This window comes from Rattus norvegicus, chromosome Y, assembly GCF_021556685.1.
Source record: "Rattus norvegicus strain SHRSP/BbbUtx chromosome Y, alternate assembly SHRSP_T2T, whole genome shotgun sequence".
In the NCBI taxonomy this organism is placed as follows: domain Eukaryota; kingdom Metazoa; phylum Chordata; class Mammalia; order Rodentia; family Muridae; genus Rattus; species Rattus norvegicus.
The window spans coordinates 9921103-9993191 of record NC_141555.1 but is presented as its reverse complement, the minus strand read 5'-3'; the positions used below and the strand labels follow the sequence as shown (position 1 = coordinate 9993191).

The window sequence follows — 72089 nt, the reverse complement described above, 5'->3', positions numbered from 1 at the left end:
CTCCAGGTACAATATGCAAACCAACAACTGTCCCAACAACAGTCCATCTGTATCTTTAGGGAGAGGCCTTTTAAATTCTGTATCTATAGGCTGTACTCCCATTTTAGGGGTCAGTACGAGTCTGGTGGTGGAGTGGAGGTCCACTCCTGCTGAGCCCTTAGTGGCTCTCCTTGATCCTTCGGGTAGTGAAGAGAAGGCCAAGGACTCTGTTTCTCCTGTCTCTGCCTGTCATCCTGTAGAGCCCCATATATTTGAGGGCCCTGGGGACGTGGACCCCGTCGTCCGTTTTTTGGCCTTGCACCACCATATCCTGCCACTAGAGGTCGGCCATCCAAGTCCTTCACAGATCGACATTCATTTGCCCAGTGGTTCCCTTTTTTACAGAGAGGGCACAAATTAGGTTGTGGAGGTCTGTTATTACTCTGTTCCCTATTTCTTTCAGGGCAATGACTTCTGTAATGCCCTTTGCGACCACATTTGAAACAAGTACCTGCAGGAACCTTCTTTTTTAATTGAATCATTGGTGCAGCTACGCCAACATTAGTCTCCTTGCAGACCTTCATCCAAACTTCCAAACCTTTATGTTTGTATGGAATTATAGCAGGTCTACATTCTTTTGTACATTGTTCATACACTAGCTGTTTAATAAGAGGCATATCGGTATAGGGGTATCTGAAGATCTTAGTAGCAGACTCTACCATGTGGGCTACAAAGTCCAAAAATGGCTCAGTGGGTCCTTGCAGGACCTTGGTAAGGTTCCCGGAGACTGGACCTCCATTAGGCAATGCTTTCCAGGCTTTAATTGTTATATCATTAATTTGGGTATAGACATGATCTGGATAACCAGTCTGGTCCAGAGCAAACCTGCCTATTCCCAATAACATGTCAGCGTCCCAATGTCTCTGACAGTCGGCTCCTGAAGCCAAATTGATGGCAGCCTGAGCGTTACCATTTTCATAAAGAAAAGATTTCCAGTTAAAATATTGACCCAGAGAGAGAGACAAGCTCTGGCTAAAGTCCCCCAGTCTCCAGGGGTGAGACAGTATCTGCCAAGAGCCTCAATTTGAGCCATAACAAAGGCTGTGCTGACTCCATGGGTTTGACTGACTCTGCTAACTGTTTTATTGTCTTAAAGTCAACAGGTTCCAGATGTCGCTGCCCCTTTGGATCCAGAAAAACTGGAAAACTCAATCCTAACTCTTTCCATAATTCTGGGCAAAAAGAAGTACTTCCTGAAGACTTCACCTTTGTTTTACCTTCAAAGTTATACGGCGGTGCAGGAGGTGTCGTTGGCATAATTGCTTTGTTATAAAAGTCCTTGGTTTGTTTCTGTATAGCATAGGCGTGTGACCAGTCAGGAAGATAAATCTCTTTCTCATAATGAGTGGCTTCTTCCTCATGGTCAACTAAGTCATTATCACTAAACTCTGACTCACTAGACATCTCCAAGGTCAATGTCTTCAATGAGGGATATATATTTTTTTTGTTCCTAGGTCCTGATTATTATTCCCGCCTTTGTCTATCCTCTCCTTGATCTTTTCTGCCTTTACTTTTACCTCTTTTCCTCCTTTTCTTTCCTTTCCTTCCATCAAAACTTTCTTTCCTTCTGACGTACTCTCTTGTTGCTCTGTAAGGATATTCTGACCTGTCCTAAAAGTTTCTTCACATCGTTTATCTTCTAAGCAGGCACAGACCATACGCCAAAGGGGATTTGTCCCTGGTTTAAGCTTGCCCTCTGTAGTTTCCTTATCCAGATCTTTTCCTAACTTGTCCCATGCTCTCAAAGTGAGCGACACTGACACTATACACCATGGAGGACAACGGGACATTCATCAAGAAAACGTAACAATATTTTCTTTTCAATTTTAAGCTTATGCTGACCAAGAAGCTCCTGAAGAGCTGACAGGAGTGGGGTGAAGTGTGAGTTTCCCATACTTTTAAGACTTTATTTACGATTGATTTACGAGCAAGGCAAGCTGGCCAGCTGGAGTGTTTATTTACACACATTCTTGTGGCTCATCAGTGGACTCTTCCCAACTAATGCATTTGTGCCCTGGACGGTGGCAATTCAGACAGTAGCAACACCACAATACAAAGAGAGTATAAGGCAAGAGTGCTAGTCAAAACCACAAAGGATCAAATGGGAAAGACAACATTTCCGTGCTCCACAAACTTTTTGCCTCTAAACCAAGGCTATCATTGTCTCTTTTTCTCCAGAGAACGTTATTGTCCTATTAAGGACATTTTATAATCCCTTATCCCGGAGCTTTATCATCCCAATTTCGGGAGCCTTATGTCCCAACTCCGGCAACTAATTGGCCCTTCTGGGAAAACGTACCGATGTCGGCTGTCCTGAGGCTGAAAAAGTTCTGGATTCAGACAAGAAAAGATAATTTACTTGGGTCCCCGTATGGGCAACCAGTTGAAGTGCCCACCTCATCCAGCAAGGAAGATGTGACACCGTTGGATCCATGTCTAACAGCCTTTATTGCAGGAACACCTCATTGATGATGCGGGGGACCCCGGAGAACAAAGGCACTCGCCTTAAGTACCAGACAGTAGCTGTAAACTTGTTCTCTGGGGATTGGAGGAGTGAGAGATATCTTATTAACCTGCTTATCAACTGTGGCCTAGTAAAATACCAGAAGAAAGCTAAAGACAGGGCTTAATGGTGGTAATACCACAAACGACCACTAGATATCAGTGCCATTTATAGTTGCTCCCAACACTTCCTTATCATTTTTGATAACTTTTTGTTGAAAGTCAATGTTGTTCAATATTAGAAAGGCGACTCCAGCTTGTTTCTTGGGAACCTTTGGTTAGAATTTTTCTTCATCCTTTTACCCTGAGATACTCTGTCTTTGTCTCTAAGGTGTATTTCCTGTATGCAGCAAAATCTTGGACCCTCTTTATGTTTTCAGTCTCTTAGTTTATGTCTTTTTATTTGGAGAATTGTGTCCATTGAAAATAAGAGATATTAAATGAAATGGACTGTTGTTACCTGTTATTTTAGTTGTTAGAAATTTAATTGCAATTGTGTGGCTATCATCTTTGGGTTTGTTGAAAGATTAATTCCCTACTTTTTGCTGAGGTGTAGTTTCCCTTCTTGTGCTGGAAGTTTCCATATACTATCATTTGTAGGGTTGGATTGGTGGAAAGATATTTTGTACATTTGGCTTTTTCATGGAATGTCTTGGTTTCTGCATCCTTGGTAACTGATAATTTCACAGAAATCATAGCCCGTAGATCCAGAAATGAATGCACATACCTATGGTCACTTTGTCTTTGAAAAAGGTGCTAAAACCATAAAATGGAAAAAAGACAGAATTTTCAAGAAATTATGGTTCAACTGGATGTCAGCATATAGAAGAATCAATTAGGTAAAAAAACTCCTGGGGGGTGCAAATGAACATCTTTTTAGATGCGGATAAAAAACTAAAAAAAGTCAATATTACTTCATGATATAAGTCTTGGAAAATATTAGGAATTCAACCCCCATACTTAAACATAGTAAAAGCATTATTACAAAAAAACAAAAACAAAAACAAAAAAAAAAAAACCAAACCAAAAAAAAAAAAATTGCGAACATCAAACTTACAGGAGAGAAACTTGAAGCAATACCACAAAAATCACGAACTAGAAAAGGTTGCCTAATCTCTACTCGCTCCAACAATATGGTACTAGAAATTTATGCACAAAAATTAGACAAAAACATGAGGCAAAACAACAAATTTTAGAAAGAAGGGATTAAAATAACACAATTTTAGATGATGTGATTACATATTATAGTAACCCCAAAAATTCCACCAGAGAACTCCTTCAACTGATAAACAGCTTCAGCAAAGAGGCTGAATGTAAACTTACCTGAGGATACCACAATCCCATTTGTTTGATATATACTCAAAAGATGCTCCAACATATATGAAGGACACATGATTCTACAGGTTGAGATTGTCCAGGACAGACTTTCAGGACAGAGAAGCAGCTAACATAGAAGAGCATGGGAATAAGCAGACCCAGGAGAGCTGCCCAGTGGTGTCCAAGGCAAGAAAGATGGGATATAGATTTTAGCAAATAATAACGTGGGAATATCAGTGGGGGATAGTTTAGCCACTTAGAGGTTAGGAAATGGTCTTGCAATTGAGCTGTTAAAGGCATAGAAAAATATAAAGGCTGAATGTGTGTGGCCTCCATCCATAAGCCCATTATCCCTATCCTCTTCTGCTGCCCTGTCTTCTCCATAGGTGTTTCCCCCTCCGCAAAAACATCCCCTTGCTGCCTCCCCAGCATGATATTCTATTTACTGGAAGGTCCAGCCTTGCCATGAACAAGGGCTTCTCCCATTGGTATAGAACATGGTCATGCTTTGCTACATATGCAGCTAGAGCCACCAGTCTGTCCACGTGCAGTCTTAAGTAAGTGTTTTAGTCCCGCAGAGCTCTGGTTTGTGACCACTGTTGTCCTTACTGGGTTGCAAGGCTCTTCAGCTCCTTTAATACTTTCTCTATCTTCTCCAAAGGGTACCCTGTTTTCAGTTCAATGGTTGGCTGCAAGCATCAGCCTCTGTATTTGTCATGATCAGGAAGAGCCTTTCAAGAGACAGCTATGTCAGGCTCCTGTAAGCATGCACTTGTTGGCATCAGCAATACTTATTAGCTTTGGGTGCTGCATGTATGTGGGCTAGATCCCCAGGTGGTATAGGCTCAGAATGGCTATTCTTTCAACCTCTGCTCTAAACTTAATCTCCATATCATGACCTATGAATATTTTTGTTTCCCCTTTTAAGACAGACTATCCTCACTTGGTTCATCCTTCTTCTTGAACTTAAAGCAGTACGTGAATTATATGTTTGGTAATTCAAGGTTTTGGGGTTGTGTATGTGTGTGTGTGTGTGTGTGTGTGTGTGTGTGTGTGTGTTTGTGCATTTGTGTGTTTGTTTGTATGTGTGTGTGTGTGTTTTATTTTTGTTTGTGTGTGTGTGTGTGTGTGTGTGTGTGTGTGTGTGTGTGATTTGGTTGCCTCATTGAGGATGGTATTTTATAGTTTCATTCATTTGCTTATGAATTTCATGATGTCATTGTATTTGACTACTGAGTTGCACTCAATTATGTAGATGAACCACATTTTCTGTATCCATTCATATGGTCAAATCATCTGTATAATTCCAAGATTCTGGCTATCATGAATACAGCTGCTATAAACATAGTACCGCATGTGTCCTAGGTATATGTTGGGGCATCATTTGGGAATATGCCCAGGAGTGGGATAGCTAAGTCCTCAGCATATATTACGTCCAATTTTCTGAGGAAAGCCCAGAGTAATTTCCAGAATATTGTACCTCATTTCAATCCTACCAATATTGGAGGAGTCTTCCTCTTTCTCTACATTGTGACCAGCATCTGCTGTTAACTGAATTTTTTATCTTAGCCATTCTGCCTGGTGTATCTTTTGATTTGCATTACCCTGATGAACAATGACGTTGAACATTTCTTTATGTATTTCTCAGCCATTCAAAATTCTTCTGCTGAAAATTACTTGAACCCCATTTATAATACGGTTATTTGACTTTCTGGAGTATAACTTCTTAAGTTCTTTATACATATTGAATATTAATTCTCTTTCAGATATAGGATGTCAAAGATCTTTTTTCAAGATATTAGTTGCCATTTTGTCATAATGACAGTGTTCCTTGCCTTACAGACACTTTGGATTTCTGCAAGGTCCAATCTGTCAACTCTTCATCGTAAAGCATAAGCCACTGGTTTGGTGTTCTGTTCAAGAAATTTTCCATTGTTATCATGTGTACAAGCTTTTCCCCACTTTTTCTTCTATCGGTTTGTGCATATCTCTTTTTTCTGGATGCCCTTAATCTACTTGGACTTCAGCTTTGTACAGCGTGATAAGAAAGGATGGATTTACATTAATTTACATGCAAACATAAAGATGAACCAACACAGGTGTTCTACTTGCCTGTATCTGTACCAATACCATATATTTTTTTATCACTATTGCTGATAAACTTGAGGTTAGGGATGATATAACTTGAGGTTAGGGATGTTGTATTCCACAGAATTTCTTTTATTTTGAGAATAGTTTCTACTTCCTTGTTTTTTTTTCTTATTCTAAATGAACTTGCATATTTCTCTTTCTAACTGTATGAAGAATTTTGTTGAAATTCTCTTGGGGATTGCATTGAATATGTACATTGCTTTTGGCAAAGGGCCATTTTTGCTATATCAATACTGTCAATCCATGAACATGAAAAGTCTTTCCATTTTCTGAGATTTTCTTCTTTTAGAGAAATTAAGTTATTTTCATACGGCAATTTCCCTTGCCTGGTTTGAGTTACACGAAGGTTTTTTTTTTTTTTTGTTTTGTTTTTTTTTCTTTTTATTTATTTATTTTTTTTTTGTTATTTGCAATTATTGTGAAAAGTGTCATTTCCCTAATTTCTTTCTTGGTCTGTTTATTCATGGAAGGTTACTGATATGTTTGAGTTAATTCTATATCCAGGACTTTGCTGAAGTTGTTTATCACATGCAGTAGTTCTCTGGTGGAAATTATGGAGTCACTTAAGTATACTATCATATCACCTGAAATAGTGATATATTGACCTCTTCCTATAATATTTGTATCACTGTGTCTACCTTTTGTTGTCTAATTGGTCAGGCTAGCACAATGAGTACTATATTGAATAAGTAGGGAATGAATGAATAGCCTTGTCGAGTCCCTGATTTTAGAGGGAGAGATTCAAGTTTCTCTTCATTTAGCTTGATTTTTGGCTACTGGTTTGCTGTACATTAACTTACTGTTGTTGAGTATGGGCCTTGAATTACTATCATTGTAAGACTTTGGCTATGAAGGGGTGTTTTATTTAGTCAAATGCTTTCGTAGCATCTAATAAGATGATAATGTAATTTTATTCTTTCAGTTTGATTATCTAGTGGATTATGTTGTTGGAATTACATATAGAACTATCCTTGCATTCCTGTTATGAAGTCTCCTTGATAGTGATGGATGATTATTTTGATGAATTCATGGATTTGGTTTCCAATGATTTGATTGACTATTTTTTGTCAATATTCATAAGGGAAATTGCTCTGAAGTTCACTTTTTTTTATTGGGTCTTTGTATGCTTTAGGTATTAACATAACTGTGGCTTCATCGATGCGATTGGGTAGTGTTCCTCTGTTTGTATTTTGTGGAATAGTTTGGACAAGAGTGGTATTTGGTTCTAGGAAGTGCTGATAGACTTTTCCACTAAACTCATCTGGTCCTGGGATATTTTCCCAATTGGTAGCCTTTTAATAATTGTTTCTAATTTTTTTTTTTAGGATTAATGGTACAGTTTAGATATTTTATCTGACCCTGACATAAATTTGGTAACTGCTGTGTATAGAATATTGATAATTTGATCCAGATTTTCTACTTTTCTTGAATAAAAATTTCAATAATTCTGTATGATGATATTTTGAATTTGTTCAGATTCTGTTGTTTTGTTTCCCTCTCATTTCTGAATTAGTAATTTGGATGCTTTCTCTGTGCCCATTTGTTTTTCTAGCTCAGGTTTATCTATCATATTGATTTACCCTTGGATCAGGCTCCTGGTTTTATTGATTTTTTTGTAGAGTTCTTTTTGTATCTCCTTAATTGATTTCAGACCTGAGTTTCATTATTTCCTGCCTTCTGCTCCTCTTTGCTGTATCTGCTTCTTTTTGTTTTTGAGCTTTTATATTTGTTGTCAAGCTGCTAATGTATACGCTCTCCAGTTTCACTATGGATACTCTCAGAGCTTTGAGTTTTCCTCTTAGCTATACTATCATTGTGTACAATAAGTTTGAGTTTGTTGTGCCTTACTTTTCCTTATATTCTAAAACATTTTGAATTTTTTCTTTAGTTCTTCCTCTACAGAGTTATCATTGCATAAAATATTGTTCAATGTCCATGTGTATTTGGGCGTTCTGACATTTTTGTTGTTATTGAAGTCCAACCTTAGGTCATGGTAGTGTGAGAAAATGCATGGGATTATTTAACTCTTTTGTATCTGTTGATGCCTCTTTTATGACCAACTGTATGATCAGTTTTGGAGAATGTGCCATGAGTTCCTGAGAATAAGGTATATTCTTTTGTTCAAAGATGAAATATTCTAAAGATATTTTTTAAATTCATTTGCTTCAAAATCTGTTAATTTCTCTGTGTCTCCTGTTTCCCATTCCATGATCTGGACATTGCTGGGTGTGGGTTGTTGAAGTTTCCCACTACTATTTCATTAGCCTGAGTTAAATACGGTTTCCTTTATAAATTTTAGTGCCCTTGGATATAGCGTATAGATATTCAGGATAGAGAATTGACCCGGGTGGAATTTTTTTCTTTGATGAAAATGAAGTGTCCTTCCCTATCTTTTTTCTGATAACTTTTGGTTGAATTAGATACTGGAATCTATGCTCCAGGATGTTTCTACAGACCATTTCTTTTTTGGAAAATTGTTTTCCAGCCTTTTATTCTGAGATACTACCGGTCTTGTCACTGAGCTGTGTTTCCTTTATGCAACAAAATTCTAGTTCTTCTTTATGTATGCAGTCTGTTAGTCTATGTCTTTTTTATTGGAGAATTGAGCATCGATGCTAAGAGATATTAAGGTATAGTTATTGTGGTTTTCTCTTATTATTTTTTGGTAGAGGTGGAATTATGTTTGTGTGACTCTCTTCTTTGGGTTTGTTGAAAAAGAATTACTTTCTTGCTTTTTATAGGGTGTAATTTTCTCTTTGTGTTGGAGTTTCCCATCTATTATCCTTTGTAGGGCAGGATTTGTGAAAATATACTGTGTAAATTTAGTTTATCATAAAATATCTTGGTTTTTCCAGCTGCATTTATTGAAAGTTTTACAGGGGATAGTAGCCTGGGCTGGCATTTATTTTCTCTTAGTGTTTTACAAAATCCATTCTGGATCTGACTTTCATAGTCTCTGGTGAGAAGTCTGGTGTAATACTTATAGGTATGCCTATATACGTTACTTGACTTTTTCGATTACTTCCTTTAATATTCTTTCTTTTTTTGTGCATTTGGTGTTTAGACTATTATGTGAAGGGAGAAATTTCTTTTTGGTCCAATCTATTTGGAGAAATGTATGATTATTTTATTATTATAGGAATTTTCCCTTTAGGCTAGGGAAGTTTCACCTATAATTTTTGATGATATTTACTGGCCCTTTTGTATGGGAAACTCCGCTCTCTTTTATACCTATTATCCTTTGGTTTGATCTTCTTCTTGTATCCTGGATTTCCTTGTTGTTTTCCATTAGGAGCTTTTTGAGCTTTACATTTTCTTTGATGGTTGTGTAAATGTTTTGTACAGTATCTTCTGCCCTGAGATTATTATCTTTTATCTCTTGTTTTCTCTTTCTGATGCTTCTCCCTATGACTTCTGATTTTTTCCCTAGGTTTTCCACCTCCAGTGTTGTCTCTCTTTGTTCTTTCTGTACTGCTTCTATTTCCACTCTTTGATACTAGATTTTTTAAATTCCTTCTTCTGTTTGACTGTGTTTTCCTGTAATTCTTGAAGGAATTTTTTGTTTCCCCTTTAAGGGCTTCTACTTTTTTACCCGAGTTGTTCTGTATTTCTTGAAGAGTTTTATTTGTTCCCTACTCAATGGGAAAACACGAAATCATCATGAAAAATGATTTTGAATCCACATCTTGCTATCTCATTTGTTGGGATATCCAATATTTGCTTTCTTGGGATAAGGGAGCTCTGATGATGCCAAGAAGTTTTGGTTTCTGTTGCTTAGGCTCCTGTGCTTGACTCTTGTCATCAGGATTTCTCTGGTGTTTCGTGGTCTTGCTCTCTCTGACAGTAGTTTGACCATCCTGTAAAACTCTTTGTCACTGTTACTATAGATTTCTTTTCTCCCACCAAGATGTGGGTACAGAGATATGTAGCACCAGATCAGAAATGGGTGCAGGCAGAAACAGGAAGTCTCCAGTCCCAGACTGCTCTTGTTTTCTGTGTCCTGAGGCCTCCAGCCTGGTTCCTTGGAGCAGAAGGATTGGTCTCGCCTGTTTTCTCAGTTCTGTTATTTTTCCTGGCCACTGGCTTTAATCTCTGGACACAGGTAGATATTGGAAGGATCCCATCCCTTACTCTCCCAAGGTTCCTGTATCCATAGGGCTCTAAGCAGCTTCCTCTCAGTACAGGAATGTGAGCAGAGGAAATGGTTTCCCCTAATTTCTCAGAATTGTCCATGATTCTGGGAGTCCAGCTTTATCCCCCACCGAATTTGGGTAAAGAGAGCTATTGTACTATGTGATCTGTGGGCGCAGCTATAAATAGCAAGCTTGTATCTTCTTGATAGTATCATCCTAATAAATGGAAATATCAGGATAGGCATTTCCTATATATGAAATATATATTGAGGGGGTTGTCATCGGGAGATGGATACAAATAGATACAAAATACACTTGAATATGCAAGGTGTATTAATATACATCCTGACTGGAATCTGTGGAGAAGAATGGCAGAGTCTGTATTATATAAAATGGATTAGGAAATTGAGAAGAAAAATTCTTCTAATAAACATAATTTTAAATTGAATATTCTTCATCATTTATTTATATAACTCATCTTCACTAGGCATCTAGAATTTCGTCGATTATGATACATTATGGATGCAAATAAGAAAAAAAAACCTCGTCTTCCATAAAAGGCATTCTAGATTTTTCGATGCATATTAACCAGAATCATGGATAATTGTGACAACTTAGGGGAAACCATTATTTCTTCTCCCTTAATGTAAAGGGATGGAAAGAACTTAGAGTGTTGTCAAGCATGTGCTCACAAGTACTTACTTATATAATGGGCCCATGGACTTTATTTTTAGTGAGCTGGGTGTTTAGGGGGATAATCTGAGTTTGAATTTTGTGATTTATTTCTGTGTTTTATAACTTATTTTACTATATATTTTATCTTTTATAAAGATTTATATTTTATTAAGTGAGTTTATTTAATTTATATTCCATTTCAGCATTTTTGCTGAGATTAGATCTCTCCAAAGTAAATGAACTAAAGAAAACGATTTTGATATTTTACTAATATACTAGATTACCACAGACGATGTGGATATTTGATTAGAGGAGAGCACTAACTATGTTTCCTTTGGTATAGAATATGAAGGTGAAACCAAAACACATGTTAAATAATTCAAATAAGGTACTAGATATAATGGTAAATTTTGTAATTTGATGGATTCACTAACATTATAATTAGACCTGATATGATGTAGAGAATTACAAAGAGTTAATATGTGACTATTTCAATACAAATACCTAATATACAGTGATTAATTTCAGTTTCATTGACATTTTGGTTAGGTCACAAGCCTTTAACAGCTGAGGTATTTTTGTAGCCACTTATGTGGAGTTCTCATGCATACTAAATACATTTAAACTATAGTATTCACGAGAGTTCAGAAAGCACATGGCTAAAGTATTATATCTACGTATTATAAGCATAGAAAAACTACTATACTAAAATAATTTTAATTAATTAGCTAATTACTTTTTTATGTAAGTAAGAGTAAGTACTAGGATAAGAAAGGCTTCTTTGTATCTTACTATGAAAATGAGTGATAGATAAAAAGAATACAGGTAGTCAATTTTTTAAATACTGTTTGACTTTTACTTCACTAGAGATTACATTCCGCTTCACCATAAATAGTATAGTCAAATCACCAGAAAAATATACAGTATAAATGTAAATATGTGAATGTTTGGTGTTTGTGTCTTCAATGAAATAATACCAGGGAAATCACTATCATCCAAACAGCCAAAACAAAAGGGTCTCCATGATTTGCATCATAAATATAAATTATAGAGAAATCAGTATGCCCAAACAGTGAGAATAAAATGATGTAGAGACATAGCCATCAACATAAGGAAGGTATATAATATTATAAGCATAGGTTTTGCTTGTTGGCTAAGCAGGGTTTTTTAAAACACATATTCAAATGAAATGAGTAGTGCATAAAATAGAAGCATGTGTAGCATTATAGCACTGTGGCTATAATGTACAAAATTAATTCCCACATAATCACTTTCCACTAAAAATCCACTAATTCTGAAGTCTTAGAAATGCTCTCACATAGTATCAGGAAATATTAAAATAGGGGATTGCATAAAGGTTCCCTGGCTAAGGGTGGTTGTTTGCCAAGCTGAGCATGAACTGCTGAGATCAATCCATGTGACCAACATGGCAGAAGCTAATATGTTACTTCTGAAAATTGTCCTCTCAACAAACTAGAATACTGTATCATTTGAGCACACAACTAAAGAATAAACAAATGTAAGTGGAGAAGAAAAGTAAATGAGTAAATGCTATCACTGTGGGGAAAGGAGAAGGGAGATGTCGGAACAGTCACTTAGAGCATGGCAAATCTCATTATTTCAGCTGCATCAATTCATGAGACCTCTCGAAGAAATATGTTCACAATATACATTTTTCTTATGCTTGTTATTCTCTATAAATTGTTTATTGTAATCATTCAAGAAAAACTAAAAAATGAAAAGGTAAGGATATCATGTTATTCTAGAAGTTATGATCTCTGCAAATTTCATAAATACCAAAAACTAGAATCTATACTCATAGACATTGAAAACTAATAGCTCTGTAGAACAGCTCATACACCAAAAACAGTGAGGAGCAATACCCTGGCTCCATGCAGGTGGAAGTGCCCTGGGACTCCAGAAGACTAAAAGGAGGAAAGTCTAAATAAGAAAAGTATACAGGCATAACAATGAAGGAATTGTAGAAAGAGAACAATAGAGTACTCAACCAAACATATGTCAGGCATGATAAATAAAAAGAAATCTGAACCCAGGTGATAAAACTGAACCCAGTAAACAGCAGAAACACAGTTCCTAGAAGCATCCAGAAAAGAAATAGAAATTTCCCACGAAAGAGGGATAGCAATCGACATAATGCCAGAATAGTCTTGAAAAACATCCTCCAAAAATGAAAGAATGTAGCTTTCTAATGAAAACTCCATGAATTATGGAAACTATCTTTCAAGAATGTGTTTAAGGAACATGCCTGGCTTCACATTGGAGAAGGATGTCGACACTATTGTAATCCACACTCAGTCTTAGCCACAGCTCAGCAACAGCTCTGTATGTCACCTGAAAGAGGAATGATAAATTGTGTGAAAGAACCAGTGAAGGTCTGACCTAACGGTTCTAATCCTGTATCTCCTAATATTCAAAGGAGGTAATCTGTAAGTCCCAGGAACACTATAATGCTATAAAAAAAGCCATTTAAAGTGAAAATATACAACATATAATGCCAGATATATTGAATGTTCCTATGTTTTTTTCTGGTTTAGGAAGTCAGAGATAAAAGTTAGAGTTTAGGAGATTTACACTTGAACGCAAAACATATTCTAAAAATTAATCACAATTTGGTTATTTGAATATCATTCAATAGAGAAGTACCTGATTTTGAATGAAAAAATTCAGTTGTGAAGATCAAAGCCATAACCTACTGTGTGCCAGGGTGGCCCTGATCTATATTTCAAGCTCTTAGGATTCTGAGAAAAGTTCTTATGTTTTTCATGTTAGCCTTGTACTAACTGCTCTGAAGCTCTCACATGTGAAGCTCAGGCCTCCTCCTTGTCAGCCCCTTCTCAGATTTTATGGTATAATTAAAGGCATGAGTCATTAGTAGTAAATGAGAGCAAAGCAAAGCAAAGAAAACAAAACCACCTTTGAAAGCATATGTTTTTTTTAGTGTGTGTGCCTTCATGTATGAATGTGTGTGCATCTCTATGTTTATTTGCATATATGTCTGCACATGTATATGTAACACTTCACACATGGATAACTAGAGTCCAACTTTCCAGCACCAAGTCATGGACCCAATGATGTCATGAAACTTACACAGCAGTTACTCTTATCCTAAATCCATTTTGTACTCCCTCCAACATTTCTTTTAAAAGCAAATTTATATACCACTAAAGGAATGATGTGAAGTTTAAATGTATCAGTATATTTTTCCAGGATGTCTACATAGTTTATATTAAAATAAGATAATACTTTGAGACCCTAATTTCACTTTTTTACATGTCCCTACATGACACATCTAGCAATGGTGTCTATAAATCAGACCTACACATGAGAAAGGATGATGATGCATCTTTGTTCAGAGGAGATACTCAAGCTTAGTTTGCCTTTCTCAGAAAGGTAAGTTCTTGTCCCAACTTTATATTTATAACAGACTTAATTTCTAATCTACATACAGACACAATAATTTTACCTATACGCTATTTTATTCCTCATGAAAATGTAGAATATTCAGGGTTATGTATCACAACGTAAGATATTTTATTTCCTTGGAGTTAAAGAATAATACATTCTTTTTCTGATTCCACATAATCAGAAATTAAAACATAGCATAAAATAAGTAGAAATAAGTAAAAATAAATAGTTGATATAAAAATAGTGGTGATAATTTCAGGACATATCAGAGCTAAGTTGCATGGTTAGAAATAGTTATGTCCTGTTTTTCATTATGTATATTTTTAAGCTTGTTGTTTTCTTAATAACCAAATCGTAACATCCCCTAACCTTCTGTTTCTTTGCTATAAAGGTTAAATTTTAAAATGCTGAATTTTTCAAGATTAATTCAGTAAATATGTGGCCTATAATAAATTTTGATTTGAAGAATAGAACAGAACGTTTGATAGTGAGAAACTCTTTTGTATTTGGAAATGCAACATTCTGAATGACTACAGAACTGGACTATTGTGAAACCTCTGTCCAGGGGCAATGCAGTAGTGGACACTGAGGCAACACAATAACAATTTAGTTTATGTCGGTATCAGTTAGATGGAACAGAAATTCTTTGTACGAATGATCAAAATAATAAAAGGCTCCTTAGTTTCCTTAACTCAATGCATGTTTTAAGGGTAAATTTGGAAGTTTCTGATGGTATAGTTGACATAAAAGACTTTCTGAGACCTAAACTGAAACATACCTTATAAATTTAAAATCTTGTCCAGAGTCTAATGACAATAAAGAAAGCCCTGAAAGGTAGTTACAGTGCTGGCCATTTGTATAAAAATAAATTCCAGCAGCAGCTCTCTGCTCCCAGACCCTGTGGGAAAGAGACCTCACCGCCTGGTCAGGTGGGCACCCCTGAGGCTGCAGAGCAGAAGAGACCACCAACACTGCCACCCCTGCCCACAACCCTGGCCCAAGAGGAAACTTATAAGGCCTCTGGGCTCCCGTGAGGGAGGGCCCAGGAGCGGCAGGACCCCTGCCTGAGACACCACCGGAACCTGAAGGACACAGACTGGATAAACAGTTCTCTGCACCCAAATCCCATGGGAGGGAGAGCTAAACCTTCAGAGAGGCAGACAAGCCTGGGAAACCAGAAGAGACTGCTCTCTGCACACACATCTCAGACGCCGAAGGAAAACACCAAAGGCCATCTGGAACCCTGGCGCACTGAAGCTCCCAGAAGGGGCGGCACAGGTCTTCCTGGTTGCTGCCACCGCAAAGAGCCTGTGGGCAGCACCCTGCGAGCGAACTTGAGCCTCAGGACCACAGGTAAGACCAACTTGTATGCTGCAAGTGACCTGCCTGGTGAACACAAGACACAGGCCCACAGGAACAGCTGAAGACCTGTACAGAGAAAAATCTACACGCACGAAAGCAGAACACTCTGTCCCCATAACTGGCTGAAAGAAAACTGTAAAACAGGTCTACAGCACTCCTGACACACAGGGTTATAGGGACAGTCTAGCCACTGTCAGAAATAGCAGAACAAAGTAACACTAGAGATAATCTGATGGCGAGAGGCAAGCACAGGAACACAAGCAACAGAAACCAAGACTACATGGCATCATCGGAGCCCAAATCTCCCACCAAAACAAACATGGAATGTCCAAACACACCAGAAAAGCAAGATCTAGTTTCAAAATCATATTTGATCATGATGCTGGAGGACTTCAAGAAAGATGTGAAGAACTCCCTTAGAGAAACACAGGAAAACATTAATAAACAAGTAGAAGCCTACAGAGAGGAATCGCAAAAATGCCTGAAAGAATTCCAGGAAAACATAAATAAACAAGTAGAAGCCAATAGAGAGGAGACACAAAAATCCCTGAAAGAATATCAGGAAAACACAATCAAACAGTTGAAGGAATTAAAAATTGGAAATAGAAGCAATCAAGAAAGAACACATGCAAACAACCCAGGATATAGAAAACCAAAAGAAGAGACAAGGAGCTGTAGATACAAGCTTCACCAACAGAATACAAGAGATGGAAGAGAGAATCTCAGGAGCAGAAGATTCCATAGAAATCATTGATTCAACTGTCAAAGATAATGTAAAGAGGAAAAAGCTACTGGTCCAAAACATACAGGAAATCCAGGACTCAATGAGAAGATCAAACCTAAGGATAATAGGTATAGAAGAGAGTGAAGACTCCCAGCTCAAAGGACCAGTAAATATCTTCAGCAAAATCATAGAAGCAAACTCCCCTAACCTAAAAAAAGAGATACCCATAGGCATACAAGAAGCCTACAGAACTCCAAATAGATTGGGCCAGAAAAGAAAAACCTCCCGTCACATAATAGTCAAAACACCAAACGCACAAAATAAAGAAAGAATATTAAAAGCAGTAAGGGAAAAAGGTCAAGTAAAATATAAAGGCAGACCTATCAGAATCACACCAGACTTCTCGCCAGAAACTATAAAGGCCAGAAGATCCTGGACTGATGTCATAAAGACCCTAAGAGAACACAAATGCCAGCCTAGGTTACTGTATCCTGCAAAACTCTCAATTAACATAGATGGAGAAACCAAGATATCCCATGACAAAACCGATTTTACACAATATCTTTCTACAAATCCAGCACTACAAAGGAAAATAAATGGTAAAGCCCAACATAAGGAGACAAGCTATACCCTAGAAGAAGCAAGAAACTAATCGTCTTGGCAACAAAACAAAGAGAATGAAAGCACACAAACATAACCTCATATCCAAATATGAATATAACGGTAAGCAATAATGACTATTCCTTAATATCTCTCAACATCAATTGCCTCAACTCCACAATAAAAAGACATAGATTAACAAACTGGATACGCAACGAGGACCATGCATTCTGCTGCCTACAGGAAACACACCTCAGAGACAAAGACAGACATTACCTCAGAGTGAAAGGCTGGAAAACAATTTTCCAAGCAAATGGTCAGAAGAAGCAAGCTGGAGTAGCCATTCTAATATCAAATAAAATCAATTTTCTACTAAAAGTCATCAAAAAAGATAAGGAAGGACACTTCATATTCATCAAAGGAAAAATCCACCAAGATGAAGTCTCAATCCTAAATATCTATGCCCCAAATACAAGGGCACCTACATATGTAAAAGAAACCTTACTAAAGCTCAAAACACACATTGTACCTCACACAATAATAGTGGGAGATTTCAACACCCCACTCTCATCAATGGACAGATCATGGAAACAGAAATTAAACAGAGATGTAGACAGACTAAGAGAAATCATGAGCCAAATGGACTTAACGAATATTTATAGAACATTCTATCCTACAGCTAAAGGATATAGCTTCTTCTTAGCTCCTCATGGGACTTTCTCCAAAATTGACCATATAATTGGTCAAAAAACGGGCCTCAACAGGTACAGAAAGATAGAAATAATCCCATGCATGCTATTGGACCACCACGGCTTAAAACTGGTCTTCAATAACAATCAAGGAAGAATGCCCACATATACTTGGAAATTGAACAATGCTCTACTCAATGATAACCTGGTCAAGGAGGAAATAAAGAAAGAAATTAAAAACTTTTTAAAATTTTATAAAAATGAAGGTACAACATACCCAAACTTATGGGACACAATGAATGCTGTGCTAAGAGGAAAAACTCATAGCGCTGAGTGCCTGCAGAAAGAAACAGGAAAGAGCATATGTCAGCAGCTTGACAGCACACCTAAAAGCTCTAGAACAAAAAGAAGCAAATACACCCAGAAGGAGTAGAAGGCAGGAAATAATCAAACTCAGAGCTGAAATCAACCAAGTAGAAACAAAAAGGACCATAGAAAGAATCAACAGAACCAAAAGTTGGTTCTTTGAGAAAATCAACAAGATAGATAAACCCTTAGCCAGACTAATGAGAGGACAGAGAGAGTGCCTCCAAATTAACAAAATCGGAAATGAAAAGGGAGACATAACAACAGATTCAGAGGAAATTCAAAAAAACATCAATCTTACTATAAAAATCTATATTCAAAAAACTTGAAAATCTTCAGGAAATGGACAATTTCCTAGACAGATACAAGGTACCGAAGTTAAATCAGGAACAGATAAACCAGTTAAACAACCACATAACTCCTAAGGAAATAGAAGCAGCCATTAAAGGTCTCCCAACCAAAAAGAGCCCAGGTCCAGACGGGTTTAGTGCAGAATTCTATCAAACCTTCATAGAAAACCTCATACCAATATTATCCAAACTATTCCACAAAATTGAAACAGATGGATCACTACCGAATTCCTTCCACGAAGCCACAATTACTCTTATACCTAAACCACACAAAGACACAACAAAGAAAGAGAACTTCAGACCAATTTCCCTTATGAATATCGACGCAAAAATACTCAACAAAATTCTGGCAAACCGAATTCAAGAGCACATCAAAACAATCATCCACCATGACGAAGTAGGCTTCATCCCAGGCATGCAGGGATGGTTTAATATATGGAAAACCATCAACGTGATCCATTATATAAAAAAACTGAAAGAACAAAACCACATGATCATTTCATTAGACGCTAAGAAAGCATTTGACAAAATTCAACACCCCTTCCTGATAAAAGTCCTGGAAAGAACAGTAATTCAAGGCCCATACCTAAACATAGTAAAAGCCATATACAGCAAACCAGTTGCTAACATTAAACTAAATGGAGAGAAACTTGAAGCAATCCCACTAAAATCAGGGACTAGACAAGGCTGCCCACTCTCTCCCTACTTATTCAATATATTTCTTGAAGTTCTAGCCAGAGGAATCAGACAACAAAAGGAGGTCAAGGGGATACAGATCGGAAAAGAAGAAGTCAAAATATCACTATTTGCAGATGATATGATACTATATTTAAGTGATCCCAAAATTTCCACCAGAGAACTAATAAAGCTGATAAACAACTTCAAAGTGGCTGGGTATAAAATTAACTCAAATAAATCAGGTGCCTTCCTCTATACAAAAGAGAAACAAGCCGAGAAAGAAATTAGGGAAATGACACCCTTCATAATAGACCCAAATAATATAAAGTACCTCGGTGTGACTTTATCAAAGCAAGTAAAAGATCTGTACAATAAGACCTTCAAGACACTGAAGAAGGAAATTGAAGAAGACCTCAGAAGATGGAAGGTTCTCCCATGCTCATGGATTGGCAGGATTAATATAGTAAAAATGGCCATTTTACCAAAAGCAATCTACAGATTCAATGCAACCCCCATCAAAATACCAATCCAATTCTTCAAAGAGTTAGACAGAGCAATTTGCAATTCATCTGGAATAACAAAAAACCCAGGATAGCTAAAACTATCATCAACAATAAAGGACTTCAGGGGGAATCACTATCCCTGAACTCAAGCAGTATTACAGAGCAATAGTGATAAAAACTGCATGGTATTGGTACAGAGACAGACAGATAGACCAATGGAATAGAATTGAAGACCCAGAAATGAACCCACACACCTATGGTCACTTGACTTTTGAAAAGGAGCCAAAACCATCAAATGGAAAAAAGATAGCATTTTCAGCAAATGGTTCTAGTTCAACTGGAGGTCAACATGTAGAAGAATGCAAATTGATCCATGCTTATCACCCTGTACAAAGCTTAAGTCCAAGTGGATCAAGGACCTCCACATCAAACCAGACACACTCAAACTAATAGAAGAAAAACTAGGGAAGGATCTGGACACATGGGCACTGGAAAAAATTTCCTGAACAAAACACCAATGGCTTATGCTCTAAGATCAAGAATTGAAAAATGGGATCTCATAAAACTGCAAAGCTTCTGTAAGGCAAAGGACACTGTGGTTAGGACAAAACAGCAACCAACGATTGGGAAAAGATCTTTACCAATCCTATAACAGATAGAGGCCTTATATCCAAAATATACAAAGAACTCAAGAAGTTAGACCACAGGGAAACAAATAACCCTATTAAAAATGGGGTTCAGAGCTAAACAAAGAATTCACAGCTGAGGAATGCCGAATGGCTGAGAAACACCTAAAGAAATGTTCAACATCTTTTGTCATAAGAAAAATGCAAATCAAAACAACCCTGATATTTCACCTCACACCAGTGAGAATGGCTAAGATCAAAAATTCAGGGGACAACAGATGCTGGCGAGGATGTGGAGAAAGAGGAACACTCCTCCATTGTTGGTGGGATTGCATACTGGTACAACCATTCTGGAAATCAGTCTGGAGGATCTTTAGAAAATTAGACATTGAACTGCCTGAGGATCCAGCTATACCTCTCTTGGGCATATACCCAAAAGATGCCCCAACATATAAAAAAGACACGTGCTCCACTATGTTCATTGAAGCCTTATTTATAATAGCCAGAAGCTGGAAAGAATCCAGATGCCCTTCAACAGAGGAATGGATACAGAAAATGCCGTACATCTACACAATGGAATATTACTCAGCTCTCAAAAACAACGACTTTATGAAATTCGTAGGCAAATGGTTGGACCTGGAAAATATCATCCAGAGTAAGCTAACCCAATCACAGAAAGACATACATGGTATGCACTCATTGATTAGTGGCTATTAGCCCAAATGCTTGAATTACCCTAGATGCCTAGAACAAATGAAACTCAAGACGGATGATCAAAATGTGAATGCTTCAGTCCTTCTTTAAAAGGGGAAGAAGAATACCCTTGGCAGGGAAGAGAGAGGCAAACATTAAAACAGAGACTGAAGGAACATCCATTCAGAGCCTGCCCCACATGTGGCCCATACATATACAGCCACCCAATTAGACAAGATGGATGAAGCAAAGAAGTGCAGACCGACAGGAGCCGGATGTAGATCGCTCCTGGGAGACACAGCCAGAATACAGCAAATACAGAGGCGAATGCCAGCAGCAAACCACTGAACTGAGAATAGGACCCCCGTTGAAGGAATCAGAGAAAGAACTGGAAGAGCTTGAAGGGGCTCGAGACCCCATATGTACAGCAATGCCAAGCAACCAGAGCTTCCAGGGACTAAGCCACTACCTAAAGACTATACATGGACTGACCCTGGACTCTGACCTCATAGGTAGCAATGAATATCCTAGTAAGAGCACCAGTGGAAGGGGAAGCCCTGGGTCCTGCTAAGACTGAACCCCCAGTGAACTAGACTGGTGGGGGGAGGGCGGCAATGTGGGGAGGGTTGGGAAGGGAACACACATAAGGAAGGGGAGGGGGGAGGGTGATGTTTGCCCGGATACCGGGAAAGGGAATAATACTCAAAATGTATATAAGAAATACTCAAGTTAATAAAAAAAAATTAAAAAAAAATAAATAAATAAATTCCACACTCAGAAGTGCATGGGAAGAGTCGAGGCGACATACTTGATGAGGAATGGTTTACTGTAGCAGAAGGTGATTGCTTGTCAACCCAAGTCACATTTACACTCTTTGGAAATGGCTCACTGTACATCACATGTCAGAAGAGGTGCTATGTCTAAACATCATAGGGCATCTGCCTTCCTGAAATGAAGAAAAATAGGTGAGAGAGGTGCCCATTGCACAGGACATAGTCTGGCAAGAGACAGAATAACAGTATGTCACAGATCAAAAAAAAAATTCCTCCCATTATCAGTTTTCCCAGTCTATGTCTCAGATGAGAAAATGTATTCCAATTATCATTGTGCCTTGTCTATGTCACAGATGAGAAAATTTCCCCAATTATAAGTGTACATAGTCTATGTCACATATCAGAAAATGTCCTCAAGTTATCAGTGTACCTAGTCTATGTCACAGATGAAATAGCATCCACAATTATCAATTACCTCGTCTATGTCACAGATGAGAAAATGTCCTCAATTAACAGTGTACCTAATCTAATCAAGCCCACATTTGAAGACTCATAGAAAAACAGTAAGTATGTCTGAATGCGTAATGGAACATATGCAAATGAGCGTCATCATAGCCTAGGCCTCCATCTCAGTGAGTCTCCTTTGTTTGGAAATGAAGCCTTCTCAAAACCTATTCCATAAATATATTCTATGTAAGAAGAGGGTAAGGATGTGAATCATCTTTGTTCAGTTTGGGGAAAGACACTAGATGATCTCCAACTTTTTGATTTTAAAATTTCTAGAAGTACATTAAGACTATTGTAGGTGTGATCTATTTCTCCATCTTCAATATATACTTGAGATGAATTATATCCAAAACTTTGGTATGTTGATTCATTAAAGTGTCTCCTTCAATACCCCTTCTCCATTGCATTGTTTACTTGATTTTTTCTCATTTACATTTTGATTGTTATTCCCTTTCCCGGTTTCCCAGCTAACATCCCCCTAGGCCCTCCCCCTCCCCTTATATATGGGTGTTTCCCACACCATCCTCCCCCCATTAATGCCCTACTCCCAACAATTACATTCACTGGGGTTCAGTATTAGCAGGATCAAGGACTTCCCCTTCCACTGGTGCTCTTACTAGGATATTCATTGCTATCCATGGAAGATCTAGTTGCTTGGCATTGTTGTTCATAAGGGGTCTCGAGCCCCTTCAAGCTCTTCCAGTTCTTTCTCTGATTCCTTCAACGGCGTCCTACTCTCACTTCAGTAGTTTGTTTGTTTCATATGTCTCTGTATTTGCTGTACTCTGGCTGTGTCTCTAAGTGGAGATCTACATCCGGCTCCTGTCGGCCTGCACTTCTTTGCTTCTTCCATCATGTCTAATCAGTTGGCTGTATATGTATGGGCCTATCAGATTCTCCGCAGCAAGGTCTTTCAGTCAAATCAGACTCATTGATATGATGAGTTCTGCTTGCCACTTTTCTCTCTGGATTTCCTAACTCTGCCTTCCCAGGCTTTAATTATAGGCAACCTCCACACCCACCCCCTTTGACACCTCCCCCCATTTATGTGGGTTTTGAGGGTAGGGGAGTCGTACCTAGGTCCCTGTGCTTCAGTGGAATGTGCTTTAGTTGTAGAGCCATCTCCCTGGCTTCTGTAGTGTATGTCGAATGCTCATATTTGACTGAGCAAGTGTTTTGAAATTTCAAAGGAATGATGCCTAAGCCATCTCAGGCCAGGGGGCCATGGCTCTTGGTCCATTTGGAATGAAGGTAGCAGTCCTCAGCCTCATCAGTGTCTCTGACGCTGAAATTGTAGGCTTATCTTTTTCTTGTTCCATCTTCATTATTTTTATATCCGTGTCTATTCATTATCCACAGTGCTGGGTTGCATCAAGACAACTTCCTTTAACCATGTCATGTGTCCGACCTTCCTGCTCACTCCCATCCCCCACCACCCTGCCTAGTCTCCTTCCTTCTCCAGGCCTTGTCTGCCTTCGTGACAAATGGACAGGGTTGGGTTTTTTTTTTTTGTTTTTTGGTTTTTTTTTTTTTTGGTTGTATTCTTTTTTGTTTTTGTTTTTGTTTCTTAAGTTTTTTTTTTTTTTTGATCTGTTAAGAAACCATAAAGATTCTGTAAAGAATTACAGGACTCACAAACGAGACAAAAATTACAGTATTTGCTTCTCGGTGTCTGATTAATTTTGCTTAATGCGGTGGTCTCCAGTTTTCCTACCAAAGACTTGATTCCATCCCTTTTGTGGCTGGATAAAATTCCATTGTGTATGTGTACCAGGACTTATTCAATGGTCTATTGATGGATGCTCAGGCTGATTCCACATCTTGGCTACAGAGAATGTTGCCACAGTAAGCATGGCGTGCAGGTGTCCTCTGATGTGTGGCCTCTGAGTCCTATGGGCATGGTGTCCAAATGCTCAGGCTGACTGCCATTCACCGAGAGGCTCTGAGCCTAGGTTGTGTGCTCTCTCTTTGGATGGAGGCTTTGCATAAGATGATTCTGTGCGTGTGTGTGTGTGTGTGTGTGTGTGTGTGTGTGTGTGTGTGTGTGTGTTTGGTGAATGACTGTGCACCCTTACATTGGGACTCTTCATGGAATTTATGAAAGCTATAGCTGTGTTAGTTAGCATTGGAGATGAATGTTTACAGCACCCCATCCCTCTATCCCTCCTTACCCCTCTGCTTCCTTCTGCTCCTTTTCCCTTCCCCTTCTTCCTCCACTCCCCCTTTCAAGAGAGTGTCTCACTATATAGGCTAGGCTGGCCTCATGCTTGCAATGATTGCCCTGTCTCAGCATTCCATATACCAAGAAGTCCTTTCCTAGGAGGAAGAGAAAGAATTTCAGAGGTGCAGTTTTGGGCATGGGTTGCCAGGAGAGGAGTAGACACCAGACTGTCTGACTTTGTACAAGGAAACTACGACCAAAAAAAATAGCATTGGGGACAGTGAGGTTGGCCACTGTGGCTACTCTCTGTCCCCTGCACATAGAACCAGAACTGTGGCAAACCATATTTTCTAAGGCATCAAGTCATTTCAGTGGTCAGATAGAACATTGCACAGGGATCCTTGGGAACAAGTAAAGCAGAAATTATTACCTACAATTTCTAGTCTAGGAGAAGAAAAGGCCAGCCAGAATCTGTGTGTGTGTGTGTGTGTGTGTGTGTGTGTGTGTGTGTGTGTGTGTATGTGTGTGTGTTTGTGTGTGTTCATGTGTTGGGTCATAGCAGGAAACAGGTTGGATAGCTGGATTTCAAGATTCTCTCTAATTTGAGTATTTTCATAAGCTTCTGCATAGAGATATGGCTGTGTGGGTCTGTTTCGTATCTGATCTTTTAAATAGAGTAGGGCTTATATTCGGAGGGCCCATCCCAAGCAAAATGGACAAATAACACATGGTTTCCCTCATTTTGGGGGTCATAATTTTTTTTAAGATTCATTGTGCTCATAGAAAATGGGAGAAGGAGGTCTGGGGGAGGAAGGGGGTTGAGCATAGACCTTGCTGGATGCAGAGGAAAGGGTGCTGCTACTCTGTTAGCCAGCAGACTGGCAAGAAGAGCATCAAGTGAACAGGCAAATCATGTTGTCATAACTTGTGGGAACCATGGTGAATTAGGATGAAAAGCATCTCTCCTGTCCCAAGCAGGTTCCCCAGGTCCTCTGGGCCATCTCAGACACTGACTAACAAAGGCATCAATATCAAGGCTGAGAGATCCACATCTGAAACCAGTCACATTCCTCAGTTTCCCCTCTGGAAGAAACAGATCAATTACAGTCAGGAATAGCTTAGGCACAGCCTAGTTTCCAGCTGCCTTTTCCAGTGCAACCACCAGCCTTGTTAGTGAAGGTGATCTGGCACTGATGAGTGGGCTGCATTCTTGTGTTATGGTTATTCTAACACAACCACTGTAGGAGACATCTGTTGCGGACATAGCATCGTAGTCATGGCCATGTCTGGTTGGTTTCTGTTAATATCATTCATGAATCACAGGCTTAAGTGGATGGAGGGGTGAAATGGGTTTGTGGCTGGAGACCACTTCCCTACTGGGGACTTGGCAGGATTTGGTCTACCCAGGACTTTCTCCATTATCATCCCGTTATGTCCTTTCCATTTAAGTTGTTAAATCAGAGAGAGAATGGTCCAGGTGGTATCCTGGAGACCGTGGTTCTGACATCACGGAAACATCGTGTGATCAGGCTGAATTAGCACACACTCGATGTTCTCATGCTCTTCTTCAAGCCAGTGGCCTATGCACTGAACCCCATGATTATTGATTAGTGAATGAATGTAAGACCTAAAGGGGGTGGGATTGCAGTATTGCACTGTACAGGGCAGCCAGATGACTTCCTGTTGGAAGAGCCCACATTGGAATGACTGTGTTTCCAGACAGAGTGCCCAGGGCTGAGAATTTAAATTCTGATCTTTGAATCCCTAAGGTAATGACCCATCTCCCAGCCCCTGGTGTTTTGTCTGATGAATCTGCAAGTTGCATGTTTAATATGTAAGGAATGGGAACCATGAGGAATGGGAAAAAGAGAGTATTTGCCTCCTCTGCCCACCCTCTCTTTTCCCAGGGAGGTTGTGGCAATGGCAGGGTGCCCTCATCTTCTCAGTGAACTGGACTTTGAAGATGTTCTGAGGACCTTGGAGATGTCCAGAGAGCCTGCTTTGTTCTGCTGGATGTTTCTGACTCTTGAAGGTTCTGGATGACTTCCAGGTGAATGGATACCTTTACCTCACAGATAGGGTAATCAAGAGGCTCGATTATTGCACCAGCATCTGGAGTCTGTGGGACCCGTGGGGAGGACTCTGTCCTTCGTCAGCAGTGGTGGGAAAACTGGATACTGCAATCAGAGACTGAGCAGTTCTTGTCTCACTCAGGGAACTACATTCAGTTAAAGCTGGATCCCCTTCTACACCACAGTGGGAAATTAGTGAGTTTATTACACAGAGAAGGTGACTGTCACTGTTTCTGATTTGAACATGGGCATTTAGAGAGAGCTTTATACACAATCCTGTTGCTTTTCAGGCACCATTGTTCAAAATATATAAGATATATGAGCTGGGAGCTCATTGCCATGGGTGTCTTGGAAATTTTGGGGGCGAGTTCTGCATTAATTAAGCCTGATTTGAATAATGAGCACATGCTATTTATTTTCTTTGAGAGCTGCTCTGAGGGAAGCAGAGAGGCTTCTCCTACAGGAATCCTAGTGGCCCGTGGGCCCACAGCCCATCACTTGGGGGAGGGTGGGGGAGGCAAGGGTGCTATTTTAAACCCTGTGTTATTGAAGGAAACACCCATAACTGGAACATTGTGGGGCGGATTGTCAGCTGTTTCTGTGAGACAAGGCCTTGGGTCAGCCAACGTCTTCTCCAGTCCTTTCAACGCCGCTCTCTGCCATACATAGGAGATGGTCTAAAATCTGCCCATCTCAACTGCCCAAATCATATATTCTTCTTCATCTGTTATGAGGTTGAGCAGAATGGTGGTGAACTTGGCATCATGTGGCCTCCTTAGTGGTCATGAGGGGGACTCCACAGGAAGAGAGGTGTTCCCACACCAAACACCCATATCTGCCTGATATTGCCCTGGGCACTTAAAGAAGATGGGTATCTCTGCACCAAAAAGCAATGATTCCTCTGTACATATGGATATTTAATCTGTTTGGGGCTCATGATCTAGTCTAGGTAAAACAAGCATCCTATGTGCCTTTTCTCTGTGTTTTTTTTTGTTTGTTTGTTTGTTTGTTTTTTTTTTTTTTTTTTTTTGCAATTGGCTGCACAGAGTGACTTCATCTCTCATGTCTACAGGAAAAAACGAGACAGATTCCTTCAGCTATATAATTAAATCACATACCTTCATGACTTTGGCTGCACCCAGCAATATTCCTTCCCGGAACTACTTGTCCATCCGTCTAGGCCAGATTTCTGAGCCATAAACAAAAATACAGAAGTCTGAAGCCTGATTTTGTTGAGTGTGCGGCTCAAGAACTCACACATGCCGGCACTTACGAGGCTTCACACTGGAGCTGTACACACTTAACATTATGACATTGCAGAGGATGGGAGGGGCTGTGCACACATGCCAATTTCATACTTTAGGGAGATACAGGACTTCATTTTCTTGGGTTTTGGAGACACCCAGACCCAAAAAAATGTTCTTCAGTCAAACATCATGAGTCTTTAAGCAAGACTTTAAAACAACGGTGCAATTATCATATATGTGAAGAGACCCTGTGGTGGTTTTAATATGCACTGCCCAAAAAATGGCACTATTAGGAGGTTGCCCTTCTTGGAGGAGGTGTGTCCCTGTGGAGGTAAGTTCTTGAAATCCTTCTCCCAGTCATGTGGGAGACAGACTGCTCCTGGCTTCTTTTAGATGAAAATGTAGAACTCTCTGCTCCTCCTGCAGCACCATGTCTGTCTGCACACTGCCATGCCCTCTGCCTTGATGATAATGGAGTGACCCTCTAAACCTGTAAGCCAACCCCGATTACAGGTTGTCCTTGGTCATGGTGTCTCTTCTCAACAGTGGAAACCTAACTAATATCCCAGACTGGATAGTTCATGTGATTGCTCAAATGTCCTTGGCACCATCACTCTTTTATCTTCTGCAATGGCCAAACCCAATCTCTATCCAGTCCAGGGTGCTCCTCCAGTCTTGGTTCTCACAGGACTCCCCTATACAAGGCATTTTCGCTGAGAGTCTCCTAGTGTTTATAATACCACCAGCCATGGCATCCTCTTCATCGATAGGGTGAAGTCTATTCTCAAGGATGGGCACCAAGTCTCCCATGTGGTTTTGTAGAGTGGCAAAGCATCTCCAGGGACAGGGCACAGATTCTGGGTCTTTGAGAGACGGCTCAGTCACGAAGAACACTTGTTACTCTTGCTGAAGACTCAGGTTCTATTCCCAGCATCCATATGATGGCTCACAGTTGAACTGTTACCCAATTTCAGGAGATCTGATGTCCTCTTTTGGCCTCTACAGACATCAGGCAGGCACGTGGTGCACAAAGTTCCCTGTAGCCAAAACATTCACACATTCGATAATATAAACACATCTGATTTTTAAAAGGTATGAGCTTTGGATTATGGGCATGGGTGATGCTGAATGTGGATCCCAACAGCTCTCTCTTAAGGGGAAAAAGGACACCAGGAGTTTTGAACCCGGTGGCTGTTTGTGAGGGAGCACTGTATAGTCATATCAGAATAATGCCTCCTGGTTTGGAAGTGCTCACTCACGGCTCTGACGGTGCCCATGAGGCAGAGGTCTCACCACTGAGCTTGGGAACAGTCAGCACTGGGGGAAGGCAGAAAGTGAATGACTATGTCTTTCTTCAAATACAATGAAAGAGGTCCTTTTCCCTGTGTTGTCTGCCATCATAGAGTTCTAAAAAACCCGTGGACCAGATGAAATTAATTTGAAAGTCATTACAATGGAGATGGGGTGGTTTGAACTGACAGTTCATTAAGGAAATATTTGATGAGCCAAGAAAAAAGTGCCAAAGTTAACATTAACATCATGATTAATGAGCAGGGTGACTGCAAAAATTCATAAAAGAAAATAACCACACAACACGCCGGCCCTCGTCTTTGTTGGCCTGACAGGCTGCTGACCCTGTTTCCAGATTTGTCTTTGTTAAATGCTTGAGGCTCTAGGCTTGCCCACATGGCCTATTTTGTCTCTCATCTGAACTTGACAGGAATAACTTTATGTTTTTGTGTAAACACATTCCTAATGCCTAAATCGCTTTAGCTGATGTGGGCTCAGGGTTTGCCAGCCAGTCAGGGATGAAGAGGTTTAATGTGTTTTTACTTTAAAAACAACAACAACAACAACAACAACAACAACAACAACAATGACAACAACAGCAGCAGCAACAACAATACCCCAAAACAAACAAACATAAAACCAACAAGATTGTATTTTTTTTTATAAAAAACCACAACAGCTTCATATTCACCAGAAAAGTAAACTGGAATTTTTGTTGTCTGGTGGGTACTTGTTCCTCTCTCTTGAGCATTATTTTATTTAGGTTTACAGAGAAACAGAAATGGCAGAATGAATACACATTGTCTTAGTTAGATTTCCATTGCTGTGAACAGACAGCATAGCCAAGGTAACTCTTTTTTATTTTAAGAGTTGTTTCATTTTAATGACTAATCATGTGAGGCCACAGTGAGCTCACTATGCACAGAGGTAAAGGAAGCTTTATTTCTTGGTCTCTTATTACTTGGACAGATTCTTGATGATCTCCTCCTTCTTGGCCTGGAGGCGCTCCTCCCAAGTGTTTTTGTGCTTCCTTGGTGCTTCCTTCCTTCCTGCGAGCCTCAGCCTGGTGAGCTAGTAGCTTCTTGCGGGCCTTGTCTGCCTTCGGTTTGTGGATCTGCTCCATAAGAATCCACTGGTTTTTTTTTTTTTTTTTTTTATTATTAACTTGAGTATTTCTTATATACATTTCGAGTGTTATTCCCTTTCCCGGTTTCCGGGCAAACATCCCCCTCCCCCCTCCCCTTCCTTATGGGTGTTCCCCTCCCAACCCTCCCACCATTGCCGCCCTCCCCCCATAGACTAGTTCACTGGGGGTTCAGTCTTAGCAGGACCCAGGGCTTCCCCTTCCACTGGTGCTCTTACTAGGATATTCATTGCTACCTATGGGGTCAGAGTCCAGGGTCAGTCCATGTATAGTCTTTAGGTAGTGGCTTAGTCCCTGGAAGCTCTGGTTGCTTGGCATTGTTGTACTTTTGGGGTCTCGAGCCTCTTCAAGCTCTTCCAGTTCTTTCTCTGATTCCTTCAATAGGGGACCTATTCTCAGTTCAGTGGTTTGCTGCTGGCATTCGCCTCTGTATTTGCTGTATTCTGGCTGTGTCTCTCAGGAGCGATCTACATCCGGCTCCTGTCGGTCTGCACTTCTTTGCTTCATCCATCTAGTCCAATTGGGTGGCTGTATATGTATGGGCCAAATGTGGGACAAGCTCTGAATGGGTGTTCCTTCAGTCTCTGTTTTAATCTTTGCCTCTCCCTTCCCTGCCAAGGGTATTCTTTTTCCTCATTTAAAGAAGGAGTGAAGCATTCACATTTTGATCATCCGTCTTGAGTTTCGTTTGTTCTAGGGATCTAGGGTAATTCAAGCATTTGGGCTAATAGCCACTTATCAATGAGTGCATACCATGTATGTCTTTCTGTGATTGGGTTAGTTCACTCAGGATGATATTTTCCAGTTCCAACCATTTGCCTACGAATTTCATAAACTCGTTGTTTTTGATAGCTGAGTAGTATTCCATTGTGTAGATGTACCACATTTTCTGTATCCATTCCTCTGTTGAAGGGCATCTGGGTTCTTTCCATTTTCTGGCTATTATAAATAAGGCTGCGATGAACATAGTGGAGCACGTGTCTCTTTTATATGTTGAGGCATCTTTTGGGTATATGCCCAAGAGAGGTATAGCTGGATCCTCAGGCAGTTCAATGTCCAATTTTCTGAGGAACCTCCAGACTGATTTCCAGAATGGTTTTACCAGTCTGCAATCCCACCAACAATGGAGGAGTGTTCCTCTTTCTCCACAACCTCGCCAGCATCTGCTGTCACCTGAGTTTTTGATCTTAGCCAATCGCACTGGTGTGAGGTGAAATCTCAGGGTTGTTTTGATTTGCATTTCCCTTATGACTAAAGATGTTGAACATTTCTTTAGGTGTTTCTCATCCATTCGGCATTCCTCAGCTGTGAATTCTTTGTTTAGCTCTGAACCCCATTTTTTAATAGGGTTATTTGTTTCCCTGCGGTCTAACTTCTTGAGTTCTTTGTATATTTTGGATATAAGGCCTCTATCTGTTGTAGGGTTGGTAAAGATCTTTTCCCAATCTGTTGGTTGCCGTTTTGTCCTAACCACAGTGTCCTTTGCCTTACAGAAGCTTTGCAGTTTTATGAGATCCCATTTGTCAATTCTTGATCTTAGAGCATAAGCCATTGGTGTTTTGTTCAGGAAATTTTTTCCAGTGCCCATGTGTTCCAGATGCTTCCCTAGTTTTTCTTCTATTAGTTTGAGTGTGTCTGGTTTGATGTGGAGGTCCTTGATCCACTTCGACTTAAGCTTTGTACAGGGTGATAAGCATGGATCGATCTGCATTCTTCTACATGTTGCCCTCCAGTTGAACCAGCACCATTTGCTGAAAATGCTATCTTTTTTCCATTGGATGGTTTTGGCTCCTTTGTCAAAAATCAAGTGACCATAGGTGTGTGGGTTCATTTCTGGGTCTTCAATTCTATTCCATTGGTCTATCTGTCTGTCTCTGTACCAATACCATGCAGTTTTTATCACTATTGCTCTGTAATACTGCTTGAGTTCAGGGATAGTGATTCCCCCTGAAGTCCTTTTATTGTTGAGGATAGCTTTAGCTATCCTGGGTTTTTTGTTATTCCAGATGAATTTGCAAATTGTTCTGTCTAACTCTTTGAAGAATTGGATTGGTATTTTGATGGGGATTGCATTGAATCTGTAGATTGCTTTTGGTAAAATGGCCATTTTTACTATATTAATCCTGCCAATCCATGAGCATGGGAGATCTTTCCATCTTCTGAGGTCTTCTTCAATTTCTTTCTTCAGTGTCTTGAAGTTCTTATTGTACAGATCTTTTACTTGCTTGGTTAAAGTCACACCGAGGTACTTTATATTATTTGGGTCTATTATGAAGGGTGTCGTTTCCCTAATTTCTTTCTCGGCTTGTTTCTCTTTTGTATAGAGGAAGGCAACTGATTTATTTGAGTTAATTTTATACCCAGCCACTTTGCTGAAGTTGTTTATCAGCTTTAGTAGTTCTCTGGTGGAACTTTTGGGATCACTTAAATATACTATCATATCATCTGCAAATAGTGATATTTTGACCTCTTCTTTTCCGATCTGTATCCCTTTGATCTCCTTTTGTTGTCTGATTGCTCTGGCTAGAACTTCAAGAACTATATTGAATAAGTAGGGAGAGAGTGGGCAGCCTTGTCTAGTCCCTGATTTTAGTGGGATTGCTTCAAGTTTCTCTCCATTTAGTTTAATGTTAGCAACTGGTTTGCTGTATATGGCTTTTACTATGTTTAGGTATGGGCCTTGAATTCCTATTCTTTCCAGGACTTTTATCATGAAGGGGTGTTGAATTTTGTCAAATGCTTTCTCAGCATCTAATGAAATGATCATGTGGTTCTGTTCTTTCAGAATCCACTGGTTTTTTAATACATTCCTTTTGACATTCATGTACAGGCTGTGATACATATGTCGGTCAATCTTCTTTGAATCCCAGTGTCTCCTGAGAAGCTGGTGCAGGATCCTCATCCTTCTCATCCAGGTAACCCTCTCAGGCACCCAAGTGTTGGCAGTAGCCTTTCTCTTCCCTATGACCATACGCCTGCCCTTCAAGGTGTTTTTCTGGCAGCGAGCCTGAGAATGGACAGTTACAGACTTCCAGACGATCAGGGCATCTTCAATCAGCTTCCTGATCAGCTGAGTTGAGTTGGCATTGTCAATTTTATTGGTCTAATTGGGGTCCACCTGTACCTTTTTTTTTTTTTTAACCACAATGGAGGACACTAGAGGGAAGCCTCTTCTGCAACCTGAGCATGCTCATGGCTGCAGATGCAACAGCCAAGGTAACTCTTATAAAGGACAAGATTCCATTGCAGCTGGCTTATAGTTTCAGAGGTTCAATCCATTGTCATCATAGCAGGAATCGTGGGAGCATCCAGTCAGACTTGGTGCTGGAGGAGCCCAAAGTTCTTGATGAACAGGCAGCAGAAAGGAATTGTCTGTATCACTGACAATAGTTTGAGTATATACAAATCTCAAAGCCCAGCCACTAAAGTGGCACACTTCCTCCAACAAACTCACACCTACTCTAACATGGCCACACCTACTCCAACAAGGCCACACTCACTCTAACAATCCAACACCTACTCCAACAAGGGCATACCCAATCTAACAAGCCACACCCTCTCCAACATGGCCACACCTACTCCAACAAGGCCAAACCTATTCCAACAGGGTCACACCTACACCATCAAGGCCACACCTCCGAATAGTATCACTCCACTAGGGTCAACCATTCAAACACATGAGTCTATGGTGGCCCACTGCTATTCAAACCATCAAACACACTTAAAGGTAGTTTGGCTTACGGGACACTGTCTGGATAATCTAACAATGACTGTCTCATTCAAGGGTACTTAGAACCCCATTGGCAGCTCAGTCTGTGATGCTTGATGGCTCAGCCATCTTAACCTGGTGCTGAAGGCACGTCAGTTTCCTGGAGGAATTGGTCTTCAGTCTACAATGAGATATCAGAGAAGGTGGTTTGAATATTAACAAAGGAATGCAGCAGCCACAGGAGAGATTCACTTGCCAGTGAGAGTGAAGGCAGGCAGACAAATATCAAAGCCTCCTTCTTTCACATTCTTAAATTTGGGTTGCCCCCAGAAGGTCCCACCCACACTTATGCAAATATTCCTGATTCAAATAACCTGATCAAGAAAATCCCTCACAAGAGTGCCCAGATGCGTGCCTTTTAATTGAATTCAGAGCCACTCAAGTCAGCAACCAAGATTAGTGATCCTGTCTGCCAACTATCTCATACAATTTATTTTTCTTGTTTGCTTTATATTTTGGGCCGGAGATTATCCCAGCCTTCCCACTCATATTGCTTAGCCTTGAAGCATTCATCTTCATTCTGTTGTCACTAGAAATCAAGAAGCACATTGTCTGTTCACCCCTCTCCTGGCTGATCCCTGCCTCACCCAGGAACCAGCCAGCTTGCTGTTACTACAGTCTCAGAGACTGGATGGCTGATAATGAGGCTTCAAGTCCAAGATCAGAGCCTGGCAAATTTACTGAAGCCTGGCTTGTGGATGGAGTGTTCTGTCTATATTGTCCTGGGCTGAGAAGGTCCAGCAAGCTCTCTGGGTGTTCTTTTTAAACATAGGTGCACCAATAACACAGAGAAGGAGTCCATCTTATGACTGAAGTCACAAACTCCAAAGTGCTGCTTCCAAATGAAGTCATCTTTGTGACATCTTCCTAGGGGTGGGGTAGGGGAGACATTTATATCACAACAACCTCTCCCAATGGAGATGGCTCTACTCCAGCTTGCACCGGCATCATCAGGCTTCTGTGTGGAAGCAGCACAGGCAATGCAGCCCGAAGCATTTCCCTGTTATGTCTCCTTGGCCCTAATGTCCCCTGTACGATGACCGTCACCCTGCAACAGCTGTCCTTGTGTGCACCAGAGCTCAGCTTCCCTGATGTCAGGCACCTGGGATCTACCTCTATCTCCTTTTAAACCATTTTTTTAGCTAAAGGATATGGGTCAGTAGGTAAACTGCTTGCTGAAACATGCAAGGAGACCTGAGCTTGGATCCCCAGAGCCTACATACAAGTCTAAAGTTGTAGCATGCACTCTGACCCCAGAATCAGGGAGACAGAGACCTGGGGACCTCTGAAGTGCACTGGCCACCCCATAGTCAATGTTTTACTTAGGGTTATACTGCTATGAGCTGACACCATAACCAAGGTAACTCTTATAAAGACAACATTTAATTGGGGTTGGCTTACAGGTTCAGAGGTTCAGTCCATTACCATCAAGGTGGGAACATGGCAACATCCAGGCAGGCATAGTGCAGGAGCTGAGAGTTCTACATCTTCATCTGAAGGCTGCTAGAAGAATACTGGCTTTCAGGTAGCCAAGATGAGGGTCATAAAGCCCACACCCACAGTAACACACTCACTCCAACAAGTCCACATCCACTACAATAGGGCCATACACTCTAAAGCTCCCACTCCCTGGGATGAACATACATGCACACATACACACGCAGGCACACAGGCACGCATGCACCCAAACCATCACAGGCATCAGTTCCCAGATTCCAGTGAGAAAATCCTACCTCAAAAACCAAGACAGGCACTGGCAAAATAGCTCAGCATGCAAGGGCACTTGCCAGCAAGCCTGAGGATCTTTGTTCCATCCCCAAGACTCACCAGGTGGAAGATGGGACTGAAACCTACAACATTTACCTTCGTCTCTGCATATGTTTTGTAGCATGCGTGTGTCACTTCCGACTAAGTAAAACTATTTCAAAGAGGAATGATACACAAAATTGTCCTCTGACCTCTACATACATGCACATACACAAGTCACGAGTGTACACACACACACACACACACACACACACACACACACACACACACACAACACTTATCTTGGAGACCCGTCTCATGTAGATGTTTTTCAAGATAATACTGGTCTTAATGCAATTCTTGTTCTATTGTCCAAAGAGAGACACATCTCTAATAGGGCCGAGTATGCACTAGGCTTTTCCATCTAAGGAAATAGGAAATGGGAATATTATGTATCCCAATTTAGGATAAAAATCAATGCATTCTGCTCTGTGACCTTGCACGTTCCTGCTTATTTTCAGAAGTGATTGCCAGTCATTCCTGTCACCTGGTCAATTGGAAGTGCCAATATGACATTGGGGCGGGACAGGGATGAGAGACAATCTGGTACTGGTCTACACAAACCCACAGCTATAGGGAGCTGTTTCCCACTTCATATGGCATAGTAGGGGCAGCATCAGAGGGAAAAGGGCTTATGCCTCTTAAATAAGAAACAAGCTTATGCAGTTTCATAGGAAGTAAGCTGTCACAAGCTTTGGTTTCTGTTTTTTCTTGTCTTCAGTGAATTAAGACACAGTTTCAGCTTTCCCTAATAGGCTCTGTGTTGTCCTGAAGGTTTTAAAAGCTATCACATGTTTCCTCTAACATTCTCATCTAAATGCTCCGAATTCCCACTCTTTGTGTGTAATGCCCTTATGGTGCTTGAATCACTCTGGTCAGTCCATTAGTCCTAATAGTTACTTAATGTTTCCTTTTCAAACACACTGCTTGGGATGAGGGAGACAGCTTGGGTTGGAGCCTGAGGGACTGGACACAAGGTAAAAAACTAAGAATGGGTATAAGTTCTTGTACCAAGAGTTGGAGAACTCCTGGGTTTTTTTCCAAGCCCTTCTGGCCTATATTGGTGATATTCACGCCACAGATAGACCCTGGGTCTAAAACAAGGTAAATTGGTCCTCTGTCTTGCATGTCACACACATGAACACAAACATGGATAGCACATATGCATATATGCATACACACAAAGGGGAAAACATGTTATTATACATCCATGAATGGAACGAATTTTCCTCAGAAAACCCCCAGAGCACTTTCTTTAAAGTGTAGATAGTTGCAAAAACAGATGCAAGGGAAAAGACGTTGTAATGGAAATGAGTCTGACCCTCCTTCATTATATGGGGATACATGCAGACTTAGATTTATTTCAAACCTACTTTAATAAAGGTTCTCAGATGCTTAGAGCTCCCTTCTAACCCACTGACTAAAAGTAAGGGAAGAAAAGATGATAAATAGGGCAAGTGGATGTGGACCTGTTTAGAAGAAGTTCTTTGGGGCAAATCCAATCAAAGCAGTCAGGACACTGGCAGTCCAGTCCAGTAGTGTCAGGATACAAATAGTCCAGTTAAAAATAAGTCACCAAACACAAATCATACTGGTAGCACAATCTAGCAGAAACAATCAGGCCTTCAACAAACTGCCACTAGTCAGCGAGAGTGAACAGAACCAGCTGGAACACCAGGAGCTCTTTCCCACACCTCAATAAAGTGAAGATCAGAGAGAATCAAGACCAAGGAGGGATTACAGGGCAAACAATGCAAGCACTCCATCATTGTCTACTGAGTCATACTCGTAATCACTCCAAATATCACGTGACTTGCCTTAATGAAACCCCACATGAGTCTGCATCACAGGACAACCAGAAATTTCCACTTCAGACACTAGAGTGTGAGGAACAAGAGAGAGAATGAGACATGTGGAACAAACAAGGATATCCCCTTGAATTGTAACATGTCCACAAATGACTGGGAAGGGAAGCTACCTCTTTGCCAAGCTGCTAAATTCCATTTAAATCACAGTGGCATCCAACTGGCATGTTTCCTATAATTGTCTCTGTTGTTACCGGATACACACTCCTTATACTTTGTGGCTGATGATGCACCTTAATTCAATAGCTGTAGCTCTCCTTTTGCTACTTTGTAGGTTCTCCTTTCTTTCACATTCAACCCCCTAACACTAGATAGGAGAGAAAAGAGGAGAGAGGGAAAGGGGTTCTATCACAATTAGACGACCTCCTGTTGATTAGCGGCATCAAGTTCCTTGGGGGGTAAGTTTGTTCTTCATTGTCAGGATGTTTAATTTCTTCTTTGGGCATGACTATTTAACAAACTCCAACCAACAGCCTCCCACCTATGGGGCTCTAGCATTTATGCATTCCAATGTTACACACTTCCAAAAATCTATCTGCTGCTGGAAAATCATGCCCCTGCTAGAGCACAAAGCAAATCATAATCAGACATTGTTGACAATTGGAAGCAACACCATACCCCCAGCCTGGATTAAAACAAAAACATACTCTTTATAATATTTCTATGTTTTTAAATACACCCAAATTCTCATTGCAAATAGCCAGTTTCATTTGGATATTAGTATTACTGTCTTTCTATCCTTAAATCCACGGATTAGTTTGAATTTGTTATGCTAGCTTTTTCTGTGCATGTCACTGGTGTTGAGGTGCATCAGAAGACTCACTGAGATACACCAAAAATCTTCTGAGGAAAGATTTTTTTCTGCCTGTCAAAAAGAGGGAGCTATCCAAGACAGTTTCATCTCTCTTCCTCTTCCTCCCATCCAGTGTTGGAGTTCTGCTGTGGAGGAGTGTGATGTGTTCTCTGGGGATGCAGCAGCCATCTTGTGACTACATTATAGTCAATCTGCTGAGGGCAGTAATATGAGAAAGATGGATGAGTCAAGAGTCCTTTGGAATGGCTGGGCTTTTGAACTGATGTTTTGTGTGCTTTGGTGCTTTTTCCCAAGTAAGTCACACCCTTGGGATTAAGGGATACTGATTGGTTTTATATTACTCTGACTAGATACATTCCCTGCAGATATATTTATTGTGTTTGCCCTTCTAAGGCCAGAATTATTGCCAGCCTCATTTGACCTCATCTTCTTTCGTATTGGAACCCCACTTTGCCATCCCCTCCCCAGGCCCTCCTTAGCAATTAGCAACCACACACGCAAATAAGGGCCAATGTCCCAGGAGGCGGATGTGATACAACAATTAAAACACATCAGGAAGGACAATGGAATATTATTTAAAATGTTTCTGCCCAAAGAAGAGTGAAGTCAATATGATTTTAAATTACATTCTTTTATCTCCCCCTCTCCCCATTAAATGTTTGATAACTATCTGCTAAATATCCAACCTTTCTCATGACCACACAACACAGATGATATCCACCCCTGACTTCTTCATGATTACTGTGGGTGTTAAGGTATACTTCATGGACTAAAGGTATTTCCTTTTTTTGTGGAGCATAAGGCAAATAAGGTTTCTTCCAGAAACTTCACATTTTACAAATGCAAAATTCCGCCCTATTTAAAATCAATGCAAAATCCTTCATAACTCAATGTGGCTTCCTGATTAGAAATTTAACCCACATGACGTTGTCAAGGAACTTGAGCCTTAAAGAGAGACTGTGGTCTGACAGAGGAATGGCTTTCAAAGGTTCTGAGGTGGGAATCTTGGGCTAAGGAGACGGCTTAGCGAGTAAAGTGTTAGCCATGACAGTATGGTAGTCTGAGTTCAGTCCCTAGAACCCACGATAAAAAATAAAAGTCAGGCATGGTGGCCTGGAATCCTAGGACCAGAGAGGTGGACAGATGAATCCCTGATGTTCTCTGGTCCACCAGCTCAACTGGTGTGTTTGGGGTGTAAGTGTGAGACTTCGTTGCAAGAAAACAAAGCAAGGCAGGGTGGAACTGTCTCAGTTACTTCTCTTAGCTCTGATGAAATACTGTGTGAACTATCTCAGGGAGGCAAGGGTTGACTTCAGCTTGATCAGTGCCCATCAGGAAGAAAGTCAGGGCAGGAACTCAAGGCAGAGTCTTGAAGGCAACAACTGAAGCAGAGGTCATGGAGGAACAACTGCTTACTGGCTTGTTCCTCATTGCTTGGTCAACGTGCATTCTTCTGTAACCAGGATCGCCCACCCAGAGGTGGCGCCATCCAGAGTGGGCCTCCACAAACCAATCATTATTCCAAAAGATGCCTCACAGATCTGTCCATAGGCAAATGCAATGGAGGTAAATCCTCAGCTGAAGTCCCCTCTAGTAAAAATAAATAAATTAATTAATTAATTAATTAATTAATCCCGACGTGGGGTTATTCACTTCAATGGTTTCTGTTCCCGAATGAAAGAAACACACCCAGCCCCTATATGTAATGCAGCCCATACCTGGGCAGCTGACTGCACTCCATGCTGTTAGAATCCACCTCACTGCAATAACTCCAAGTTACTATTTACTAATTTCTATGCTTCATCTTGGCTATTCTTGTCTCAAAGGAGCAGCCCTCTGGGCCATGATCTCTTAGCCCTTTTATAATGCAGCTCTGTCATTCTGCATGTCATTTCCCTTCCATGGCAGCCTCTGTCTCCCCTCCTCCACACTCCCCTAAGGCATGGGGACCTCTCTGTCCTGCTTTCTCGAGGCCCCAAGCCAGAGAACCCTAAATCCTGTCTCTCTCTCTCTCTCTCTCTCTCTCTCTCTCTCTCTCTCTCTCTCTCTCTCTCTCTCTCTCTCTCCTACCCAGCTATTGGAGGCTAGAATCTTTATTCACCATTAAGAATTAACTGCGGGCAGGTTCCCAGAAGCTAGGTGCAGACTTTCTCCTACAAACTAATTTGGGGAATCCAGTTAGTATTACAAAACAAGCAGTTACCCTCTCCTCTTCCCAGGTGTGTCAACTTGACCAATGAAGGGAGTTGAGCCAATGACTGAGGAAGACAGCTAAGGTTGACCTCTGAGCTCCCATGCTTATGTAACCACGCACGTGTTTATTCATTTATTTAAATCCAGAGCAGGATATTAGCATACAAGGCAGGGAGAGTGGATCTGGGGACAAGTAGATAAAAGAGAAACAGGTATTTGTAATCACCACAGAGAGCACCCTTCTTTCCTCTCATAACAAAGGAGACTACAACCAGAGTGTCCTCTGCCTTACTCTCTAGGGGCTTCTCAAGGGCAAACTACAAACCTGCAGCATAGCCCCCAAAGTCTTTGTTCCATGATGTGTCAGTGCGCGTTAAGTTGAAAACAAAAAAAAAAAAACAAAACAAAACAAAACAAAACAACAAAACTCCCCCAAATTGGTCTAAAAGTACCAAGAAAGATTAAAACCATGTTGTTTAACAAGAGATACCTGTTTATTCCTGTTTGATAAACGGGTATTTCTCCAAAAGTTAGGATTTTTTAAAATTATTATTAAACAAAGTAGAAATAGAGTAGAAAGGAAGAAAACGAGACAAGAGCGGTGGCTGGTCCTCTGGGGAAACGTTAGATAGAATCAGGCCAAATTTAATTCTGGGAAAGCTCAGGTTTGACAATGCAGGCTGTGTGTTATTTCATGGTTTCTCGTGAACTCATCTGAACTTTGATTTTGCATACGTGCACTGAGGCACCCTTCTGTCTTGGACCTGTGTGGTGTTTACCTGCCCAGGGTGCACTTCATTCCTCAGATAGATACACTCTGGGTTCTGTCAGGTGCTAAGCACTGGTTGGTGATAGTCCCACATAGTCCTCTCTTTGGTGAGCTTGAGAGAGAAAGGGTCAGTGGTCAGCTAATAATGCAGACCCTTTTATGCAAGTGACAGCTTTATAATGTTTTATTTATTAAGTAATTCACTTTAATTAATTAGTTAATTAATTAGTTAATTAATTTATTAATTAGTGTGTGTGTATGTGAGCTTGCCACTGCACATGTGTGGACCTCAGGTACTCAGGCCTGGCAGAAAGAGCCTTGACCTGCTGAGCATCTCACCAGCCTGGAGCAAAATGCTGACCAAAGGAGGCAGTGGGCCTTGAATGAAGTGTTTTATTTTTCTTTTCCTTTTTTTTTTTTTTTTGGAGATTGAGATCGAACCCAGGACCTTGCGCTTGCTAGGCAAGCACTCTAACACTGAGCCAAATCCCCAACCCCATTTGTTTTCTTTTCAGCCTCTTTTATTATTGTTTGAGAATTTATATAGATGAATTTAAGGCATATTTGTTCAAATCAAGCCCTTCCTTCTCTCCCTTCCAATTCTCTTGTTTCAAAGTGTGTGTTACGGGGAATGACTAAAGAAGTGTGTATTATTGGAAGCCCAGGGTCAGGTCTGAGCTGCTCACATCGGCCCTTCAGGAAGACCTGGGGATTAGTGGGACCATTAGGCACTTGGTGGCTGGCAAATGCCCCATTATTTCCATTTTAAATGTCTAGGCCCGGTGGGAGGCAGATTCTTATCACGTCAGAAAAGCATTCAGTCCCCTTGACACCTGTCCCCAGTCCAGTGCCAAACCTAGAGGGCTCTTGTGTTTGCTGAGGATTGTCCTGGTGTGCTCTGGCATTTTTGCATTTGTTTGAGGACTCTGGGTGTTGGTGTGAACCAGACAGCTCTGGGTTCCTGACTTCTCTGGATTTCCATGAGAGAACTCCAGTCCTTCTGCAGACTTGTTTGACAGGGTATCAGTACTGCTATTGGCATTCCCATTAGGGGCTGATTACAACTCTGGCTCATTACCCTCTCACTGGAATCTGGCCTCCAAGGATTGTCCTTCAGACTCTTTGTCTTTACTTCAGGGAGGGAGCATAGAGCAGGTCTTAGCAGATAAGATGCTGTGATTCTGAGTCGAGGGAGAGTGTGAACTTGGGAATACTGCAGCTTTGTCTGATGTTTGATGTCTGGATTTGCCTTCCCTGAGGTTTTTTCCAACCCCCCCCCCCATCCCTGCTACTTCATTTTCTTGCGCTCCCTTCCTTTCCTCCATCCTTCCCCACTTCTTTACCATGGTGAAGACCATTGCTTCTAAACATCTTTTTATTAGACATAACAGAGGCAAAGACATTGGACCTTGTAATCACATGACTTCACACAGGAGAAAAAGATACTCAACATTCCAGGCTGTAGAGGTTGATCCCTGCTTCCCTCTGGTGCACCCCCTCCCTTTCTTGGATAGTTTGAATGTGAAATGCTCCTCAGCGACTGTAAATGCAGAAACACAGCTCTCACCTTAAGGGACTAAGGATGATTTTTATTCTGGAGCCATGTAGAGTGATCAAGGTCCAGCAACAAAAATTTAGGTCACCCCTTATTCCAGTGTGGACACAGTTTCACGAAGTTTCATAGTTTTCCAGAACAAAGAAAGTTATAATGCAAGGCAAATGCAAAATACGTTGGTGGGCGCACAAGCAAGGCAGTTAAAGCAAATTGGGTGGATCTTTTCTATGTCCCCACAATGTTTTCTGATGACATTCTTAGCTTTTGAATTGGTGGTAGCTAGGGGTTTACAAGTTAATAGATTCCAAATTTTTTTTAATCTATGACATGGATTAGTTTTGAAAAAGAGGTATGCAAAGAAGTCTGGGGGCTAAAACTATCAGGTAACTAGCCTTTGGATCAGCAACAATCCAACATCTCCTTACCAAGGCAGTTCTAACCAGCCAGTCAGCTTTCGCAGACAGCTTCTTCCTAGAAATTCTCGTTTAAAGGGCACATGTTTCAACAGTTGGACCTCAGTTGCTGGCACCATTTTGTGAAGTGATTGTGGAACATCTTCGACACAGGGACCAGCTGGCAGCCATAGAGCCACAAAGGCAGACTGCCAGGTTCATGGCCTGCCTCTCCCTGACTCTACCTTGGTTCTCTATATGGTGGGAGCTTGGTGTACAGTGGCAGCCTCTTTTTTTCTGTCAGGTACTTTGTTATGACAGTAAGGGAACTGATTAGTGCAATTAATAGCAGTTCAACTAACTAGAAGCAGTCTTGAGGGCCAAGGGTAACATTCTGGCTTTGCGCTGAGTGAAGAGTTGGTTAAGATCCTGTTGTCTCCTTTCAGAATGATGAGTTGACATCTTTACATGCAAATGTCTGTGTGTGTCATTGATTGGAAGGCAGGGCCTTACCCATTGTAGCCGAGGGTAGCTGATCCCATATGGACTGGAGTTGGCTCCTGCTCCATTGCTGTGGACTTCTGAGCCCATGAGAAGAATGGGAAGCAGAGGAGGTCACTATGTGACAAAAGAGGCAGTGATGGACAATGTGTCCACAAACCAAAGGGTGGTGGGATCCTGCAGAAAAAAGGGGAGTGGTAGGGAGCGCTCTCTGTCTCTCTCTCTCTGTCTCTCTCTGTCTCTCTGTGTGTGTGTGTGTTTGTGTATGTGTGTGTGCGCGTGCACGCATGTGAGTGTGCACACATAGCCCTATTGACACTTATGCTATAGACACTCATCTTCCAGAATGCTGAGAGAATGAGCATCTGTTGTGATATCCCCCATGTATGGGCATGTGTTGTAGCCACTTTAGGTCACTCACAATGAATCCCTTGCTGCTATCAACTTGGCCCAAGACCAGTGGGAATGAAATGGCCACACAGACGGAAAATGTTTGCCCTGAGATAACCCCTGTATATCCTGTCATAGCTCTCAGCTCTATGTGTTGAGTGGTTGTATATCCCAGGGCCCATTTGTAGTCAGGACCATGTACTTAAACAAGTGCTATTCTTGATAGCATGAGCAGCCACATCTTAGTGGGATGTCTGCTGCTGGAGCCACTGCTGTAGCTTTTCCTGGGACAGTGGCACTGAATGTATGGGACTATTTCTTTCTTCGGGATAGACACAATGTAATTCCGCTCAGCCCCAGGACTGGTCAGTGTGGGTCTCCTTCCTCTTCTGTTTATTACCATCTGAGAATTTAGGATGGGTCTTTATGTGCAGAGCTGTGAGTAATGTTTGCTGCCAGGCGAGCCTCTCTTCTCTCCACTTCCCCAAAGCTTCATGTCTCATTCCTGTCAGCATAGAGGAGACACGGCTGATGGTGTAGGAAGTCCTTCTTAACACACCTGGGAGCTTGTCAGAGCTGCTTAGAGGGGCAGAACTTGTGGATTTATACTTGCAAATGCAGGTCCACTCTCTGGAGAAAGGAGGGGGCAACAGCCTGAGGAGTAGGACTGAGCTCAGCATGCTCTGCACTCCCTTGTGTGTCCAGTGCATCTTCATTACACAGTTTTGTTTGCTCAACTCAGTTTTCGGTAGCATCACTCTGTGCCTCCTTTTCTTGTGGTTTGAAATTTTGAGCTAATGCTAAAGTAACCTCTAGAAAGGGGTGGAGCTGGGAGATGTAGTTTCTTCTATTCAAGTAACTCACAACTTTGTAAGAGGCAGACGAGGTTGTTGCAAGTTAACTATTTTCCTCTATGGGTTTCTTGTATCTTCTTCTTTGAGGTCAGGGAGTTGGGCAGGGATCTTGGGTGTTTCATAATGCACACCTAAGGTCTTCACATGTGCTGTTGGGGAAACAACAGCCATTCTCTACAGCAACCCCTCCCTTAGCAATGCTACCTTGGGAGACATTTTGTATCCAAAGGTCAGCACTCAGCAAGAACTTTCTTTTCTCCGGCTTTAGTTACATTGACTGAATGACCTCTGGACATTTCTTTTTTCATGCGTTGTGTTGGGAATCCATTGGAATTGAAGCATTCCCTTCTGGAGGGAAGAAGGAAGCTCGGAAGATTCAGGAATCTTAACAAACCTGTAAGGATTAGAATTCTCGAAGGTTATGACGCTTAGGTACTGTTCCAAAGAGCAATAAGATGAGAACAATTGCCCCTAGGGTCGGGGCATGATGAAGGGGGCTTCTTGGGTGGAGCTCCCTGCTAGTTGGGCTGAAAGCTACAGGATGTAGCTATTTTGAGTGTCTCCCATGCTGGAGTGGGTTTTCCACTGATAGAGTTATCAGAGCCACTAGTCTGCTCCTGAATAGCCATGATAAGGTAGAACTGGCTGGAATCCTTTGTAGTTGGAGGCCTACATGAGGTGAACACACATTGTTCAGGTCTACCCAGAACAGGTCACATAACATAAGCTGCTAGACATTCATGTAGGTTAAAAAGTAGCAGAAGTCACCCTATGTTAACATAACCAGAACTAGGTAGCTAAGGGAGCAAAGCTAATGCTGGGTATTGGACACAGGTTCTAGAGGACCCAGGGCAGGAAGGATGTTCGTCATCCTCGCCCCTCATCCCTGCACCTCTGTGCTGGTCCAGATACCACCAGGCAGGAAGACATCCTACAATCCACATCTACACTGGTTTACCACCCAGATCCAATACTTCAAGAACCTACAGCACTACAATGACCTCACTGGCTGCAGGGAGGACACAGCCAGTACAGATGATGTTTAAAGTTAAAGGACACCTATCACTCGTGTAGAGAGAGGACCTTTTCACTCTCCAGGAGCATTGCGTGAGAGCTCGGGCCTCCTGGGACCCACAGTTCTTGCTTCAGGGCTCAGCAATGCTCGGGTCAAATGTAGTAATTGGTCGGAGCTTCCTTCCTTGCTAACTGAGGTGCAATTCTTTTATTTTCTGCCAAAACAAAATTAACACTTAATTACGGTGGCATGTTTTCATCTTGAAATACACAGTGCTGACCCATGAAGGCTCGGGGAAAACATAAACATGTTTCCACCTCTCTGCTGGAATAGGATGCTTGTTTCCTGTGGGGAAGTTTTGAGTTCCTCTGTAACACAGATTATGTTCTGAAAGAGAAGGGGGGGGGGGCTCCAATCTGTTCTGTAGTAGTTGCATTCAAATACAATGTTGTCTATTTATCTTATCTGTCTGTCTGCCTGGCTGTCTATCTTATCTATCTAATCTATCATTCGTCTATCATCTGTCATCTATTTATCCATCCATCCATCCATCCATCTACTCTCTATCTATCTATCCATCTATCTATCTATCTATCTATCTATCTATCTATCTATTATCTATCATGTGTCTATCTGTCTATCTATAATTTGCTTATTTACTATCTATCTACCATTTGTTTATCTAATATCTATCATTTATTTATCTAAGGAGTGTGCATGGGTGTGTGTAGATGCATATGTGTGCAGATGTGTGTATTTGTCTCCACATTCAGGTAGAGTCAGAGAAAAACCTCAAGCCTCTTCCTCTGGCATGGTCTGTGTTTTCGAGACAGGGTCTCTAATTGGCCAGGAGCTTACCAATTATGTCAGCTCTAGTGGTCAGCAGATCCTCGGGATCCTGTCCTTGTTTCCCCAACTGGCATTAGAAGCTTTCTCCCCTCACATTTTGATGTGGGTTGTGGGAATCAAACCCAGGTCTTCATGCTTATGAGGTATCCTGGTTAGTTTTCACTAACATCTTGACATAACTTAGAAGAGACTTGACATAGAGTCACCTGGAAAGAGAGAACCTCACCTGAAGAGATGCCTCCATCAGAGTGGCTTTGTGGCCTAATGTGTGAGAGACTATCTCGACTGACATTTGATGAAGCTGAGCCCAGGCCACTGTAGGTGTCATCATTCCTAGGCCAGTGTTTCTGGGCTTCATGAGAACTCCAACTACACATGGGCTAGTGAGTAAGACTGTGAGCAGTATTCCTTTGTAATTCTCTCCTCGAGTTCCTGTCTGACTACCAACAAAAGCTGGTAAGCCAAGGTGCAAATCAAGGAAATGTTTTTCTTCTACAAGTTGTTTTTGTCTTGAGTCTCACAGCTGTAGAGAGGCAGACAGATATGTGAGGAAGACACTTTACTGACCTAGTGACCTGCTTATTGCACTCATGCATTTTAAAAGAAAAAGCGTAAGGAATGGGCGCCAAATGGTTGACTCTTTCTATGGTAAATACAGAAATCAGATACCAAAAAACTAGGATTTTATATATATACATGTATATATATATATATATATATATATATATATATATATATATATACATGTGTGTTGTTTATATATATATGTGTGTGTGTATGTATTGTATATGTATAGTATATTGTATATATACAGTATAAAGCTATCACATGTGTGAAACTAAGTGCACACACACTAATTTGTATATGTGTACTTATAAAATTATCAGTGCGTTCCTTGTATGTATGCTTATGTGTACATGCATGCATGTGTCCACATGTTCTTGGTGTGTATATGTGTGTGGCTATATGTGTCATGCATGTCTGTATGCATGTAAGTGTATTTCTGTGTTGATGCTACTTAGTCTTGTCCTCCACGCCGTAACCGGCCTGCGTATCAGTGTCACTTTAGATGGGTGGGTGTCTTCTGCTCTGGTAGGAAATGATGGACCGAATGTGAATATGATCATAGACTGGAGACCCCAGCAGAGTTCATACACACATGGTAGGAGTGGCTCTGTACTCAGTTAGAAGCAGGTACTCAGGTCTTTGACCTCTTGTCTATGAGTCAGAGAAGGACATCTTTCCTCTCTTCTCTCCTGCTCTGGTTTCCATGAAGTGCCCTCCTGCTGCTCCTCAGAGTTGCTGGTAGGACGCTCCCTGCCTGTTGCCACAAGAGACAAACCTGCACCCGGAGAAGCCCAAGTGGGCACAGCGGGTATCTGCTGGTCCCAAAATCCAGGTTAACTCCAGCACTCCTGCTGATCATGTAACAGAGCTGTGCTGTCCGTTGTGGGGGTATAATTGATCATTCCCACCTGCCTTGTAAACCTTGGGCCATTATCTTTCTGGTCCAGGATTCACATAATGTCCATACAGCGAGTTTTGCTACTACCTTGCCCTGGGAGAGAGCAAAATAAAATTTAGTAGATATTATTAAAAGGCTTTTAATCCATGAACACATAACCAACTGAAATGGGCTGAAAGTGCCATTGTGACTAAACGGAGGATGTGTGAGGCATCTTTATCTAATAACCACCATTTGCCATAATAAAGATTTCAAATCAAAGCCGATGAGTCAAGTTCTTTTCTTTAAATCTGCTTCTGCCAATAGCCCTACACATCCGTAACCCATTTTACTGTTGTCTCTTCTACAGAGAGTGGAGGCAAATGCTTCCTATTCTCCCCAAAGTCCCAACAGACTCAGTACTGATTCCTTTTGGCTCTCCGTGGAAGGGTACTTTTAAGCCTAAACCCGTAGTCACTGTTTGGTAGGGGGGTTGTGTGGGATTCAATGTCCCCATTTGTGTGTCCAGCTTGCGCTCAGTTCTCATATCTCATTCTCTTATCCGGGTGCTAGGCCACCCAAATCATTTCAGACAATGTTGTACCCGCTTTCTTTTGCCTAGGTGGGGCTTCTGTTCTCTTCTTGTCTCTTGGGCTTCACGGAAAGCTCTTCCTGGCTGCCTGTGGCTGTAAGTCTCTTTCTGGGCTGCCTTCGGATTTAGATATAGAACACTCTCCAGCACCATGTCTACCTGAACACTGCCATGATTCCCACCATGATAATAACGGACTGAACCTCTGAAACTGTAAGCCAGCCCCATTAAATGTTTCCTTTATTAAGAGTTGCCTTGGTCATGGTGTCTCCTCACAGCAATGTAACACTCACTAAGACAGGTGGTGTCTTTGTCTGATCCCAAATTCTCATATTTTCATCCGGCCTGGAAGCCAGCAGACCTTAGTGATTCTGTTCCTCCTTCCTGTCCCTTGGGTTACAGGTTTCCCCTGTCTCTTTCATGATGACTGGAATCTGAGTACAGGTCTGCTTAGGCAGCAAGCCGTTTCACCCACCGATCCTCCTCATACCCATCCTGTGGTTTTTAACTCTTACCAGATGATTACGGTCAAAGTGCAAACACAAATTAGAGATGGCAAGTGCATTTTGACTTTACCTTGTTTCGGTATATTTGAGTTGTTTCAGTGTCCTGATTTCACATTGTTTCGGTATATTTGAGTTGTTTCGGTGTATTTGAATGATAGCTGAGGATTGGGAGACTTACCACGAGATGGGAAGGAGAAAGTGAGGATGCAATGATATATCGTATCCGTGCCTCTTGCCCTAGCATTCCACATTTCATATTAAAAACAACAACCACCACCACCAACCACAATAGTCAAAAACATGGCATGCATACAGCAGACTGGCAGAGAAGACACTAAAGGGCATTACATACTTTTAACCTCACTTTCTCCACTAAAGCCTCATGTATTGAGCCAAAGGATTTTGTTGTCAAACCCTGGTGATTAATCCCTAGATCGGAGCCCCATAACACTGTGATGAATGACACCGTGGTTGATGGGATAGTCAGGGCTTGCGATTTCCTTTCCTTGTAAAAAAAACCAAGTAGGGAATATATAAATAAAAGAGCCTTTCAAAGTGACGATCGAAATTGTTACTATATATCCCATTTCTTAGCATTTTATTTTAATTAGTGTGTTGTTTTCAGCGCCATGCTTGCTGCATAGAAAACTGTGCATTTTGGGGGTGCACTCTGTAAGCTAAAGACTAAATCAATCCATATCAAAGGGTTCCTCCCAGTTTTGTTTACAGAACTGAAATTAAACTGTTTTCACAAAACATTTGGCACTTGCCTGGCCCAGTGTCATTAGGGCTTCGGTGTGAAATTTCACCATAGTCTCAGCTGTGGGAACACTTTGTCTCAAGCTGATGGCACTGTCTAGGAAGGTGGTGGAATCTTATAGGCTGTGCCCTAGCAGAAGTAGGTCACTGGGGCAAGAAGGAGGGAGCTGGCTGGTTCGGACCGAACTCTTGGCTGCCTGATCCACCCAAATATAAGGAGGGCTCATGCAGGCTCTTAGTGCCACAGATAAATACACTGTTGCTATGTGGTCATTGGCACGACACTCTGAACTCAATGAATTTGACTGTGTTCCCTAAATAAACCTCTATTCCTTTATTTTGATTGTGTCATGAATTTTGACAACTTGACAAAAAAAATGTATGTGTACATTTGCGTGTGTGTGTGTGTGTGTGTGAGAGAGAGAGAGAGAGAGAGAGAGACAGAGACAGAGACAGAGACAGAGACAGAGACAGAGAGACAGATAGACAGAGAGACAGAGAGACAAGAGATGGAAAGAGACCAAAAGAGGGAAAAAGCACATTACATTAACTAAGTATAATTTGCTCCTTGAATCATAAGGCATTCAATTGGTTTGATTTGTTTTCAATATTTGAATTCTTTAGAGTCATACAGCCTTATATTATGTAGCTAAAGCTAAAAGACTAAATTTTGTATTAAATAATAAATTGTCTTTATCCTTGAGAATTTCATAGATGTATACAATGAAATATGGCCATAAACTCTTCCATTTCACCCTCTGATCTCCCAAATTCCCTGCCAATAATCGTCCGTCAAAATTCATATCCTCTTTCCCAACCTATAACCACCCAATTAGCATTGATTATGTACTTATGGGTGTGTGACCATCTACAGAAATGTGGGAATTCTACCAGTCACCAAACCCTCAGAGAAGAATGATTCTTTTACCCCAGCAGCCAACAGCACCCAAAAACCTCCTCAGTAAGGGATTCTGTCTAGATGTTGGTCATTTATAGACCTATGCAGGTGACCACAGCTGCTGTGAGCTCAAGATTGCAGCAGCCATGTCATGTCCTGAAGGAAGCAAACCACAGCCCTTCTCCCCACCCTCTGATTCTTACACTCTTCCTACCTCCTTGTCCAAGATGTTTCCCGAGTCCCAGGTGTTAAAAGATACTGAGTGCTCATCCATAAATGGGGCATCTTTATTGCTTCCCACGCTAAACTGCTCTCTTAAGAAACTTTATTTTAGGGCTGGAGAGATGGCTCAGTGGTTAAGAGCACTGACTGTTCTTCCAGAGGGCCTGAGTTCAATTCCCAGCAACCACATGGTGGCTCACAACCATCTGTAATGTGATCTGATGCCCTCTTTTGGTGGTGTGTCTGAAGACAGTGACAGTGTTCTCACATACATGGAATAAATAAATAAAACTTTAAAAAAAAGAACTTTATTTTAAATTTTTACTGGAACAAGAAACTTTTTCTTTTTTTAACCTTTATAGCATTTACACACACACACACACACACACACACACAGAGAGAGAGAGAGAGAGAGAGAGAGAGAGAGAGAGAGAGAGAGAGATCTAAAGGACTAATATATACTCCTAAGTCAAAGATAAAGGCCAGACACTTGTCAACAGGATGGTGGAGAGTTAAGTGTGGAATGACCAAAGAGCCTCCAGAAGGCAGGGACAGAGAGAGTGGCTCTACCAGGTAGGATGTCTACTGTTTTTCAATGCCTTCATGACCAGGATTGGTGAACTGCAGTCTAGCCATGTGGGTGTTAGCCTGCAAAGTGCACTTTGTATGGAGACTGAAGTGTGCTGCCCATGTTGCCTTGGTTCCCTCTCACTTCTATGATTACTAGGGGAGTAGGAAATGTTTCACCAGGTTCAGTGGTATTATACAAACTGCAGTCATGGGTCACTTTCTATGCTCTTAACTGTCTGTGGAGTTTGTTTCCAAAATTCTTCAATAGCCTTGAAAGGGTTTCTGTTTAACTCATTCTAGGCTGATCTGTCTTTGTTTTCCATAAAGGTTCTGTGAGATAGATAGTGATCTTCTCCTAGGAGTAAACCAATGTCTTGAGCTTCAGAATCTTCTGAATGGAGTCCTTGGCTGAAGTTTGTTAGAACGTCAACCTCCTCCCAACAGATATCTGTACCTAGAAATATATCCTTTATGTAGGTCTATTCTTCTGGTGTGTGTGTGTGTGTGTGTTTGTGTGTGTGTGTGTGTGTGTGTGTTTGTGTGTGTGTTTTTGTGTGTGTGTGTGTGTGTGTGTGTACATTATGGTATTGCAGAGAAGGCTGTTGAATCTGCTATTTAGTCATTTATTTATTTTTTTTACTGTGTGTGCTTTCCTATTTAAAATTGTTCTTAAGTTTTATAAGAGTTTCCATACAAGGTTCATTTTTAGTGAGAGGATCTTCCAAATGCTTCTTCCTCTGGTCTCAAGAGATGAGAATGAATCATTAGCAATGAGGGCTGAATGGGAGCTGCTGGTTGGTTCCCAGTGATGCTGTGGGCCCTAACTTTGTAAGCTTAGCTCTGTGCACAAGCCAGAGCCTCTGTATTCTTTGAGTCCCTCCTTTGGAGGTGAAGTATGCATTGTTTGTACTGTTTGCCCTAGCACTAAACCTCTTTTGAAATAGTTTTCCCTGCCTCCCTCGACACAGTGCATTGTGAAGTCTTTCCAAGTGGGAAACTGCTGGGCACATTGAACAGGGGAGAAGGGAGATTCACAGTAAAATACAAATGAAGAAAGCAGGAGGTGACAGCTATGTATGTGATACCCCCACAGCTAAGGGGGTGCGGAAACATGCACGTGGCTGTAGAACTTACAAAATTTGGTTGGCACTCATTTCTACACAAAGCTCACATAATTTAGCACCAAATATTCGGGTCCTTTGATAGCTATCTTTCTGTAAATCTTCAAATGGGCTCTGTGTGTCTTTGTGCATATCTCTGCATGTGTGTGTCTGTGTGTATATCTCTATGTCTGTCTGTCTTTCTGTGTCTGTCTCTGTCTCTCTCTCCCCCTTCCCCTCCCCACCCCTTGTCTCTTCCCCTCCCCTTCTCTCTCTCTCTCTCTCTCTCTCTCTCTCTCTCTCTCTCTCTCTCTCTCTCTCTCTCTCTCTCTCTCTCTGTGTGTGTGTGTGTGTGTGTGTGTGTGTGTGTGGACGTTCAGAGATTGTCCACAGGGACAAGTGGCAATTTTGCTACCAGCCTTTGTTAATTTACTGTTATAAACTCTGAAAACGAGGATGATCTTCCGAGCCATTCCCTGTTGCTGGCCTTTCTTGTACAAGGCTTTTGAATTCTCCTTTCTTGGTTTTACAGATTTCCTCTAGTTCGTTTTACAACACCCCACCTCCATGCTTTTCTTATTTTGCTGTCATGTAGAGGGAACCTCAGAAGTTTCAAACTCAACTTCTTGTGCGGCGTTTTTCCGTCTGAGAAACCACATAATCTGGAAACTTGTGCTAAAACTGGATACTTAAGAGTTACTAGTTATTAGAAAATGTGTTTAAATTTAAAAATCATTTCCTCATTTGTGTGGGCTCACCCGAGACCTGTTGGCAGTGCTTACTGATTGATCATGGCGCCGTACACTTCCGACCTCACACAGACCCTGACAAGGATTACTTCCGGTGCTGTGTGACTTATTTTTTCTCCTTCCAATAAAGGTGCAGACTTGAGCCATTTCCGGTGTCAGCATTTAAATGACCTAGTTCGGGTTCTCACAGGCTTCCATCATCTAGGATTAGTCCTTGACATGGGACATCCGCGGCACGACACAGCGTTCCGTTGGGTTGAGCAAGAGGGATCTCTGGTTTGGATTATTTCTCTGCCCAAAGTACATGGGATTAAATTCGCAGACCCCATGAGTCTATAGTGGCTTCTGTGAACTCTGTGTTGTTATTATATTTTCAAATCCTCTTAGTTCTTGGCCGAGTCGCTGACAGCTGCCTCGCTCTGTGAACTGGCTGCCGTCCTTCTATTACAGCGATTTGATCGATATGTCACCTTCATTTTTAGCTCTCCGAGCTCCATTTTCTGAGAAAGGCTACTTCCCTTTGTGGGCATGGCCTAAGTTGTTGGACGCTACCTCTTAGGAGGTCTCAGGCCCTTCCTTTGAGGCCCTGCATTCCTGCAGACAAGGAGCTAATTTCTTTGAAACAAAATTCAGTAACCCCACGGTGGCTTTTCATGCCTTTTGAGAAATCCAACGACAAGTCTTTTCACTGGCAGCTATTCACACATGTTAAACTCTTAAGTTGAGAAATCCAACTTGTGTTTTAATCCTAATACCAACAAACACATGAATTACCAGTAGATTTAGTGAAAGTATCAAGTATGAGTTTGGACACTCCTTTGTCTCTCTCTGGAACACAATTTTTCCCCTTTGAAAGCTAAAATTTCTAATTTTATTCAAGTCCATTAAAAATCCACATTATTCTTAATTTTTTGTAGGGAATGACTTTAGTTGTCTGCAGACTGACCTGCTCAACACCCCTCTTTCCATGACTAAAAGGAAGGCTATTTTAAAAACAGTTCTGCCTAATGAAAACCTAGTTTTTCTCTTGTCAAATATTATTTCTTGACTTCAGGAATTTTTTTTAATACCAATAAGATATCAACTGTTCTCTAGATGTCTCCCCTGCCCCCATATTACATTATTCTTTGGTAAACATGGGGTGAGTCCCTCTATGCTCATTATAAAATGGTTCTGATTCGATTTGTGGACCAAAGCAACCTACCGTCTGTCTTTTTCTAGTTGTATTCCTTTTAAGGGAAAGAGAAATAGCTAAGCCTGCCTGAGAATTAGGATTTTTCAAAAGTCTCATCTAAGTGTGGATTCCAATTTCCAAAGTTGACCTTCATTAAGCAGAACGGATATGAACTTCCGATCACGGTTTGGATATGTATTATTATTTCTTGTTATATTTATTTTCCCTTTGTGACTTGAGATTTAAGCTACCCACAGAGAAAAAGAGCTATCTAACCAAGTTCCCATCTTCCCCTCTCTGTAAGTTGAGATTTCTAAGGCTGAAGAGGAGAATAAAGCAAAATTAATCGAGTCTGCAGATGTTGTCCACATACTTCCTAGAACAAGAAACAGAGAGACACATGTTCCATGAACACGTGTATCAGATGGACCAATGAAACTTTCAGGACCCTGGCTAGATCTAAAATCTCTTTAAATTGTGTGTGTGTGTGTGTGTGTGTGTGTGTTTGTGTGTTAACATATATATATATATATATATATATATATATGTGTGTGTGTGTGTGTGTGTGTGTGTGTGTGTGTGTGTGTGTGTGTGTGTATACATGTATATATGTATGTATTTCTTAGGGTTTTATTGCTATGAAAAGAAACCATGAGCAATGCAATTCTTACAAGGACATTTAGTTGGGGTTGGCTTATAGGTTCATAGGTTCAGTCTATTATCATCAAGGCAGGAGCATGGTAGCATCTAGGCAGGCATGGTGCAGGAGGAGCTGAGCGTTCTACATCTTCCTCTGAAGGCTGCTACAAGACTGGCTTCCAGATAGCTAGGGTTAGGGTCTTAAAGCCCATGACAACAGTGACACACCTAATCCAACAAGGCCACAGCCACTCGAAAAAGGCCAAACCTCCTAGTAGTGCCACTCCTATTTGGCATTATTTGTCTTTAAACTTGAAAATTATTCATAAAACTGTTCAATGGACAACAGGTAACTTTAATGGAATAAAAACAGAAGTATTAGTAAAATGAACAGGAAGATGTGTGCCTTAGTTACTGTTTTTCTGCTGTGTAGAGACACCATGACCAAACCAATTTATGAAAGGAAACATTGAAATTCAATCTTAAAATTTCAGAGGGTGACTCCATGGACCATCGAGGTAGACATCATGGCAGCAGGCTGGCAGGCAGGCATGGCTGGAGTAGTTCCTGAGAGGTCACATCCTGCTCCCTAGATGAGAGAGAGAGAGAGAGAGAGAGAGAGAGAGAGAGAGAGAGAGAGAGGGATGGAGGGAGGGAGAGAGAGAGCGAGAGAGAGAGAGGGACGGAGGGAGGGAGAGAGAGAGCGAGAGAGAGAGAGAGAGAGAGAGAGAGAGAGAGAGAGGGAAGGAGAGAGGGAGGGAGTGAGGAAGAGGGGTTGGGGGGGGAGAGGGAGAGGGAGTGATGGAGAGAGAGAGAAGCCTGGTGGTCTTTTGAAATCTCAAGGCCCCCACCTCCCATTGACACATCTCTTTAAAAAAAAACACACCTCCCAATCCTTTCAAAACAATCCACCAACTGCAAACCAAACACATTCAAATATTTGAAATTCTGAGGATCACACTTATTCAAAATCTTAAAGAATGTTTTTTTTTCTTTCTTTTAAAAGAAATCAAGTAGTAAGTGTCCATCCCATTTGGTAGTATATTTTATAGTTATATTTCATTTCTCAGAGGTTAGGGTTATTTGCATAACATGTATCCAGTCCATCACTGTCACATAAGCCAAAGGCATCATACCTACCCCCTTTCTACTTGATTAACCACATTGGCGTTACTTATCTGTACAGAAACATATCCCTTCATCCTGATTTAGTTCAAAGCATGGGGAGCTATTGATGTGCAATTAATTGCTATTCATAATGGGATAAAACAGAAGCCAACATGATTAAGTCTATTGTTGCTGGGAGCTGAAGATTTCCCTTCCATTTAATAAAATGTGATAAATATGATTTTAACGCAAGCCTAGAAACCCCAACAAAGCCTTTAGTTTATATTTTTTCAGTATTTCCAGATCATTCTCTGTGATACAGAGGAACCTAGAGGAGGAGAACTGTGTGGAGTCATTGACACACTCAACAAAGGATTCATTTGCACAATAAGGAGATAAATTCTGTCCTCTGAGTGTTAGCCCAGGACTACCAATGATCTAAAAGTCCATAGGTTCTTGGCTAAAAGGACACTGCATTTGCATATAACCTATGCAAGCCTCTTGTATACTCTAGTCATATTTATATGTGTGTGTCTGTACCTTTGTGCATACAGACATGTAAGTTCAGAGGCTGGGGGACTGTAGAGCGTGTTCTGCTCCTTCACTACCTACTTTATTCCCTTGTGACAGGGTCCCCTGCTGAATCTGAGGTGAGGCTCACTGTCAGGAAGGCCCGGTCATCCTCCTGTTCCCATAACAAGCACTGGTGTTTGCATATGTGAACACACTCTTGGCTTTACCCCTCTGCCAGCACCCCAGATCCTCCTACATTTTAAATAATCTCTGCATTACTTTTCTACTTAACGAAATGAAATCATGAGGGACTGTTATTTTTGAGATGACAAGAAAAATGGTTTGTATGTGTTCAGTACAGATATGGTATTTAGATAAACCACTTTTATTAGTTCCTTGATAACTTCGTGCATTATATATTGATAGAATTTAATCTCACTTCACTTCCTAACTCCTCCCAGATCCATCCCCACCTAATCCCTTCTCCCAACTTCAAGCTCTCTTTCTGCCCTCTGTAATAACCCACTCAAGTCAATTATGCTGCCCATAAATTCAAGGGCATTGAGCAAGCCACTGGAGCCTGGCCACCTAATCACCAGCTATATCTTTGTAGAAAACTGACTCTCCCTTTCCTATCAGCTAGGGCTGAGGGATAGTGGTCCTGTCGTGTATAGAAGACACTGCTTTGTTCTACTTCTCGCTGACATCTGTATCTTATATTTCCACTCCCTCTTGATGAAAATAGACTGAACTTCTGAACTTGTAAGCCAGCCCTAATTAAATGTTGTCCCTAATAAGTTGCCTTGGTCATGGTGTCTTTTCGCAGCAATGAAACTGTCAGAAAACCAACCAGTATAAAAAAACCTCAAATAGGGGTTGGGGATTTAGCTCAGTGGTAGAGCGCTTGCCTAACAAGCGCAAGGCCCTGGGTTCAGTCCCCAGCTCCAAAAAAGAAAAAAAATACCCAAATAGCAGAATTAATCAACGATAGAAAGTATTTTCAAATCCTGCACTGAGAAAATTATTCTTGAGAGAAGAAACAGCAATGAATGAGTCCATAATAAGGTTGCCCCCAAAGACACTTTTGGAGTGTAGATGTGGCTCAGGGAGACCCCACGGAGTACAAGGGGCTCTCAGGAGGAGATAGCTACATGGTCAGGAACCGCAAAGCATTTTAAAGTCACGGCCACTGGTATAGGAAAGATCTCAGCATCTCTGCATTGGAAGCACGCTCAAGAGTTTTCTGAGGATAAACTTACATGTGAGTAAAAGACAGGAACTTTCTGAGGCTAGATAGGGTAAAAGGGCCCACAGGTGTGTAGGAAGCCATCCAGTCGAAGGACAGCCAGGCAAGACAAGTAAGTGAAGCAGCACTTTGTGGTCATCTAGGGGCATTGAGCAGAGACCTCAAAAAATATTACAGGATGGAAGAGAGTCTAACAGTGCTCAGGGAATCTAAACAGAGGATCTACGTAACACCAGACAGAAGCTCACGGCATCCTCATCTTCTGTTTTAAATTACTTTTTACTGATCATACAAAATAATGGGCTTCATGATACTTTCAGGAATCGATAGATATAAACGTAGTTGGGCATTCACTACTCTTGAGTTATCCTTGTCAAAATGCCCTCCAGGGAAGCCTCCACCTCACAATCACCTTCTGTAGTGATTGCTTGGCTGTTCCTTAAGGACCCAAAGAGACCAATATGGATGCAGCCCAAGTTTAACTAATTCTAGACCCTTTCTCTTTTCCTGGGTCTCCTGCTTCACTTTTTGAGAACTCCATCTTGGATTTCCTTTGTCCCTCAGTGTCCTCTACTCCCTCATGTGTTCTTTAGTCTTTCTTCCACATCACCATCAATTTAATCTTTCTTAGCCTCATCCTGGTCTGTTCTCTGCATGTGAAGGTTGGATTTATTTAAGACGATGACTTTAGGGGCCTAGAGAGATGACCCTTGGATCAAAAGCTCATCTGCTTTGAAAGAGGACCTTGATTTGGTTTTTGTAGCTCATATCCAATGGCTCCCAACCACCTTTAATTCCAGCTCAAGGGGACCTTACTATTCCTGTCTCTGTGGTCTCCTGTATTCATGCCCTGCCCCTACCCACATAATTAAAAATAATACATCTACAGATGAGAAACAGGTTTCATTAGGTTTCGTTAGTCAAACAAACCCTGATCTTCTCTGATTCTGAGTCTGCTTGGATCAGTTTATTGGGTTTCCCCTTGAGTTCCAAGACCACCTCCCTGTTACCTGCCACTCTTTCCCCAACTGTCTGTTTTTCCCTCAAACTTCACCTCAGAGTGTCTTTCTATCTCTGGTCCCTCTCCATTGCTGCCTAAACATCCATCTTTTTTTTTCCTGTGCCATCCCTGCTCCTCTAAGCCTCATCTCCAGTTCTTTTCTCTTCCTAAAGACCAGACCAGCTCAGTCCTATTTGTTTTAGCCTATGTGACATTATCTTACTGTTCTCAGCATTGAACTTTCCAGCTTCCTCTCAATGTTCCATCCACCACTGCCCATCTCCTCCACCAAAGTGTTCACACACAACATGTCACATCGCACATTTTAATTTTTAGAGCAAAAACAAATTCCACTGGAAAAGATACTGGTGTTGTCAAAGGCCCTTGGGTATCTAAAACACAGATAAAAAAAAACATTTTACCCCCAATCCTATAAATTACACTTCTACGTCCCCCGCACTTTGTGAATTTCACCTTAACGGATCTTTTGCACCAGATTATAGACATAGATGTGGACGTCACCATCAAACTTGCTGAAGTACAAGAAAGGCTTGGCTAGAACTTGGTAAATGACCTTGCCCATCTTTTTGGACCCATCACCTCTAGTGTACTGCACACATTGACCTATTAAGATGTCACTGTCATCTTCTGACTTCACCTCTGCTGGAGGAGTCTCTGGAATGATACGGAGGTTACCTTCTGTGTAATCGTCCAGGAGCTGGTAGATGTATAGTACTGGACCTTTCTCGTAGGTGATGTAAAACCAGGCCTTCATGATTGGCACCTGGGCTAGGACCACCCCCCTCCAGTTGTCCTTAAGGCCATGTTTGCCCTCAAATTTATGCTCCACAGCTCGGCCAACCATGGAACTTGCGAGATGGGCGTGTTTCACTTGAGGAAACACTATTTTGTGAGGCAAGACCTTAATCTTTAAAATCCTCTCATTGCTGTGACGTTTCAGTCTGTAGACACAGACAATTCTGTCATACTTGACCAGATGGAGAGAGGGATTTGTTGGCAGTTGATTTAGAATGATGGCCTTCCATTGGGTGATGGGCTTATCCTATCCGTGAGAAATTCTGCAGCCCACAATATTCCCCAGGGACTGGGTAGAAGGCCTCCTCCTCCTCTGTTTCTGGAAGGATGGTGTGCTCATCCTCCTCAGAGGCATCCTCTTCTTCATGGCTGTAGATCTAGTGTCGTAGGCCACGGCACAATTGGCCCACTGTCTTGAGGCTATCGTTCTGTGTTCAGGCTTCATACTTGCCCATGCCCTGGGTTTGCAGCGTTCACCTGCTTAAACCAGACAGAATGCTGGTGCTCTGTCATATGATTCCCAGAAAGTACTATGGTCGAGGGGTGGGGGAAGGCACTGCACCAAGGCTCTTATCTAAGAGAACTTTGGAGCAGGTAAGGAAGGCGATGGTAAACATCTAATTTGAATCTAATTCTGTCATAATCAGAAGTTCATAGAGGGGTGGGCAATGATGGAGCACACCTTTAATTCCAGCACTCAAGAGGCAGAGGGAGGCAGACCTCTGTGAGATCAAGGCCAGCCTGGTCTACATAGTTAGTTCCAGGATAGCCAAAGCTACCCACAGAAAAACCCTGTCTCAAAAATCCAAATCTAAAGTTCAAAGGGAACTGAGCAAATGCTTCTCTACTGCTCAGAATAACATATTCAGACACATTTGTTCAGCCCGAGGCACTTTGCCTCTTCTGAGTAACCTCTCCTTGAATGGCTAGGTCAGTGTGGGTTTAAGTATCTCTGTCCCCCACTTTAAGCAAGCAGAACAGAGAAAGGATAGGAAAGGAGCCAGAAGGGCAGCCACATCCCTCTTCTACCGTCTAAATATGAGCTATGTGGCAACATCCACAAGTATCTGCCCAGAGACAAAGTACACCAGTCCACTGTCTTTCTGTATTGTGCATCCTGATCCAGCTCCAGGTTTATTCCACGAACCTGATGCACCTTCGACTGCAACAAGAGTCTTTTGTCAAGGAAACAACAACCATTTAGAAAGAATATCTCCTGGGGTTGGGATTTAGCTCAGTGTTAGAGCACTTGCCTAACAAGCCCAAGGCCCTGCGCTCGGTCCTCAAATCCGAGAAAACAACAACAACAACAACAACAACAAAAAAAACCCAAAACAACAAAACAGAACAACAAGAACAAAAAAAAAAGGAAAACCAACAACAAAAAAGACATATCTCCTAAAATGCACAGGCACAGAGAGGAGCTTTGTCATTTTAGTATAATTATGAATTAGATATTGTTAGTAAAGCATAATAAACTTCGGAGACTGACTAGCCTAGACTATCTGCCCAGTTCTCAAAGGTGGAAGACATTAGAACATACGGTTACGATGGAAAACTTTTAGCATTCTGGGCTAACGGATCCTAGTTATCTTCATAAACGTATTTAGCGAAAGAAAATGTCCTAGTCGTCCAGATTCTGTCTTCTCAAACCGGTCAGGCACCAAAATCCTGTTGAACAATTGTAGGGTTCAGGAGCTGAACTGGCTTTCACACACCGCTGGGAAGATAGTCAACCCAACTTCAAGGAGTCAAGCGCCCCCAAGTGGAAGAGATGTGTACACTCCACCCAGTGTTCTGTGACATCATCCAGGCCCTGCTTATGTCATAGAAGCCCTCTCAGGCCAGTTCCTTCCCTAGTTAGGCTTAGAAACTTACAGCATCTAGGATTTAGCTTCTCATGTAGCCTCCTGGAGACCCAAAGTAAAGTCCCCACCCAAATATTCTGATGACTCGAGTCATAATCTGCCCAAGTAGCTCTTTTCATGCATTTTTTTTTTTTCTGAAAAAGTCTTTGGTTTCTTAGTCACCAACATCCTTGGTGGTTATTTTCCCAGCTCCTATCTTTCCTTTGGTTATCTTTAAGCCATACTCCGTATCATTAATATTGCTAGCCTCTCTCTCCGAGGCAGCCCACTGGATAGCACACCAAAATTAGCTTTATCAAAACGCACAATTAGAGGAGGGCCATTTTTATTCAAACAAAGCTGGAATTTGACAGGATTAAATACCTTGTATTGAAGTCAATGGCAATCATGAATTACATGAATTATGGATTCTTTGCAAAGAGCGAATAAAAATTAGCTGCTGGACCTGCTTCCAAAGTCGGGATAAACATGACAAACCCAATATCGACTAGTCATATTTTAAAAGTCTTTAAAATTTACCAGCACTTCTGGTTACACGAAATTTATTAGATCAAATGCAGTAAAAGAGGATGAAATACATGAGGTAATTTTATTTTTGAAATATGGGTAGACAGAATCCTGGATGAAGGTAATTATGGAATTTACCTCTAAATTACAGGGCACTTTAATTGTTTGTGTCACATAGTTCTTCAGATCTTCAAAAGGATTTTTTTCAAAACCTTCCCCTGTATCCACTACACTCTGAACATCCCTTCCCTCTTCCCAATAATTCCCTTTCACTTTAACATTATATTTTTTTAAATGTACAAAGAGCTTAACAAGTTATGGCTGCTTTTTAAAAATCTGTCCACTTCTCTAAATGCACCGTCTTCTTTTTCTCACTTCTATCTTAGTTTTAAGCACATTTTCCTTCACACTTTGAGTTTCACTCTCTCTCTGGTCTTATGAGTCCTCTGCCATTATTTGGCTCTTGGTCCACTATGTGGGGATAACTAAAATGACATGATTTTTCCCCCTTTTCTCCCCTTCATCTTCCTTCTCTAGGCACCTGCTGAGATTTACAGCCTTGGGGATATTTTTAAGCCTGGAAACCACACACACAAACACACACACACACACACACACACACACATACACGCATACAAACACACACACACATACACACATACACACAGAAACATTCATACATACAAAAACACACAAACACACACATACATACACACACAAACACACACACATGCACACAAAAACACACACACAAACATACACATATACACAAGCAAACCCACAAATACAGAGAGGGATTCAGAGACAGAGAGACAGAGACAGAGAGAGATATGGAGAGAGACATCGAGCCCATTAGAAAATTTGTAATATCATCTTTCTAAGAACAATAAACAGAGACAAATTTCAAAAAAGTGAAAAACAAGCAGGCAACAAGAAGAATAATCTCATAATAACCATCAACTTGAGGAGGAAAGAGTTTGTCTCACTCTAGGCTTTTAGGTACCAGTCTGTTACTGAGCGAAGTTGGGGCGGAAACTCATGCAGGACTCTAGAGGCAGGGAAGGAATCAGAGACAATTTAGAAATGCTGAGTACTAGATTGCTATCCATGACCTTCTCAGCTTTCTCTCCTTCTCATACAACCCAGGGCCACCTTCATCGGGGATTACACTGTGCATAGTGGGCTCGACCCGTTGACATCAACCATCAAAAAAAAAAAAAATTCCTTACAGATGTGGCCAAAGGCCAATCTGATGGAGTCAATTCTTCAGCTGAGGATCCATCTTCACAGGTTGAGTCAAACTGAGAATAAATACTAACCAGGACCCCTGCACACACTTTCTGATTGCCACACTGTGTGCAACAGAGAAGCCATTGGAATAACCTTAGCTGTTGATCACTGGATGAATGGCCTAAAAAATGTGATATACTTTGATGTTATTCTCATCTATGTGTAAGAGCAAAGGGTTTTGTTCTCAGAAAAATGGATGGAAGTGTAAAATACAATATGTTAACTGAAACAAGCCAGACTCAAACAGACGATTGCAAAATTTAGATTTTAATAAGGGATATTAAGTGAAAGGGGGCATTTAGGAAGAGGAAGGGGGGCAGCAGGGTGTGTGTGTGTGTTTGTGTGTGTGTGTGTGTGTGTGTGTGTGTGTGTGTGTGTGCAGGTAGAAATGGAGGTGACTTGTGAGAATGAAGATGGCTAATGTACAGTATAAACCTATACATGCAATCACAAGCAAGACCATTGACTTGTACATTTAAACCACATCAATATAAGAGAACTGAGTCTAAAACAATGTTTTGATTAAATTGTGGGTTTATAGTTTAGAGATACCATAAAGTTTATTCATATTTTCTGTCCCACAGGTGGCTCTTGCTTTTTCAAGCTTGATACGGGTGACAGGATATGGCAATGAGCTATGGTGTCTGTACCTCATCAATCACCCGGAAATCACATCAGTGAGGCTACCGTAGAGAAGGAGGTAGTTAGAGATCTTAAGGGTACACGACATGGGAAGAATATTGCCCACCCCCACTACAGATATCCAAATATTCACCCTCATCTCTGTTATGAATGTGTTCTCCAAAAAGTAATTTTCTGAAGATTAATCCCTGGTAGGAATGTAGTTGTGAAGAATTGATTAGGTCAAGAGGGATGTGACCTATAAATAAAGATGAATTAATGATGCTATTGAGGAAAAAGGTTAAATTATAAAAGGGAGTTTGGCTCCTTCTCTTGTCTTCCGAGACCATTGGATTCCTTCTGTGATGACAAGATCCCACAAGAACTCCTTCCTCTACTGACGGTCTCTTAATCTTGGATTTACAAGCTTCTGAAGCAGAATCATACAGAATCTGCGTCATTATAGACTAGGCAATCGGTGCCATCTGTTTGTCCATACAAGTGAGAACATGCCTCAGAAAGTGAAGCTGGCAGAGAGGACAAGGTTGTTAGTGCTGACAGAAGACAAGATGAGTTCAGGGTTAGCATGTGTGCTCTTCCAGAAGGAAACAGAACAGAGAAAGAGTGTAGATTGGAAAGGTGCAGCTTGGGAGGCTCTCAGACATCTACTGATGGCCTTGTGGGGACAAGGAGCCATTAGGTAAAGGGAAAGATCGCTAGGGATAATTTCAGCCACTGCTTTTGGCTAGCAGACCCTTTTTAGAATCCTCATCTTCGAGGATGTAAAAGAAAACTGTCTGGAGTCAGTTGATACATCAATAACCATCAAGAGTTTCTCCACTATTATAGAGGGACCCAGGAAAAAGCCTGATCTTGGAAGATCCTTTGCCTTCAAGAGATGGAGACTTCTCTCTAGCAACACGGGGCAACACATTTATGTCGGTAAGGGCATTCCACTGAGTCCAGATCAGGGCTGCTTAACCCTTAGATTGAGATGCCTTTGGTAGCTTAAATGGCCCTTGCAGAGGAGTCACATATCATATATCAGACATTTACATTACAATTCATAACTATAGCAAAATTATAATTATGAAGTAGCAATGAAATAATTTTGTAGTTGGTGGAGCTGTATTGAAAGGTTACGTTAGGAAGGTTGAGAACCACTCTACCTGACCCCTCTAAAATATGCCTGTGGGTATGGACTGGAGGTATAATCCCTTTTATTCAATCAGGCACATCCAGAAAAAACAAAACACCACCAAAAGTTTATAAAGGATAAACAGCCACTGTACCCACAGTGTCAGGACTGCTGAAATCTTAGACAATTGATGTCAAATGGAAATCACGTCACACAATGACCATTAAACTAAATGAAAAGCAGTGGAGAAAAACCACTTCCCTGGTGATGGCACCAAGTGAAAACCATTATCAGAATTATAAGTAAGGATTTTAAAGCAATGATTCAAGCGTCGTCAATGAGAAACTTGCAAAACAAAAGTATACACTTAATCTTGTTGAGGAAATAGAAGAAACAAGAGAAAATTGAATAGGAACTCACTGAATTAAAACAAACACTAAGAATAGGAATTAAACACATGTCTGGGCAAGATGAACAATGAAGTGGAGTTTAGAGCAGGCAGAAGGGGCTGGGAGATGGCTCACTGCTTAGGAACACTGGTTACTCTTGCAGAGGATCAGGGATCAGAGGATCTGATGGACTCTTTGGTCAAAACACACACACACACAAACACACACACACACACACACACACACACACACACACACACACCATAGAGATAAATTCAAAAAAAGATTAAAAAAAAGAAGGAGCCAGGTATGCCCCTTTAATCCCAGCACTCAGAAGCAAGCTAATTGCTCTGACTTCAAGGCCTACATGGTTTATACAGTTATACAGTGAGTTTCAGGCCAGCACTACCTACATAATGAAACCCAGTGTCAAAATAAAACAGAAAAATGTGTTATATTTATTTCTGATAATGTAGGCAACAGAGAAACTATTTCTACAGAGAAAGAACTTATTGTTGAGAGAATCAATGGACTGGAAGGAGACCCCAATTCTTTGTGTCACTACTCCATAACAGCCTCAGCAGGAAGGAAGAATAGGTACAGCTAATAAGGAAGCAGGGCAATTATGAGTAAAGCTGTGGACACGGATCAGCCAATAAGCAACAGAAGCAGGCAGAAAACCAGGTCGGATGAGATGGCTTCACCACCCAATGTCTCTGACTGACAGTCCCTAGTAGCACCAGGATGTTCTTTTCCTTCAAGTACCCCTGGACTTTTCAGATACTCAAAAAACACAGAACAAAGTTTGGCAAATGCCTAAGAAAAGATGTCTTGTGGGGCATATTTGTTTTTACAGGTTTCATGTAGCCCAGGCTGTCCTCAAACACACTATGCACCCAAGGATGATATTGGACACCTAGTTCTCCTCCTAGTAATGGGACTATGGGCATGTACCACCACACCAGGCTTATGAGGTACTGTAGGTGGAGCCCAGAGCTGTGTGAGAGCCCAGTGAGCACTCTGTCCACTATGCTGCATCTCCAGCCCCTCGGGATGTGTTCTGCTAATACATCAAAACTAAAATAGAAGTCTTCAATGAGAGACAACAGGAGTCTCCCAGTCCACAAACATTAAATTACACATTCACAAGTAATACATAAATTATGAAACAATGTAATAATAAGAAAAAAAGAAGAAGATAGAAAACATATTATCAAAATGTGTGAGACATAACTATGAAAGTGCTAAGAGGAAACTTAATTTACAACACTAATTCTTAGATTAGAAACAAAGACCAGCAACCTAAATTTTTATCTACACTAGAAAATAAGAAAATAATTAATTCAATGAAAAAATAATTGTTAAAATTAACCCCAAAACACTAAAAATAAGAAATTAACAAAAAAAAAGCCAATGAAAAACAATTAGTTTTCTTTTTTAAAGCAAAGAATGGTATTTTGTCGTCTCGATTAAACCTAGATAGGAAAATATAAGGTCCATTCTGTTTGGCGATTTAAAAAAAAGAAATTGCCGTGTTTTAGAGTTTATGCATAACACTGAACCTGGTACCACAGTCAAAAATTAAAAAAAAAATTATTCATCGTTTAAACACTTTTCAAAGACACTGTTTATACACAACTTGTCTCTCCTATAATCTGTTTAATATCAAACAAGATTTCCAGGGTTGCCATATGGAGATTATGCAGTGTTGAAATGGAAGCACAGCATTGTATTCCCAACACACACTCTGGTTGAGAACACCATTGTTTTTATTATGAGGAAACTAACACAAGATCCAAGCCCAGTCTCCCGAGGCATTGTCCCATCTTAGAGACATTTCTTCAGACAGCACTTCAGCTGTGTCATATTTTTCTGCAACAATCAAAACAGACTTGTTTGCTGCACTGTTTGGTTAGCCTTACTGCTGGGGAGAGCCTGGACCATCAGACGGGATGGAAGTTCTCCTCCACGCGCCCAAACTATAGCACTGGTATCAGTGTAGAGGAAATATGAGAGACAGAAACCAAAAAGGAAAAAAAAAGGTTGTTTTTTGGAGAAGAGTCATGTAAGTAGGCCAAGCTGACCTTGGACTTTCTACGTAGCTCAGCTTGGCCTTGGACTTACTATGTAGCCCAGGCTGTCTTTGGACTTATTATGTAGCCCAGGCTAGATTTGAACATGAGATCTTCGTGAGTTTTGAGAATATATGTATGCACTACCACACTCAGCATTTTATCTGTTATTATAAGTGACTCAGCTATGGCCCCTCATTTGCCAGCCTCCCTCAACATCAACAACAGCATCCGCAATCACCCACTAGGATAATACCATCCTTTAACTCATCTGTTAAGATAAGACTTAACAGGACAGAGAGTCATCAGGGTCCTCCTCCTTAGTAGAACACATTTGTCTGGAGTGATTTGAGTGATTGTTTGAGTGAGCTAGTCATTCCTTATCCTAGTTCTGTTATTATTACCAAGACGAGAAAAAAAAATAAGAAAACAAAAGTAAAGGAGATGGGACCAACACCTGGTCTTGAACATTAGCAGTTGAGGAGATGGCTCACAGCTCTCAGGTAAATGATGGGTAGGCTTTGTGGCACACATAGAATCCAAGATCAGGGAGGTAGGGATAGAGAAGAACCCCAGAGCAAGATAGCTGTCAAGACTAGTCATATTGGTGAACTCTGTGTTTTACTGAGAAATGCTTCTTCAATGAATAAGATAGAAGAGAAAATGGATTAGTGCCTACATTATACACTGTATGTGCATTTATGTACACACACACACACACACACACACACCAACACACACACACACACACACACACACACACACACAGGCACAAAATAAAAACCTTGGACTTAAGGCATTGCCTCCACTGTAGTCGATCTGAAGTTGAGGTGGAAGCATCCTCTATAATGGCTAGCCTTCATGGTTCAAGAAAGTGCTATGTAGGTTTCCAGGGGAGAAAATCATCTACAACATTACTCGGGGGTGAACCGTTCAAGCTACAATGTCAGGCAAGATGTGCCCCTAATGTATTAGTGGCATCAGAGTCATGGTAGTAACCAGCAGCATTCCAATTGTATACAAGGCTTATTCCAAATGAGGGAATACACACCAGGTTCTTTAAACTGGTTAAGAAACTATGGTTAGGGTGATGTAGGCCCTATGAAAGAACCTAGGGCTAAATACATTGTCAAACTTCCTTCCAAACACCCATATTTGTATCTACAGATCATGATTTCACTCAGCTCTCATCAGAGAAGAATCCTCTGACTACCAAGGGCAGAGATGTACAGCTGGACAAAGTGCTGGGAATCAGTGGTGTTGAACTGTTCGGATAGAAATAGGACAGTTTAGTCTTCCCCTCACAGCTCAGAGAAGATCATGAAAGAGTGGGTAGAAAGAATATAAGAACCAGAAGATGGGGAAGTGGACAGCAAAAGGATATCTTTTAGATAGGACCTAGTCATTGAACTCTTAAACTGATTGCGGCTATTGTCATGGGCACAAGACTGGGCCCCTCAACACTTCATTACAGATGGGAGAGGCCATAAAGACCTTCCACTCCCTTGGCAACCAACATTTATTTGAGGACGGGTTCTATCCTGCAAGCATAGATTTTTCAAGACCTACTTTATTAAGAATTTTTAAACCCTTTAACCTTCCTCTAGCCCACTACCCAGCATAGGTAGTGGAATGGAAAGGATAATAGGAAAAACAAAGGATGATGTGGACCTGCTTAGAAATAGTTCTCTGGGGCGATTTCAATCTTCATCATCAGGCTATCAGTTCAGTTGAAGTGAATCAGCAGAGGTAGGTCGATCTACTTACAAACACAATTCATGAATCACCAAGGACAGTTCAAGCCAGAAGAAATTCCTGAGCTATTCCAATTGGCCCAGGTTGGAGGAGGCAGCAAGAAGCCACCGCAATGACACCACAAGAAGTTCTCTGATGCTTTTTTCTCTACAAAGTCATGACAAACAATGGTCAGTGAAGAAGCAAAGGTGAACCAATGCCACAGCATGGTCAATGAAGACCAGTGTCATCAAATTCCATTGAGCATCAGCAAAAAGTGGCAAGGGAAGCCAATGCCATGGTGTTGCCCACTGTTTTCCAGGGTTATAATCAGACCCTTTGCAAACATCACATTCCCTTTTCCCAGGCAGCTACCAGAAACACCATGTGTTTTTTCTCAGCAAAATATCCTCTCCTAAGACAGTTTCCAGAACAATATCCTTGACACAGTTGAGACTACAAAGTAACCAGAAATTTCTGCTTCACTACCTTCTTCATTCCTGTATCCATAGATAAGTTGTTCTGCCGAATTCCTCTGTACTCATGTAATTAATTAAACTTAGGGATTACATGCAGAAAGAAGACATGAAATAGGAGGGGGGACTTATTCAGAATATCGGTGTCAATTGGAGAGGGAATGGCGTGAGAGAAGGCATTGACCAAGGGAATGATGGTGCAAGCAAGGGAGAACTGAAAAGGGGATGAGAGATTGAGGGAGGGGGATGAGGGAGGGGAATTGGGAAGGGAAATACAGAAAGGAAATGACTATAACTCATTATATATGTATATAAAACTGTTAAAGAAAAACATCAAAATTGTCTTTAAAAAAATTAATGTTTCTTTTTATAGAGGGTCAATCATTACAACTTAAGACTTATTTTGTTGGGTCAATTTTGTCTTTAAGGCTTTTTTTTTTCTTCGAGCAAATTGTCAGATGTGAAGTTTTAGTTCAAGTCAGTTATGTCCAGGTTTCTGTATAACTGAAAAATTAAGTCATTAAACAATTTGTATTTCTCCTCAAAATCCCAGTGAGTTCTCTCCAGTAATTTCCCTTTTATCACACTCCACCCACAGCCCTTCTCAAAATTCAGGCTGAATTTAGAACCTGCCACTGAATTGGACACAAGTTCAAACCAGTGGAAGTGGGAAAAAGCAATTAAAAGCAAACAAAGTAACAAAGAGCAAAATTTCTTCTCTATGCATCTGGGATTCCATTTTATGGTTTTGGAGAGTCTACTACACTGAACAAAATGAAAAAGTAGAGTCTGAGGTGGTGTTTAACTTAGTGAAGAAAGGCAGGCATAGATGCAAATGAGGGTGGGGGGAGGCAGGAGTAGGCTGTCAGGGCAGTTCCTCCCTTGAAGATGTATGTAAACACTAAAGCTTAGAATGAAGAGAACCTCCTAGGGAAAATGGCTATGCCAAAATTTATGAATACAGGAGCGTTTGTTTCACAGTAACTGAACATTCACAAAAATAAATCACTCCTCAAGTCTAGTATGCGTGTTTACACACATAAAGTGGTGCTGTGTTTGGGGGGTTGTATAAACAATGATTGTATGTGACTGGAGATGTGCCTTGGTAGTTAAGAATCGTTACTACTCTTGAAGAGGACCTGAGTTCAGACCCTGGCACCAACATGGTGGCTCACATGCTTTGATTACTCTTGTTCTGTTCTGTGTCCTAGTGCTGTCTTTTGTCTTGATGAATACACATGTATGCAGTTGCCTGGCCAGAAGTCCTGGGATGCTTTCAATACTGGTAAGTTCATTGAACAGAAACTGTTTGCATTAAAAGCTTTGCTTGTTAATAATTCTTTTGGTGAACCCCAATTAGATTGTACAAATGCCTCCTGCCATTTACAGACATAAGTACAATCAACTTTGCTTGGAGAAAGGAGTTAAGTGTTATGCCTTCTTTGAATGAAGAGGAAGATCTAAGGCTACACTCCTCAGAGAAACAAGATATCAGGTACTATAGGAAGAAATATGCATCTAGGCAACAACAATAAATGTTCCAAGCTAACCTGTGCAGTAAAGTAAAGTATGGAAAATACCACTCCTTTATTAGTAGTATTAGCCACTGTTTTTGTTTATATTTCAAATATTACCCCCTTTCCATAAACCTCACCTCCACATATTCCTCCTCTTTGTCTCTAAGAGGATGACTCCGCAAGCCCAATTCATTCTTTCCTAACCTCTATAGAATCACTCTTCTCTGGGACATCAAGCATCCAAACGGCCAAGTGCTTCCCCTTCCACTGATGTGAGATGAGGCAGTCCTCTGCTACATATGTAGAGTACCAGACCATGTATAATCTATGGTTGGCATTTAG

At 41.1% G+C, this 72089-nt stretch overlaps 2 pseudogenes; both read right to left on the bottom strand.

Annotated features, from left to right (window-relative positions):
- On the bottom strand, positions 29825 to 33223 carry LOC103694668 (60S ribosomal protein L19 pseudogene; annotated as a pseudogene).
- LOC103694659 (Y-linked testis-specific protein 1-like) lies at positions 59786 to 60452 on the bottom strand (annotated as a pseudogene).